The sequence below is a fragment of the Chanos chanos genome, chromosome 9 (genome assembly GCF_902362185.1).
Source record: "Chanos chanos chromosome 9, fChaCha1.1, whole genome shotgun sequence".
Classification (NCBI taxonomy): Eukaryota; Metazoa; Chordata; class Actinopteri; order Gonorynchiformes; family Chanidae; genus Chanos; species Chanos chanos.
In genome coordinates this window covers 36958301-37030389 of record NC_044503.1, presented here as the reverse complement: position 1 = coordinate 37030389, position 72089 = coordinate 36958301, and the positions used below count along the sequence as shown (strand labels likewise).

At 39.2% G+C, this 72089-nt stretch overlaps 2 pseudogenes; both read right to left on the bottom strand.

The window, feature by feature from the left end:
* LOC115821736 (protein NLRC3-like) overlaps positions 1–3898 on the bottom strand; it is a 28053-nt pseudogene extending 24155 nt beyond the window's left edge.
* An 11676-nt stretch (positions 3899–15574) lies between these two features.
* LOC115821735 (NACHT, LRR and PYD domains-containing protein 12-like) lies at positions 15575–53583 on the bottom strand (annotated as a pseudogene).
* Between the last annotated feature and the right edge of the window lie 18506 nt (positions 53584–72089).

The window sequence follows — 72089 nt, the reverse complement described above, 5'->3', positions numbered from 1 at the left end:
AAACAGGGGACTCAGTTGCAGACTCACTGATGAATGAATAAGATGTTTATTGTGCCAGGCAAAAGTCTTTCAATACACTTGGCAGAAAGCGGAATCCAAAAAACAAGCTGGGGTCGTACCACAGAGCAGTCAGAGGCAGGCGAACAATCCAAAACAGAAGACAAAGGCAAATTCCAGGGACAGGCAAAAGATTCAAATACAGGTGCAGGGCAAGGCAGGCAGGCAGAAGAGGCAAAATCCAACGGGCAAAAGTAGTCAAAAAACAGGCAGAGGTCAAACACAGAAGGCAATCAGAATAACAAAAGGCTAGTGCGACACACTGGTGGAAGCAGTGCGAACTGACAAACAAAGGGAAGAACAGGCAGTGTTTAAATAGACAGACTAATACAACTTCAACAAGAGACAGATGAGCACAATGACAATAAGTGAGGGGCGGGGCCAGAGCACATGGGAAACCAAAATAAACAAAAGCACATGACAAAAAAAACAAAAACAAATGACAGCTAACACCAGAAATGACCAGCAGGGGCACAACAGAGAAAACAGTTCATGCAGGAACCCTGACACTGAACTATTAGTCATTCCAAGAGTTAAAAAGAAGTCTGCTGGCAACCGAACCTTTTCCTACCGCTCTCCCTTCCTTTGGAATGGTTTACCTAAAGAAGTTAGAGAGGCAAACTCTCTCGATACCTTTAAAACAAAACTAAAGACTTATCTATTTTCTCTATCTATTATCTATTTTGGGACAGTCAGTTTTCACTTTGGGACAGTTGAGACAAAGTTTCAGGAAAGTTCTAGGATGTTTCTGAAAAAAGTTAGTCTGGACCCCTGTTTAAAACATCAATTCAGACAAAACACATACTGTATTTTCAATAACTGACTAATACTGACCTCAGTATCTCCAGTTTACAGTGAGGATTCTTCAGTCTCTCACAGAGAAACTTCACTCCTGAATCCTGAAGGTCATTGTTACTCAGGTCCAGTTCTCTCAGGGGACAGTTTACTGACTGTAGAACTGAGGCTATAGATGAACAGGACTGTTCAGTGAGTTTACAACCAGCAAGTCTGGAGAGAGAGAGAGACAGAGAGAGAGAGAAAGAGGCAGATGTTTACTTTACTGATGGATGTAATCAGTAGAGCTACAGAGAAAGAAATAATGACAGTTCATGAAAAAATGCTTCAAAATTACACACTCCTCTGTCGATTAGTTACTCTGTTACAAGTCTTTGTTTATTATTATTATTTATTATACAGATTTCTCATTTGAATGTTACATAAGCAGCCAAATCCTTGCCCTCTGATACAGTCCTGTCAGTCCTTCTCTCTGGAAGGAAACAAGTGGGCAAGTTCTGCCACTGTAGATTAGAGTACACATGATGAACCAAAGTAACTGCACCACTAAACTCTTATACTCACAGAGCCCGTTTGGTGTTTTTCAGTACTGGCAGAAGTCTCTTCAACCCTTCATCTGATCCTCTGTATTTCTTCAGCTCAAACATTTCTTGAGTCTCCTCTGACATCAGCAGGACAAAGACCAGAGCTGACCACTCTGCAGATGACAGTTTCTCTGTTGAGAGACGTCCTGAGCCCAAGGACTTTTGAATTTCATTCACAAGGGAGTCATCCTTCAATTCATTCAGACAGTAGAGGAGATTGATACTCCTCTCTGATGAGATGTTCTTGTTGAGTGTCTTCTTGATGTAGTCGACTGTTTTCTCCAAACTCTGTGCTTTGATTGCTGTTTGTGGCAGTAGTTCTTTCAGGAGTCGCTGATTGGACTCCAGTGAGAGGCCAAGAAGGAAGCGGAGGAAAAGGTCCAGGTGTCCGTTCTCACTCTCTAAGGCCTTGTCTATAGCAGATTCATAGAAAGCTTCTGTGCTCTTAAACAGCCACTTAAATCTGTTCGCATCTGTGCTTGGATGAAGTGGATTCTTTTTCTTATTACAATGTGAAAGATACACATGGACTGCAGCAAGGAATTCTTGAACACTCAGATGCACAAAGCTGAACACCATCCTCTCAGAGCCTCCCTGCTCTTGACTGAATATCTGTGTGCACACTCCTGAGTGCACTGAACCCTCACTGACATCAATACCACACTCTTCCAGGTCTTCCTCATAGAATATCAGATTACCCTTCTCCAGCTGAAGGAAGGCCAACTTTCCAAGCTTCAGAATGATGTGCTCAGCTTCATATTTCTTTTTCATTTGATTTGATTCAAAAATCAGAAACTGTGTGTACATCCCAGTCAGAGTTGTGGGAAGTTTTTCACTAGTGTCTGTGGTTAGCATTGGCTGAAGCACAGTGGCTGATATCAAACAGAAGACTGGTATGTGACACATGATGTGGAGGCTCCTTGATTTCTTTATGTGTGAGATCATTTTGTTGGCCATTTCCTGGTCCTTGTCATTGTACTTCTTAAAGTATTCTTCCTTTTGTTCATCACTGAATCCTCGTACTTCAGTCACTTGGTGAATGTAGTCTCGAGGGATCTTATGGGCTGCTGCTGGTCTGGAGGTTATCCAGATGAGAGCAGAGGGAAGCAGATTTCTCTTGATTAGGTTTGTTATCAGCACACCTACAGAGGACTTCTGATCAATGTTCTTCAATTTCCCTCTCTTAAAGTCAAGAGGAAAGTGACACTCATCAAGTCCATCAAAAATGAACATGACTTTACCATCGCCCTCTGGAAGAGACTGCAGTTCAGCAGAATCTTCAAAATATTTATGAAGCAGCTCTATCAGGCTGTATTTTTCATCTTTTACCAAATTCAGCTCTCGAAAGGGGAGTGGAAAAATAAAATCTATGTCCTGGTTGGTCTTTTCCTCTGCCCAGTCCAGTATGAATTTGTTCACTGAGACAGTTTTCCCCACTCCAGCGATCCCCATGGTCAGCACTTTTCTGTTTCTTTGACTTGGATCAGATGGGACTTTGAAAATGTCACTGCATGTGATTGGAGTTTCCTCTGTAGTAAATCTCCTGGTTGATGCCTCAGCCTGCATAATCTCATGTTCATGAATGACTCCTCCAGTCTCATCCTCCACTATGTAGAGATCAGTGTAAATATCATTCAGGAACTTTGTATGGCCTGTCTTTGAATTGCCATTCAAAATGCGCTCATATTTCTGTTTCAGTCTGGACTTCAGTTTGGTTGTGACCTCTTGATAGTTTGGTTCTGTTGAGTCTAATGAAGTGCAGAAGAAGAGCGAGTTACAAACCAAGATGCAGTATACAGTCATGGCTTAAAAAGCCATGATTCAAAAACATGTGTTTATATATCAGTTATGAAATGCAAACATTACACATGGTTGGAATCATCAAGCTTTCCACTTCAGACCAGTAAAAGAATGGTCAAGCCTCCAGAAAAGAATTAAAATGTGAGTTACAGACAGTCAGTGTTTGATGAAGGATTGATTATGAATTGAAGTAGAGAACACACAGTAACTTTTCCTGTATTGAATGAATTCTTAGATTGTTTAGACAATCCACACTGGTCCACTGTGAGACAATAAAAGCACTCTCAGAGTTCATTTAATACTGGTGAATTTACACACGAATGAATTCATATGATGTCACCAGCACTCAGTGACTGATTGACTGTACCTTGTCTGAGCTCTGTGGGCTGAGTTGGGAAAAGATCTTTAAGCTTTGGAAATGTGGCCACAGTGTTTGGCTCCTTCATTAGACTGATGAATTTCTGACATGTTTCTTCACCCTTGTTCGTCAGTTTGTCCAGTAAGTTGATAGAAATCTGTTCATTGCCATGAGAAGGGTCATTGAGGTTGTTGTATTCTCGATCAGTGATGAGTTGTTTCTCCTGCACATGCTGGAGGACAAAGCCGATATCAGCAGACAGGATCTGAGTTAGTCTTGTCTTCTTTTCACACAGAGTCTGCATGATTCACCACCAAATATCAGCCAGCCCTAAAACACAAATGTGTGTTTTAACAGTGTGTGAAATGTCTGTGTATTTCACAGTGAGAATGAGTTCAGTAAGAGACTGTAGAGACTGTGAAAGGGGTTGATAGTTGATGTCAGATGTGTTGGTATGAATATGAGAGAAAGATCAGCCCAGCTGGGGTTTTTCACTTACAACACTGTCAGGACTGTGTTTGATATAGTCCACTATTAGGACCTGACTAATGTAATAGGTCTCAGTAGCTCACACTGTCAGGACTGTGTGTCTTATAGTCCACCAGTTTGTATTTAAAGTATAAACAAGCATTTGTGACCTGTAGATAAAAGAATGGACACTGGTCACTCTACATTAGGGTTTATAGTAATACTGTACCTTGAGTACTGCAGTAACTGTTTACCTTTACCCACTTCAATCAAACATAGGTAACTAGTTTGTGTTTGTTAATGTCATGCCCTGTCCCTCTCTGTTCCCTCTTCATTTCAGTAGTTCATCACTTTGTCTCCCTCTAGTGGTGAGTCTGGGTTCTGTTTCCCTGTTCCTCTTGTTTCCCTCTCTTTTGGTCAGTTTTGGTAGAGCCTTGTGTCACCTCCTGATTTCCTTGTTTAGCCCTTTTAGTTTGTGTACACCTGTTCTTAATTCTTTTAGCCTCGTTTAGTTCTGTATGATTACTCTTTGGTTTTCCCTATTTCTTTGACTTGCATTGTTTGGTGTTCTCCCTATGTGTTAGAAAGTGAAATCTGAGGGCTGTAATATGTATATTCTAGGTATAATCTGTCAGAGATAAGAAGTCACTTGCATTTAGGCTTTGTGATTCTGCGTCAGCTGACATAACGCACACTTAATACAAATAAAAACAGTATTTTGAAGGTTTACTGTAAAGATCTAGACTCGGTTTATTTATATGCATCTAACCACTTTCAGTTCATGAGAACACAGTGCAAGAGGGTGACAGTGGCCCAGGTCTAACAGGTCTGGCGGTCACTTAAATAGCAGAAGTGACAAAAGGTCACAAACAAGGCCAACTGATGGCAAGGCAGCCGAAACAACACAAAATACACAACACAAACATAATGCAGATAAGAATGACTTACACTGACTGTCCGTAGGTCTACTTGAAAATAAAGTTCACACAGTGATCTTTCCTCTTGATGATGTGTATTATGTTGTTGTAACAAGTTCTAATGAAGTTCTAAGAGTCTTCTGCTCCTCTCTTTGCTGCAGGTTTAACAGTGGCACGGGGGTCTTTCTATTTCATATTTTTTTTCTTAAAATCTCTTTCAAAATTGGTTCAGTTGGTTTATGTGCATATTAGCTTACTGTGATATAGCTAACTAGGCTGTCATCACGAGTGAGTGAAACAGAACTGGAATTTGAACGCTGCATGTTTCAGAATCAGATTCGTTTTGGCTTGTCCACTTCATATGTAAATATGACATATTCATTTCTTACATTATGACACATTTACACCATGAGGCAGTGAACAACAATCAACAGTAAAAGAAACTAAAGCACTGCTTAAAAGACTGGGGCTGCCTGTCACTCTCTTGAGTTCAGGTAACAAAAAATACTAGTATGTTCTCAGTATAACATTTCAGAGGACTAAAATAATTCAGAGAGAGAATGAAGAGCATAACAAATGGTTATACAAATATGCTAGTTTATTAATTTTGCTGGTTCACTAAAGCTGATTTTTATTTGATTTACTGCCTGTGCTGCTTACCATAACTGCACATCACTGCTTTAATGCACAATTAGCTAAATAAAGAATTACTTTAGCTGGAATCTATTTCTCCATCTCTTGTCATGTAAAAGAACTAGTCTTAAATAGAGCATCACTACAGCTGGAATCTATTACTGCACCTCTTGTCATAGGGTAAAAGAAGCAGTTTACTCAGTTGCATCAGTGAATTACCCTCTTATGTGAAGAGCACTTCTATAAAATATTATATTTGTCAGGGAAAACTTGGGACTCAATTGCAGACTCGCCAATGAATGAATTAGAGATGTTTTATTGTGTCAAGCAACAGTCTTTCAACAAGCTAGACAGAAAGCGGAATCCAAAAAACAAGCAGAGGTCATACCAAAGAGCCGTCAGAGGCAGGCGAACAGTCCAAAACGGTAGACAAAGGCAAATTCCAGGGACAGGCAAAAGGATCAAAAACAGGTGCAGGGCAGGGCAGGGCAGGGCAGGGCAGGGCAGGGCAGGGCAGGGCAGGGCAAGGCAGGGCAGGGCAAGGCAAGGCAGGCAAAAACCAGTCACGCTGGGGATGGCACACTGGGGGAAAGCGGTACGAACTGACAAACAAAGGGTAGAACAGGCAGGGTTTAAATAGACAGACTAATTACAACTTCAACGAGAGACAGGTGAGCACAGTGACAGTGACACAATAAGTTAAGGGCGGGGCCAGAGCACATGGAAAACCAAAAAATAAACAAAAGCACATGACAAAACCAAAAACAAATGACAGCTAACACCAGACATGACCAGCAGGGGCACAACAGAGAAAACAGCTCATGCAGGAACCCTGACAGTATTTGCAGTTTGTTATTACTGTTGTTATTACTGTTGTTATGGTCAGTTCCTGAACAATGCAAGAAGAAGAAGGAACTGAATTTTATGTCTCATTTTACAAGTGCATCCACTTCACAGTTTATTGGGGGCCGAGCAGTGAAGTTGTGTAACCCCCCATTGTGTTTCTACCTTCTCTCCCTCATCATTTTCTTTTTCTTCTTCTGACTAAGGTGTCTATGGCAGCCCCCTAGAACCATATGGTAAAAAGTTGTGAAATTTGGCACTCTGACTGGGGACAGTCCCCCGATTCTCCTCACCAAGTTTCATGTCTGCATCTTGAGCGCTCTAGCGCCACCAATGGGTCAAAGCTGAAGTAGATTTATGCCCATAACTTTTGAACTATATGTCCGATTTTCAAAAATGAGGTAGCGTTGGATTCCATGGGACGAGGCAAATTCAACGCAATCATGAAGTCACTAGCCACCATACTGGATTTTCAGCCATATTGGATTTGACCAAAAAGTGATTTTTTGCTACTCCTCAGACAAACTTTTCCCAATCTTCACCAAATATGGCACAGACGATGTTCAGAGCAAGCCACACAAAAGTAATCCAACAGATTTTTGATTTTAGAAAGCGTTCATCCGTCACAGCCAATTGAATTTGGTGGCAAAGTCACCCAACAGGACTCGAGACTCCGTCCAAAAGGAGTCCAGAAAAAAAATACCCCATTTTACCACTTGGGGCGCTATACTAAAAAAAAAAAACAACAACATGTTTTTACTCATTACTCCTCATATCCTGGTCTAAAATCATTGTCATTTGAAGTAATGGCTTTTTTGATGCTGAGGTCTGGACTTGCTGCCATTTCCTGTTCTGCAATTGTATTTGATGGCAAAGTCACCAAACAGGAAGTGAAGTCATAGCATGGTTTGATGTATCAAAAGCAGACCCGATATACAGACTCAGGACCCCAATCTGAGGAGGCACAAAAAACTCTCCGTCATTTGACCACTGGGGGGCGCTATAATAAGCAAAGATGTGTTTGGCTAATAACTGTTGATGTGTTCACCTTAAATAACTGATTCGTGTGTCTGGTGATACGGTGGGAGGTCCAAAATTCGAGACATGGCAACCTGTCACGTCAAGCTAATTTATGTGGCCGCCATATTGGATTTTATCAAACCGTATAAAAATTTTTCACAGGCCACAATATTTGCCCAGTTTTCATCAAACTAGGCACAGAAGATGTTCAGACCAAACTGCACAAAAGTTATCCAATGGATTTTTGATTTTCAAAAGCGTTCGTCCGTCACTGCCAATCGAAATCATCAGCAAAGTCGCCAAACAGGAAGTGAGCTCATATTTCAACAATGCTTTGATGCATCAATGCCAAATTTGGTGGACTGACTCAAGACTCCACCCAAAGAGAGATTAGAAAAAATTGCCTCATTTTACCACTCGGGGCTTTATAATAGGAATACACATGTTTTGGCTTATAAATCTTTTGTCTAAAATCACGATTGTCATTGGAAGTCATGCCTTTGTGGATACTGAAGTCTGGACATGTTGCCATTTCTTGTTATGCAATCGTATTTCACGGCAAAGTCGCCAAACAGGAAGTAAGGCGATTTCCTAGAACTATATTGTAAAAAGTTGTGAAATTTTGGCACATTGATTAGGCCTCCTACCCTGATTCTATCCAGCAAGTTTCATATCTGCCCATTAAGCACTCTAGCGCCACCAACAGGTCAAAGCTGGAGGCACATTCACACATGACTTTTTTGAAGGATATGACGGAAATTGAAAAAATTAGGTGATGCTGAATTGTTTGCGTCAAGCCGAAGTCATCACAATCAATGACATCAATTTCTGGCACATTGGATTTTCTGCCATTTTGGATTTCGTAAAAAAAAAAAAAAAGTGGGGTTTCTTTACTACTCCTCAGACAAACTTTGTCCAATCTTCACCAAATTTCTAAAAGATGATCTTCAGACTAAGCCTCACAAAAGTTATCAGATGGATTTTTGATTTTCCAGAACATTCAACCATAACAGCCAATTGAAACAGGAAGTGAGCCCATATCTCAGCAGTACTTTGATGTATCTACACTAAACTTCGTGGCCTGACTCAAGACCCCATCTAAGGGGAGTCCAGAAAGAAACTGCCCAATTTTACCACTTGGGGGCATTTTAATAAGGAGAAACATAGTTTTGCCCATTACTCTTCACATCTTTGGTCTAAAACCATGATTGTTATTTCATTTCATGCCTTTTTTGCTCCTGAGGTCTGCACAACAGTTCAACAATTACTTCATCCTGCTTGGCCCCCTCATTACTGCTTGCAGCTATATGCATGTTAAAGTTTGTTAACACCTGTTAAGCTCATCACGTGTGACACCACACCATATGATTTTCTCATTTTACTTTAAAATTTACTGATTAATATCAAAATAAATACCACGTATTTAAGAAAAAAGCATCAGTACAGTTGGAACCTGGTATTTGGCTAGTTGTCTGATGTATATGGCAAACCATATATAATATAGGTGTGTCAATCAGTCTTTGGAGTTTAGAGTGTAAAAATGAAGAAACAGTGTTTGTGGTTTTGACAAACGACAGAACAGACCAGTTTGCAGCAGCTTTTACTCAGTGACTTTTCTCAGTTATTTTAAGACAACCCACAACTACAGTCCAAAGCACGTTTCTGTTTCCTGATACAAACCAACATTTCTCATAACTTAAACTCATGTTAAACTCAATATTTATGTAATGGTAAAGCAGCTAAAATAGTAAACAGCATATAATACTAACATTTGTATATGTGAATGAAATTCATTTACCTTGTAGGATGTTTTCATGTTAAAATGGTGCACGGAAAGTGCCAGTTTGCATTTGGTCTTCCCTTCTTTGAGGAAGTTCTGCCCCAATACTTGAAGCTCAGTCAGAAATCGCTTTCAACAGATACTCTGACAATTAACTTTGGGGAAGTCATGTTTTCACTTCTTTTATTGGAAGGACCAGCAGACAGTGGGGCACCTGACCTCAACCTCCTCTTCTGTTCAGTAATCAGGTGACTGTTATATTTCATAATCTCTGCTTGAAACACATGACAGAAGGGCTGGCTTTGATTGACAAAGCCTTTAGCTCAGGCCAGGAAGCTTGTCTGAGAGTCATGTGATATTGACATGTTACAATATTTTGGTGGTACCTGTACCACCCTTAAGTTCCAACAGCTTTTCTCAAACAGACATGTCTGGAACTGAACAAAGACTGTCTCTGGCTCTGAACACAGACTGTGTCTGGCCCTGAACACAGACTGTGTCTGGCCCTGAACACAGACTGTGTCTGGCTCTGATCGCAGACTGGACAGTGGAGTAAATGTGGTGGACCCCATGACAGTGTATGAACTAATGGAGCAATAACACAGAACTTCATCAGAATGAGGAACTCTTTTTGTCACGTATGTCACGTATGTGTTGGTTGTTTACAGTCACTCTTGTTACACTGCAGTATCTCTTTAGGAACTGAGCATCTGTAAAGAACTTTTGTCAGTCGTGTCACTGAACACTTTTGGTATTTTAGCAGACGTGCAATTTAGCTGTATCAGGAGACCACACAAATCTCCCACACAACTTCCCGTTCTGAATTGCAAGCTGGCTGAGCTCAGCATGGCCTGATCAAACATAACAGATGAGTTATGCCAGACCAAGAGTTGTTTGCTGAAATGTCTCTATTCCATTTGGTCAAACTAAAACTTTTCAGTTAAATTCTCAGTGTTATTATAGTGTAATTATTAGCCACCCAATCCCTGAGATCTGGAGCCAAAGACTCATAAACCTTCTATTCAAATGTTGAGAGTGTGTGTGCACAGGGGTGAAGGAGAGACTGTTTGTGTGTGTGTGTGTGTGTGTGTGTGTGTGTGTGTGTGTGTGTGTACGTGTGACAGAGGGTGAGAGAGGACATGATCAGAGAGAGAGAGAGAAACAGAGAAAGAGTATGTGATAGAGAAAATAATGTATGAATCTTTTACATACACACGTACAAATATAAATCAACTCTTGCTGTTTTTATATTATATTATATTAGTTAAAAATATATTATAATATATTTTTATATTATATTAAGTACATTACATGTACTTAAATAACTTTTTCCAATAAATTCTACTAAATAAATCGTAGTTAATGCACAACACTTTTCACTGCGTTACATTAGGCTACACACTTCCCGCTACTTTTATTATGTTTATTAAATTATTTTTATTCACATGCACACGGCTTCTAAGACGTCAACTGCTTTCACATTGATATGACTGTGTTTGGCTCACTGTTTTAAATAAACCTCACTCCTCCACTGGTATACAGTACTTACACACACTGTTAACACAGTAGCATTAGGAGCGAGAGAGAGAGTATGGAGGGAGCTGATCTTCATGAAACAGAGAGGAGTGTTGCTATAGCGCTCGTTTCAACGACGGAGAACAGTGTTACTATAGCGCTCGTTTCAACGACGGAGAGCAGTGTTACTATAGCGCTCGTTTCAATCACGGAGAACAGTGTTACTATAGCGCTCGTTTCAACGACGGAGAAGAGTGTTGCTATAGCGCTCGTTTCAATCACGGAGATTTCGGAAATTTCGGAGGCTGCACCAAACTTTCAGTAAGCTCTCTATCTGCATCCTCTGGTCTCTGTCTCTTGTGATGGAGAAGTAGCAACATTCTCCATTTCAAATTCTTATGTCCCCAAATAAACTACAGAAGGTTGTTAGCCATAACCCACCCCTTGATAACAGAGCATGGGTCCCAGAATTCTAAGCTACAACCCTGCACACATACATACCTTTTTAAAATAAATGTTTTAGAGAAAATCAGTGAAAGACACGGTGTTACCAACTTTAGATGAGTTAGTAATGAGTTGTACTGCTGATATTTCAGTAGTGCATCTTTATATTTTTATTTTGAGCTTAACTGATATTCTGATACATATGAATTTAATACAGTATAGATGTAATAAATCATCATATGAAGTTACTCACTTCTTGAGTAGTCATTTTATGAGATTCTTTTTTACTCATACTCAATTTATTATTTTGATGAGTACTTTTATTTCTACTTGAGTCATTATTATAATAAAATAACAATATTTTTACTTGAGTACAGTTTTTGCTTACTCTACCCACCTCTGATTACAGGCCACGGACGCTGCAAAGAGGCTGATCTGTCCACGGGCCTGCATGGGGTATTTCTCAGTCTGAAACGATCACAGTCGTTATTTAGCCTGGAGAGAGTTAATCAGCGTACAGTCCTTTGCCTGACTGATACTGTCCACACCATCACATTGCCCATTCTGTCATCAAGTGACCTGCATACTAATGACCGTAATAAATAACAGGTAGTAATTTTTCTATACTTTACATTTCTGATAGAGCTCATGTCACTTCTGCTGCCCTGGGGCTGATCTATTGCCTCCTCCAGAAGACCACACCCCAGAGCTGACAAATGACCTCAGCCTCACCATCCACTCTCTCTCTGTCTCCCATGACCTCATGGTCTCACGCTTAGTGCTCATCTAAAGGTCACATGGAGATAATAACAATAGTTATAATAACAATAGTTATAAACATGGTGTACTAAACAAGTGCAAACTTATGAGTACAGTACAACACTGTCAGTTTCAGAAAACTACACTGATGACATGGTTGTTTTTGTTTTGTTTTTTGCATTCAGATACAGTGATGACATGGATGTATCTACAACCATTCACAGCTGTGGTTCTTATCTAGGCTTCAGGTAGGCTAATACATGTCATTATTCCCTGGAGGTACTTTCAATCAGTGTCATCAGCTGACTAGCTAAATAAGTAGTTAATGTTTACAGCAAAACAGTAAGTACTGTAAGCACACCCAAAACCACTAAACCCTGAACGCGAACATGCATTGAACAATACAGAGACGCTGCTTCCTGTTCAAACCCAGAACCAGTAAACACTGAATGTGAACATGCATTTGACAATACAGAGACGCTGCTTCCTGTTCAAACCCAGAACCAGTAAACCCTGAATGTGAACATGCATTGAACAATACAGAGACGCTACTTCCTGTTCAGAAATGACCTTATATAACTCAAGACCAAAATGGTGAATTTTTATCAGAATATAGAGTTTGGGGTGTGTTACCATGCCTTCAGCATCTCTGATTCCACATTGTCACATGGCAAACAGGTGCACCCAGTCATATATGCTTTTTGTCTGTATGTACACATGCATTTTGGATTAGAACAATTTAATAATAATATCTTGTGAATAGGCCATGAAATTTAAATGTCAGTGGAATTCTTCAGTGTATGGCTGTGATGGATTTTCTATTGGTTTATCTGGAGATAAGGTCTAGGAATTAGTGTCAGATGTATTGGGAAATTAAAGTGAAACAGTCCCACTCAAAGCTGCATTTCCTGCTGTTAGATTTGATGCACTCATCTCTCCTGTTCATTTGTGTTTTATCTAACAGTCATGCACAGACAAGGAACAGACACCGAACAGCTTTCATGTTTCCAGGACAAAACTGTAAGTATTCAAACTTTGTCTGTTTATTCTTGGTCTTGTGATGCTCTTTGCTCTTTGCTAGACAGTGAGATAAAGATGATAAAGAGAAATTTCTTTAAAGAACGTTGTCAACACTTCTGTGGTGGTACCAAAGTAGATTAAAGAGAGCAGTTACACAGAGCTGATGGTGACCCCTCCAGTTCAAAGCCAGACTGTTCTGTTTAACTGTCAATGGATGCAGACTGTGTCTGGCCCTGAACACAGACTGTCTCTGGCCCTGAACACAGACTGTGTCTGGAACTGAACACAGACTGTGTCTGGCTTTGAACACAGACTGTGTCTGGCCCTGACAGCAAAAACATGAAGGCAACATAAAAAGGGTAAAATCTAGGATAGTGATAAGGAAGCATAAGTAATGGTCAGGATGTAGCTGCTTCAGCATCCGCTTTGCATGGACTAGCCCAACGCTTGATAGTTAACACCTGCATTAAGGGTAAAGTATCGGAGTTGAGATTGAGGACATGGTTGAGTATCCGAGGTAAGATGAGGACACGGTTAAATATTATTTTTTATTTAACCAAAAAAGGACACTTCGGAAATAGTGGTGAATTCTGAGAAAACTTGGGGAAATTTCCGGAAGCGAACGTGTTGGACCATGCAAAAACGGATGATGTAAGGAGTGTTACCATACAACCGTGTTATGCGTTTATTGGATACATAGGTTTAGCATGCAGGTAAAATTTTAGATATAAGTGCATGATTTTCTGTATTATATTCAGTCACTCCCTGGGACCTGACTCAGTTTGTTGTATTTTGTTCACTACTGAATGCAATAAACTTACACTGCATCGGACTCCTGAAGACTTTGACTGCTTTTTGAAACTTAGACTTTATTTTTCTTAACAAGAAGAACTTAGTATAGGAAGCAGAGCACTGAGTGTTGAGAAGGGACTCGGTCACATCTGGCCCTGACCTGGGAGTCTCTCCCACACTGTGGAGGTAAACAGTACTCTTTGACCATTTACAGATGAAACTGGAGGTTACAGCCTCGTCAATTGGTCATTTTACACTAATTTGTGAAACCTTTTTGCACTGATACAAATTGAACATTCATTTAAAATTTTCATAGTGAATTAACTAGTGCATTTTGAAAACTGTCAGTATCTTAGTGTTACAAACCACTAACAGTATGTATGTGTTGGCATGTAATTTGTATGTCTTTGCATCATTCTCTCAATTTTACTGTATTCCTGTTAAATGTCCTGATGTTTCTTCTTCTTCTTGGGAATAACAATACTTTTGTTCATACCACACAGATGAGAGAGAGAGAGAGAGAGAGGGGGAGAGAGTGAGTGAGAGTGCATGTGCGTGTGTGAGTGAGGTAGAGAGAGAGAGAGAAACAGAGAGGTATGTATGTGTGAGAGATGGTGTAGGTGTGTGTGTAGAAAACAGTGAGACAGAGAGAGCGATTATGTGTGTAAGAGATTGTGTGTGTGTGTGTATGAGACAGAGACAGAATGTTTGTGTGTGTGTGTGTGTGTGTGTGTGAGAGAGAGAGAGAAACAGAGAGAGGTGCAGAGAGAGAGAGAGAGTGCATGCGTGAGTGAGAAAGAGAGAAAGTGTGTGTGTGTGTGTGTGTGTGTGAGAGAGAGAGAGACAGAGAGAGAGAGTGTGTGTATTCAGCATCAGGAACACTTTAACTGTTTCTTTATGTAATGATATTTTATTTGTGTCTTTCCAACACGTGCACGTTTATTCTGTAACAAAATAAAAACAAATAAACAAGAATTTAAAAGTAAATGGACATGAATTTCTGAGAAAACAAACAAACAAATCAATGAACAATTGTTAATTATTACAGCCACAGATTTCTGCTACACAACTCTGTACTTCATACACACACGTGTTTTTGTGAGAGAGTGAGAGTGTGTGTGTGTGTGTGTGTGTGTGGTCAAGTGTAAGTGTAAATAAATGTCAATAGTACATATGAATACTATGTGTGTGCATGTGAAAAAGAGACAAAGAATGTGTGTGTGTGTGTCTGTGTGTGTGTGTGTGTGTGTGTGTGTGTGTGAGAGAGAGAGTGAGTGTGTGTGTGTATTCATAATGTGTGTGTTTATTTATTTTATCTGACACAGAGACACTGAGGAGTCAGAATAATCAAACCCAAACCCAGCATAGAGGGGTTCAGTGAATGTGCAGTGGAATGTGTGTAAGTGTGTGAGTGTGTGTGTGTCAGAGGAGATGCTGTAGAAGGACACAGTTCCAGACGACCAGTCCAGATACACTCCTACTCTGTGTGTGTGTGAGGGGCCGTGAGGTGTGACAGTGTCCTGTTTATTGTGACGGGCAGTGTAACTGTTACCATCACACAACAAACTCCAGGAATTTTCATTGTTTCGAAACCAACAGTCAAAAGCGTGTCCTTTCCTCCTGATTCCTTTATATGTCAGTGATAGTACAGCACCATATCCACTCCACTCAGTCTCCCAGTAACAGCGTCCAGTCAGACTCTCTCTACACATGACCTGATCCCAGCCATCAAATCTCTCTGGATGATCAGGATACGACTGTTTCTCTCTCACCCAAGTCACCTTTCTGTTCCCCTCAGACAGAGAGAGTTGTGTGTGTGCTGTGTTTGGGTCCAGTGTGAGATCACAGGCATCTACAGAGAAGAGGACAAATTAGAGGATAAAACATATCAAACACACTCAACTCTGTTTGACTGTGCTCTATGATAAATGGAGAATATTATGTTATATCATATTAGCATTATTAAATATTACATTATATTTCATAATAAATCTCAGGTAAGATGGTGTCGTCTGTCTTTCCATCTCTCGTCCTGTCTTTAGTGTGTGTTACAGATTGTCTCACTCTGTCTCTTATTATGGGATTTGGGGTAATGGTTTGGGGGGTGGCACGGTGGCGCTGTCGCCTCACAGCAAGAAGGTCTCGGGTTTGATTCCCGGCCGGGCGGCCAGAGTCCTTTCTGTGTGGAGTTTGCATGTTCTCCCCGTGTCTACCTGGGTTTCCTCTGGGAACTCCAGTTTCCTCCCACAGTCCAAAGACATGCAGGTTTGGTGAACTGGAGACACTAAATTGCCCTTAGGTATGAATATGTGTGTGAGTGTGTTTGTCCGTGTGTCTGCCCTGTGATGGACTGGTGACCTGTCCAGGGTGTTTCCCCGCCTTTCGCCCTATGAGCGCTGGGATAGGCTCCAGCACCCCCCGTGACCCTGATCAGGATAAGCGGCTTAGATAATGAGTGAGTGAGAGGTTCGGGGGGAACTGGAGGTGTAAATACGGGGTATTTTTGAGTGCTATTATAAGGAGTCTCTTATTGTTGGTGTGTGTGTACTGTTAGTGTGTTTCTCTCTCATTACCTGAACCACTTTCTGACCAGTTTTCCACTTCACTTATTTTATTCACTTTCTTTCTGTCTTTCTTTTGTTCACACGCAGTCAAATTACATACAAAATTAAATAAAAGTCATATTTTACCTCATATTAATAATCTCTCTTTTGTGATTAAATGAAATAAATAAACAAAAGTTGTATTTTGTAGGAATTTAGATAAATGGTCTCTTTTCCATGAGTGAACCAAACCCAGTGTGTGTGTGTGAGTGTGAGATGTGTGTGTGTGTGTGTGTGTGTGTGTGTGTACTCACATTTTCTTAATCCTGGTTTGATCCTGAATTATCCACCATGGTCCACACTACAAAAACACACAACAGACAGTGGATGAGTCTCACACATAAACACACACTACAAACACACACACACACACACACACACACACACACACACACGCAGAAGAGTGGCAAAAGAGGAGAGGAAAAAAGGAGGGAAATTCAAATCGTCCTCTTACGGCAGCTTCTAAAAAAACGAAGAAATGATGAAAGAGACGAAAGCCAGTTCAGCTGAAGAAAGCAGTTTTATCTGCCTTTGAGTCTACACCAACTTTTGAGCGAGAAAGAGAGAGAAGGTCAGGAAACTAGCACTGAACAATACCACAGTACTGCCCAGATGACTTAGTAACACACACACACACACACACACACACACAGTGTACTGACTTAAGTCGACAGTGTTGATTCATCTGTGTGGAGAGACGCTTCACTCCTGAGTCTCCTGGGTGATTGTAGCTCAGATCCAGTTCTCTCAGGTGTGAGGGGTTTGAACTCAGAGCTGAAGCCAGAGAAGAACAACCTTCCTCTGTCACTAAACAACCAGACAACCTACACAAAGAGAAAAAAAAAAAAAAAAAGAGACAGAGAATATCAACTCGTCGTCTGGTTTGTGAAGTGTGATTCATTGTAAAGGTTCCACTCTGTTTTACCATAAATGTTGACTTTGCTAAACTATCACATTAACTTAACTCACAGACCAGTTACTAACATTAGCCTTACAGATACTGGGGGAAATTCATCTACTTTTATGATTAGTATATTTAACACACAACAGTATTTTAATAACCATACTATACATCAACTCTGTGTCATATTAATGTGAACATAGTCATTTTAGACACTGTATTTATGTTCCGATTAATACTGACCTCAGCATCTCCAGTTTACAGTGTGGATTCTTCAGTCCCACACAGAGAAACTTCACTCCTGAATCCTGAAGGTCATTGTTACTCAGGTCCAGTTCTGTCAGGGGACAGTTTACTAACTGTAGAACTGAGGCTATAGATGAACAGGACTGTTCAGTGAGTTTACAGAGAGCAAGTCTAGAGAGAGAGAGAAACAAGTTTTATCCCAGTGAGGTTTAACTGAACAGGATTTTCCATATGGCTCAAACACTAGTTAAGAGTCAGAACATTTTCCTGTCTTGCGATAAACACTGTCACATCATCAGTGTCTCCTGATATCTGACATCTTTACTATCAAGTTTTCAATTTTACTTTAAGCACAATATCACTGTTTAGGGCTTTACATGCCCACAGGTTTACAACAAAGAAAACAGGATGACACTCCCTAACTTAATCCTCATAGCGGGCAAGAAAAAAATCCCCAATTCCAAAGTCACATCCCTTTGCAAGCAGCTGTTTAGTATTTTCTTACATTTATCAATGGTATTTTGAATATTATTCTTCTCCCTAGAGTCTGGACATTCGGTTATCCGAATTCCTAAATATCGAGTATCTTTTTTGACTGGTATATTATGCAATGAAGAATAGGAGCAGTTGTGGATGCTCATAAATTCACATTTGTTAAGGTTCAAATGCAGACCAAAAGCTTGAGAGAATAACTCTATTGTTTGTAAGGCCAAAGGAATCTGCTCTTTGTTCTCTAGAAAAAGTGTTGTGTTATCAGCTAACTGACTTATAATTAATTTTTGTTCATTTATGTTTCATCCCTCAATACTGGAATTTTTTATGAAAATAATTCAGTAATTTAGTAACAGCAATGAATAAGAGAGGTAAAATACTACGTCCCTGTCTTATGCCTTGACCTATGTTGAATCTGGGGCATACGCCTTCTGGGAGGGACACACAGCTGTTAATGTCTGTATGTAACATAATAACCATATCTAAAAACCTGTTGCCAAAACCAAAGTGTTTAAGTGTGCCAAAAATAAATGCGTGTTCAGCTGAGTCTAATGCTTTATAAAAATCCAAAAATAAATCATCATAAACCATCATCGTTACTTAAATGACTAATCAGTAAGATCCAGAACCAAGCAGACATTATCATGGACAGATCTCCCCTTAGGGAAACCCAATTGGCTTGTACTGATAATTTTCGACGCACCTCCTTTTAATCTTGGTGTCAAGATTTGTGAAAATTTTATAATCCGTGTTTAGAAGCGTAATAGGTCGTAAATTGCTTAAAATTCTTTTGTCTTTTTCGGGTTTAAGAATTATTTTAATTAAAGTGAGAACCGCTTATGGTGATCACGTCTGTCCGGGTGAAATTGATCACTATAATCGGACGATCATTATCAGTGATTTTGTTTTTTTTGTTTTTTCTTTATTTCTCACGCAGATTAGCCTACCATCTAATTGACAGTCGTATATTTATTACATGCTTCAAACGCTTTTCAAATTACAGTACTGTACAAACTAAATTACTGAACTCTGTATAGGCTAATTCAAATACACTACAGTACAGTACTGCATATAAAATGTAGCTTATTGTAGTTTCAAATTATAATTAGGCTATAGCCTAAAACGTAAAAGTATTATGCGGGTTACAAAATACGATAACTTCAGTAGTGAAAATACAGGCTTCCCGACTTCCCAACAGCACGCCCGGGTTTCAGTTGGCCAGTTTTTAACAGAATTGAAAACAAGTCGTAGGCTATCAATGCCGAACTGGTAACAGAGTTTGAAATCAAATTTAGCCGTAAAATAATCTAAGGAACAGCAAGTTTCGCTGTTGCGTCTTCTTGGCTCCTTTTTGACAGTTTGCCATAAGCTTCGATGAGACTGCGTTTGTCACTGAGAGAAAATGATTTTCTTTTCCCCGATCATTTCTGTGCACGCAGCAAGGTGCTAGCCGAAGCAGACGGGTTTCAGCGAGATAAAGTGGGCTTATGAAAGTAAGGTTTTATCCATATGTTTTCAAGTACAAAAAGATCCAAAATGAACACTGTAATCGGACTACTTGATTACTATAAGCGAACTATTTAGTACTGCACTTGTACAGGAATGATTCTGTCCTGAGCTTTTTGATCCATATAAGCGGTTGATCACAATAACCGTGATCACTATTAGCGGTTTCCACTGTGTACCTTGTTTCATTGTAGCCATTAGCTCCTTTTGTATAATGCATTCATTAATTGCCTGGAACAGTAATATTTTGATTCATCCCAAAAATGTTTGTAAAGTTGGCTATTATTTCATCTGGACCCGGAGAACGGCTAGATGCTATCTTTTTGATGGTGCAATCAAATCCTTCAATTCTCAAATCTTCCTCACAGTCTATTATTGCTTGTTGCAGACCGGACTTCCGGATTTTGTAATTCCAGGGAAAATCTGAGAGCGAGGAAAATCGGGCAGTTACAGGGTCTGTGGCTTCCATTCACTTGTCACATAACCGCTGGGCAGGCTCAGTGTAGGAACGACTCATTTGTTCATGAATCATAACTATGGGTCTTCGGGTCTTTATTTTCACTGCTCTGATATCACTCTCACTAATCAAACTGCCCTTTGTCCCAGTGTCCAGCTTGAGTGGAATAAAGGCTCCGTTTATTTGTAATGGCATCATCCACTCATCCTTTTTAACACTGTTCACATTAGACTGCTCAGTGTGTGTCTGTTCAGAATTACCAACGCCCACAAAGAGGATATCACTAAGATCAGTCCCTTCTACCATACACACATGCTGACCCTTTTACATCGATTTGTAAAAATGATTTTTCCTTTACACTTTGCACAGTATTTGACATAAACTTGACACTGCTTTGGAACATGTCACAGGTCACATCTTTTACTCTTTTACAATTAAATGTGTCTCCCTCCAATTGTTTTTGAACTTTCTTTGATCAGTAATTCTTTGCTTTTCCAGACACCATTATGTCTACTGCTGGGCTTTCACTGACCATGGCTCCCAACATTTCACAAAATGTTTTATTGTGTTTCAGAGTTCATTCACTCACCTGACATATATGGATATAATCACAAAATGGACCACAAAAAAAAACATGGAACACTGCTCTGTCATCCCTAAGTAACACACACAGCAAAACACTAAATCTAGACTGTGTAGAACTCAGAGGGAAAAGAACAAAAGCAGAAAACCCATCACACTACATATGTAGCACTTAGGGGGCGTGATTACCACCTAGGATTCAGAGCTTGACTATGCCACTCCCAGTTATGAGGTTTAGATCCCAAAAAATCTTTTTCTTTTATTTTGTACAAACATTCATAGCAAAGATAAAAGCTATGCAGAAATTCAGTAGTGAAAGAAAAAAAAAATTCTATGTCCATTCTGCAATGAATGCCTTCAAGAGCAGCTCATCAGAGTGAGAAGAACTGAGGGGTTAAAACAAAGGCGCAAAAAGAAAGAATGAGCCCGGTTTATAAAAGACTCACTTCACAAATCACTTCTAGGAGAAGCGAAGTCTGGGACTTTAACAAGCTCTAAGGAGGAGGTGGAGGAATTTGTTGAGGAAAGGCTTCAGGGACCCAACAAGAAATGAAGCCCCAGCGGAAAACCATGATCTCGGCACTATCCCTCAACAACATCCCTCAGCACAGAACCTCCATTATTGGGGGAGGTTCAAGAGGTCGTCACATAGATCACTCTAGATCATCTTCTGCTCCATGTCCCAGCGGTATACCGTATAAAGTATACAAGAAATGCCCCATGCTCCTCCGAAGGCTTTGGAAGCTTATGCGGGGAATTTGGTCAAGGGGCACTGTCCCGACAAGCTAGAGAAGAGCAGATGGGTGCTTTGTGCCCAAAGAATGGGGCTCCATGCAGATCAGCCAGTTTTGGACCATCTCCTTGCTCAGTGTGGAAGATCTTCTTTTCTGTTCTTGCAAAAAGAATGAGCGCATACATGACCCAGAATGGGTATGTTGACACCTCTATCCATAAGGGGGGAACTGAAGGGTTCTCGGGGTGCTTGGAGCACATGGAGGTTCTTACCCAACTGTTACAAGAAGCAAAGGAGAAGAAAGGCAACCTTACAGTTGTCTGGCTCGACTGCGCTAACGCATATGGGTCTATCCCCCATAACTTGATTCAAGTTGCTATGAATCATTACCACATCCCATATCATATCCAGGGCCTGGTCACCAGCTACTTCAGCGACATCAAGCTACGAATCCAATCTGCCAGGTTTACAACAAAGTGGCAGTCTGTAGAAAAGGGAATTGTAACAGGGTGTACCATCTCCCCCATCTTATTTGTCATGGGAATGAACCTGATCATTTTAGCGGCTAGCAAAGAGTCAAGAGGACCAAAGTCAACAGGCAGCAATCAGGAGATTTATGGACGATCTTACCGTGACAACACCAACCCATGCGCAGGCAAGATGGGTCCTAGCAGAACTTGACTGCATGGCCACTTGGGCAAAGATGACCTTCAAGCCCAAGAAATCAAGGTGTCTGGTGATCCAAAAGGGCAAACTATCTGAAAGGTTCAAGTTACTTGTTCAAGGGGAAGGGATCCCAAACATACAAGGCAATCAAATGCCTCGGAAAATGGTATGACGGTACCCTGACAGATAAAATAGTATCTCCAGCATAGAACAACAAGCTGAAGAGTGGCTTAAGAAGATCAGAAAGTCTGGCCTGCCTGGGAAATACAAGTGTTGGATCTACCAACGTGGCCTGCTTCAGAGATTTATGTTGCTCCTCAATGTGTACGAAGTGTTTATAACATCAGAGTGGAGAGGAAGATCAACAAGCACCTTCCTAGATGGCTTCACATCGATGAGGCTCTACATAAGGTCTGGACAGCTCCAGCGGCCCTTGTCTTCAGGGCACACACCAGCATCAAGCACTAATGAACTACGAGAATTATTTAAAAGAAAAAAACATACCATCTTTCAGCTCGCCGACCAGCACGCCAGCCAAACAGCACGCCGAAACCCACAGGTGTGTTCGTAAATTACGAATCGTAATCTGGCGCTAAACTTACGCAATTACCTATAAACCTATGACAGCACACCTATGTGGGTACACCAGACTAGGTCCTAGAGTCCTACCGGTTACACATATAAAGGAGTGCACTCACTATACTGGACTCATGACTGGATGAATGTGAAGTCATTGATCTCTATGGTCAAATCAAAATCAAACACACAATGAGTAGCTGGAAAATAACATGATTTGATTGGCTGATGCCTAGCTCCCATTAGACTGTGTGTCTCTCATCTCCTCATTCTCCCACCACACAAGGAAAGAAAAGAAACAGAAATCAAAAACAGGGACAGACTCATGTCCTTGGAAAACGTCCTTTCATTGTGAACATGTTCTTACACTCCCACACTCCCAGCATCCAATCAGAGAGAGAGAAGATAATATTCACACACTGATACGAATGTCTCTGTGACCTATCTGTAAGCATCAGTTTTGTCTACACTGTCCAAATGTTTATTTTGCTTGGAAAAAAATATTTATGTGACTAGAATGACTGGGAAAATTACCAACAAGTTGCTCCATTCAGAATTACTGACCTCAGTGTTTCCAATTTACAGTTTGGATTCTTTAGTGCGGCACAGAGCATCGTCACTCCTGAATCCTGAAGACCAGTGTTACTCAGGTCCAGTTGTTTCAGGGGATAGTTCACTGACATCAGAGCTGAGGCGATAGTTTCACAGGACTGCTGAGTGAGTTTAGAGTCTCTGAGTCTACACAGGGAGAAGGAAAACAAAACACTGACTTTTTAAAGAATAAAATTATCCTGTAAATCACTTCTATGGCTGGACTCTGGTGACATTTTTATCATGACGTTTTATCGTTGTTGTATTGAAATTTTGATTTTGTAACCATCGTCCACATTCAAATATTGAAATATTGTATTTGTAGCTGCTCTATGAACACAGCATTTCCCAGGAGGCATCTGAAATATATAAAATACTAGATTGTTCACTCAGTGTTAAAAACATCATTTCTGATGAGCAGATAGATAACAATGTGTAATATGTCTTTCAGATCGATCACTGTTTCATAATATCAGCTTTCACAAGATTTTCATCAGTCTTATTGTCCTTTTGTAATTTGGTGTATAGATGAATTATTGTAATGAAATTCATTACATTATATTTGTTCCACAAAGACATACCAAAATATGACTACAATTAAATGTGTCTCTCTCCAATTGCTTTTGAACTTTCTTTGATCAGTAATTCTTTGCTTTTCCAGACACCATTATGTCTACTGCTGGGCTTTCACTGACCATGGCTCCCAACATTTCACAAATGGTTTTATTGTGTTTCAGAGTTCATTCACTCACCTGACGTATATGGATATAATCACATAATGGAGCACAAATAACATGGAATATTACTCTGTCGTCCCTAGTTAACATGCACAGCAAAACACTAAATCTAGGCCGTTCTGAATGAAACAAACCTGTTCACACTAGTAAATGTACTCTTAGAGTCTACTGTGTGAGAAGATTAGAAATATCAGAAACCTGCCATTGTTGATGATGCTGTTTGTTCCCTCTGGAGAGTGACTCTGCTTCTGACTGTTGGTCTTACTATTGTCATCAGACCCAGCTTTGATCTTTTTCATCAAGTCAAATAATGTGATTTGATGTGTTCACTTCATTACTGATTCATACACTATTGCAGTGTTAACTATGGGGATCAGTGACTGTGTAGAGCTCAGAGGAAAAAGAACAAAAGCAGAAAACCCATCACAGTACATATAAAGGAGTGCACTCATTATACTGGACTCATGACTGGATGAATGTGAAGTCATTGATCTCTGTGGTCAAATCAAAATCAAACACACAATGAGTAGCTGGAAAATAACATGATTTGATTGGCTGATGCCTAGCTCCCATTAGACTGTCTGTCTCTCATCTCTTCATTCTCCAACCACACAAGGAGAGAAAAGAAACAAACAGAAATCAAAAACAGGGACAGACTCATGTCCTTGGAAAACGTCCTTTCATTGTGAACATGTTCTTACACTCCCACACTCCCAGCATCCAATCAGAGAGAGAGAAGATAATATTCACACACTGATACAAATGTCTCTGTGACCTATCTGTAAGCATCAGTTTTGTCTACACTGTCCAAATGTTTATTTTGCCTGGAAAAAAATATTTATGTGACTAGAATGACTGGGAAAATTACCAACAAGTTGCTCCATTCAGAATTACTGACCTCAGTGTTTCCAATTTACAGTTTGGATTCTTTAGTGCGGCACAGAGCATCGTCACTCCTGAATCCTGAAGACCAGTGTTACTCAGGTCCAGTTCTCTCAGAGGACAGTTCACTGACATCAGAGCTGAGGTGATAGTTTCACAGGACTGCTGAGTGAGTTTAGAGTCTCTGAGTCTACACAGGGAGAAGGAAAACAAAACACTGACTTTTTAAAGAATAAAATTATCCTGTAAATCACCTCTATGGCTGGACTCTGGTGACATTTTTATCATGACGTTTTATCGTTGTTGTATTGAAATTTTGATCTTGTAACCATCGTCCACATTCAAATATTGAAATATTGTATTTGTAGCTGCTCTATGAACACAGCATTTCCCAGGAGGCATCTGAAATATACACTGTAAACAATATAGACAATACTATATTATTCACTCAGTGTTAAAAACATCACTTCTGATGAGTAGATAAATAACAATGCCCAATACTTCTTTCAGATCAATCACTGTGTCCTATTCAGAATATGTTTTATCAAATCAGCTTTAACAAGAGTTTTTACCCTTTGTAATTGGGTGTATAGATGAATTATTGCAATGAAATTCATTACATTATATGTATTCCACAAAGACATACCAAAGTATAACTAGAGAATTCCCACCATTTTCCTTCAGATAAAGCTGATAAAGAGTGGATATCTTTTTTTCATAAAAAATGAAACTGAAAACTCACAGAGCTTTTCTGCAGCACCTCACAGCTGGGAGCAGTCTCCTACGACCCTCATCTGATGTCTTGTATTTCTTCAGGTCAAACTCATCCAGCACCTCCTCTGACATCAGAAACATGTAGGCCAGTGCTGTGCAGTGTGCAAGTGAGAGTTCAGTTCTATAATTTTCAGACTTGATAAAAGCTTGAATTTCTTCATGGAGAGAGTGATCATTCATTTCAGTCAGGCAGTGCAGTAAATTGATCCATCTCTCAGGTGGGACACCGTCTTTATTTAACTCTTTGATGTAACGGCTTATTTTCTCGATGCTCTCCTGGTTGTTCTGTGTGTGTGTCAGCAGGCCTTGTAAGAGTTTCTGGTTGGACTCCAGTGAGATGCCATGAAGGAAGCGGACAAACAGATCGAGATGTCCATCCTTACTCTCCAAAGATATATCTACAACTTTCTTCAGCAAGTCTTCCAAGGAAACATTCTCTGGCACAGGTCTGGTCTTTTTCTTCAGTGCTTCCATGATCTCTGCATAGCAGTAAAACACATAGAGAGCAGCAAAGAACTCTTGAACACTCAGATGCACAAAGCAGTAGACCTTCTTCTGACGAAGTACAGATTCCTCCTTAAAGATCTCAGTACAAATCCCAGAGTACACTGTGGCCTCACTCACATCAATGTCACATTCTCTCAGATCCCCTTCATAAAACATGACATTGCCCCTCAGCAACTGATTAAAAGCCAGTTCAGCAAGTTTCAGAAAAATTTCCTTGCTTGATTCCAGAAGAATCTTTGGGTCTGTCACAGTTTTCTCTTCATATTTCTGCTTCTTCATTTTAGTCTGAATGAGCAGAAAGTGTGTGTACATCTCAGTCAGAGTTTTAGGGATCTCTTTAACATTGCCTTGACACAGCATTTCCTGAAGCACAGTGGCCAAAATCCAACAGGACACTGGGATGTGACACATGATGTGGAGACTCACTGATGTCTTGATGTGTGAGATGATTCTGTTGGCTTGACTCTCATCACTGGCTCTTTTTCTAAAGTATTCCTCTTTCTGGGAATCACGGAATCCTTGGACTTCTGTCACACGACTGATGAACTGAGAAGGAATCTGACTGGCTGCTGCTGGTCTGGAGGTTATCCAGATGAGTGCAGAGAGAAGAAGATTTCCTTGAATGAGGTTTGATATCAGTATATTCACTGATGATGTTGTGGTCACATCACACAGCTTCTCCGGAATATTCAACTGAATTCGACTCTCATCAAAACCATCAAAGATGAACAGCATTTTAAAGTCATTATATTTCTTTGGATCCAGGTCTTTCAGCTCTGGGTGAAACTCTAGCAGGAGTCCATGAAGGCTGAACTGTTCATCTTTAACCAAGTTCAGTTCTCTAAAAGGAAGAACCAGCATGAAATCAATGTCCTGATTGGTCCTTCCTTCTGCCCAGTCCAGAGTGAACTTGTGCACAGAGACTGTTTTTCCAATTCCAGCAATGCCCTTGGTGAGTACAGTTCTGATTTCTGGCTTTTGTCTGTCCGCTCCAGATTCTTGACAAGACAAGGCTTTTTCCTCCTCTTCAGTTCTGTTGGTTGACAAGGGTTTGAAGATGTCATTGCAGCTGATTGGTTTGTCTTGAGAACCCCATTTCCTGGATGCTGTTTCAATCTGTAAAACCTCATGCATCTCATTCACTCCTTCACTCTCTCCCTCTGTGATGTAGAGCTCTGTGTAAATGCTGTTGAGGAGGGTTTGGTTTTCTTTCAGTGCAACACCTTCATATAAGCACTCATACTTCTTTTTCAGGGTGGTTTTATGACCTTCAATGATTCTTGGCAGGACATCATCTGACTCAGACACGGATGTGTTGTGTTGGATATTTTGGCAACATCCAGACTGATCCTCAAATACATCTGTCTCCCTACTGCAGAGAGAGAGAGAGAGCGAGAGAGAGAGAGAGAGCGAGAGAGAAAGAGAGAGAAGAGCAGGGGTTCAGTAAAAGAAAAAAAATGTCTCAGAACCTGCTGACACAGGCCACGCCTGGACTGACCCTGGATCAGACCTGAGTTTCCATATTTGACAGACACTTTCTTTGGGAGACATATGACTCCATCAAGGCTAGCAGGCTGAACCCTTCTCATCTTTAGGACTCATGTGCAGTTGGGATGATAGTGATGAAGTGTAACAATAATGATTGACAGCTGTTTAGGGCTTAGCCGTGACTATTGAGGGAAAAGTGCTGTTAATTCACTGCCCACATTTTTCCTGTCTGTCCAGGGATCAAACCAGCAATGGTTCGGTCCCAAGCCCACTTCACTAACCTTTAGGCCCCGGCTCAGTTTTATCACTGACAGAATTTCAGACAGAATGAACCCTCGATCAGTGTTAATGTCAATTAAAAACCAATGTCATTCAAATAATTGTTCTCTGAAATCTTTCTCCACAGTTCTGATGGTTGTCCTTGCAGTGTGAACTGTGGCCTTGTTGGATGAGAATGGTGTGTAATGAATGGGGCTGACTGGGTCTTGCCACAGCCTGTGAGGCCTGGGATTTAGTGTATGGACCCAGAAGCAAACTCTTCAGAGATTTTTAAAAAGGGTGATTTAAAATGATCAAAAATCAGCAAATCAGAAAACACAGGGGCAAAACACAGTACTCACAGAAAGCAGGCAAAGGTCAGAAAACACAGGGGCAAAACACAGTACTCACAGAAAGCAGGCAAAGGTCAGAAAACACAGGGGCAAAACACAGTACTCACAGAAAGCAGGCAAAGGTCAGAAAACACAGGGGCAAAACACAGTACTCACAGAAAGCAGGCAAAGGTCAGAAAACACAGGGACAAACACAGTACTCACAGAAAGCAGGCAAAGGTCAGAAAACACAGGGACAAACACAGTACTCACAGAACACAGGCAAAGGTCAGAATACACAGGGGCAAACACAGTACTCACAGAAAGCAGGCAAAGGTCAGAAAACACAGGGGCAAACAGTCCGGAGAATTCACCAGAAACCAAAAGGGCTTGACAAGAGCAGAAATCCAAAATACAACGCAGTAGATAAGAAACATGAGCAAGAAACAGAACAGTCATGAAAGAACCACAAGAGAACCTTCCAAAAGCTGGATGGTTGAGACATGGCTTTTAAAACAGTGTAATGAGGAGATGGTGAACAGGTGAGTTGAGGGATCAGTGGTGATCAGTGTGATGGTGAAAACCTGGAGCGGAGCCCAGGAACAGGACACAAACGGAGGAGAGGGTTAGACAGTGGAAGGATGAGACTGGATTGTGACAGGTCTATTTAATGCTTGTATGATTGTTCCTGTAGAAACCACAGTAATGCATGAGGGCTGTTACACAGGGAGAGACATTGTACTGCAAAGCTGCGTATGTGTTATGTCTTCCAGTATTACCACACACCAGCACAACCCTATACACCAGTTCATCACTCTTTCCCAGTACTGACTGATACTGGTCTTTACTGTGCTGTCCTGTTATGTGAACTTTGTTTCCTCTGTGAGTGGAGTCAATCACACGTTTATATTTTCTCATGTTTTCTATGGGAACTAAAGCCACACAATCCTTTAGTGAATCTGACCCTCAGTGTCAGTTACATTTATGGACTCACTGTGACTCAGAGGGGACTGGTTCTCTGCTAAATTTCAGAGGGGGATCCATGGATATTTCACTCTTCATAGACACACAGCTGGGCACTGGAGATCCTGGTCTCTGTGACTTAGTTCTGGGAGAATTGAGCAGGTAAGTCAGTGTATAATATACAGCGTATCATATGTCGTAAACACTGGTCAGTGTGACAGACTGACAATAAGGAATCATCTGCTGAAAAATCATTGAAGAGTTTCCAGGTAAAGTGACTGAATCAGTGTGTGACATTTCCTGTTGTTTGGTGACCACTTCATTTAATCATATCAATGTTTGGTTTCATAACAGCCAAGAACTACAACATATGAACAGCATTTTGTTTGTGTTTTAGTTTCACTCTCTTTGATTCCAAATATCTGAATGAAAATATCCACACATCTCACTGTAACCTGTGTGATCTCTATTTATCTGTGTTTGACATTATCAGCATGAATATATTATACACAGTGTTAATATCAACTTATATTATACACATAGTTAATACGGTATAAATACAGTCACTCACTGTGACTCAGAGGGGACTGGTTCTCTGCTGAAGTTTGGAAGTTCATGCATGGATTCGTCACTCTTCACAGACACACAGCTGGGTACTGGAGATCCTGGTCTCTGTGTCCTGTAGTCAACAGGATCCTCCTCCTCACACTGTCCAGACTGACTCATTCTACAGACAGTGTTCTTCTCCTCTCTGTCCCCACAGTCAATCCTTTCAGTTTTCTCCATTCTCACAATGTGAGACCTGTTCAGACAGTGCAACTGATTTGGTCCTGTGGACACACACGGACACGCACACACACGGACACGCGCACACACACACACACACACACACACACACACACACACACACAGAGTCATAAACAGGAGTGTGTATGGAGACCAAATATACAGTGTGTGGTGGCCATGTTGATTAGCTTGTTTCTGTTCAGATTCACTCCTATCTGTCTTAAAAACTAAACTTCCCAATAAACTCCTCATCTGTCAGTTATAACATTAACTCTCTTTATGTTACTGACATAAAGTAAGAGTGTGTTTGTTTTCAATTAATAATATATCATTTAATAAAACAGAAGACAGTGTCTGTGTCTTCATCCAAACAGCTATATGTCTCATATACAACACACTAACATTAATATATTCATAACATTCTGTGAAAATCACAGGAGCAGGACTGTGTTTTTCCCTCTTCATTTAGTTAATGTTTCACCCTCAGCACATTCAACATCACACAAGTGACGCCCGAAGTGATCTGACAGGTAAAAACTGATCCTCCATCTTTAGATCTTGATATCATAAAATGACAGCAGTAGATTCAGAGGTAATTTAGTCTATCTTGGGCCTAATTCATGCTGCAGAGGGAGACAATAGTCCACTTGTATGTATATATATATATATATATATATATATATATATATATATATATATATATATATATGTGTGTGTGTGTATGTGTGTGTGTGTGTGTGTGTATACATCATAAAATAAAACTCATATGTGTTGTGGTTAGTGAGAGTTTCATATGAATGTGTCTTTTCTAATGTGAGACCCTGACTCCCTTACAGTCTTTACAAATGATAAGAAACCAGATCAAACCCTCAACCAGTGACTCACAGAAACCACATCAAACCCTCAACCAGTGACTCACAGAAACCACAAAACCACATCAAATACTCAACCAGTGACTCGCAGAAAATGTCAAATTCCCATGAATAAAATGCACAATGCACATCTGATGCTATTGTCATGTTTATTGTCGGCTCTACTAACGTCTCTCAATAACATGTTTACTGTGTTGGTGAAAAACTGTGGTGTATTTAAGAGCGAAAATAACATGCACAGCTTCCCGTATTCAAAGACAAATTATCAAAATGTGTTTCATATAAATGTGAAACACATGAAGTTGAGAAGAATATTGCATTACCTTCTGTCAGGTGACTCTGTAAGTCTTCAGTCAGACAGGTCCAGTTCACCATCAGTCCAGACTGTTGGGAAAGTTCTGGTTCCCTAGTTCAGAACTCAGAACACATGTTTAAAATCTGAATGACTCTTGTCTGGGTTACTCCAAGGTGTCTGTTAAAAATGTCTCTCTCCAAATGTGTCTCAGTCTCCACAGAGAGACACAGCTACACACCCTGAGTTCAAAGAGCAGGAATCAAACAAGTTAGTTCCTGGTTTAAGAGGGACAAAGATCAAACTTCAAATCATATAAACAACAATAAACCCTTAGTCCACTTTATTCTCATTATGTTCCACTGGTCAGGTAGAAATGGTATAGAGACATAAGGTTTTAAGGTTTTGACTGTATTCACACAGTGACATTTTAGTGTGAGAGAGTGAGAGAGAACCAAATCTTTGATTGAGTACATAAATAAAAATCTAACAAAAACCAAACTATCAAATCATTAAACTATCAATTATAAACCTAACACACACTATAAAGCCACGGACTCACACACACACACAAACACACACAATGCCACACACACACACACACACACACACACACACACACACACACACACATATTCACTCACACACACACACACATAGAACTTTATTTCACTGCATTTTTGCTCATATTTCCCACTGTCAGACAATCTCTGTTCAGTTCTAACACTGCAGAAATATGATCCATCATCGATGAAAGAAGAGAGTTTAATCGACTCGGGCAGACGCATTGAAGACGAAACTCTGACGGAAGAATTAGAGGCGGAGACTGAAGGCGCGCTGCAGTATCAGATCTGCATTATTGTGTGGAAGGCTCCTGTAAACAGACCCATTCAGAAGGCTCAGGAGTCTGAGAGTGTGTGTGATCAATGCAAGTGCAGTTTCAGAACTATCACTAAATAAGCAGACTGTTAAACTGCCTAAGTTAGAGATAGAGAAGTTTGACGGAGAAATCAAGGGGTCAGGACTAAATACAGCGTTGAATATTGACTTAGAAAACACTGGGCACGACTTTCAGGCTCTTGTGCACTGTCCTGTGCCCTAAATTCTCCCTAAAAAATCAATACAAACCCTTAAGTCACTAACTTAGCCATTTGACAGCTACATTTGATAGCTATGGTCCGATCTGATCAAAGGCAGAATCATTCCATTGTGAAGCCGTTTTTGGATACGCAAATCATTTCTCCCACCACGCCCCAAAATAGCTCTGTTTGTTGATTTTTTTTTCCCAATACAAAGGTGACGGTATAAACCATTCTACAGCTTAAAATTCTCAACGTCACTGGATCTGATTGCTAAATTAATAGTCTCAGCTCCCATATTTCAGTATTTACCACTTTACTGTGGCCTGTTTGGAAAAAGTGATTGTGCCTTTAATGTTTAAAACATCAGGAAGAACAGGTAAAGTAATATTTGTCTATTTTCTGTTTATGTGGTGGTGCACCGCTGCTGAATAACACAGGAAGTCATTCGCTACTTTGCCAAAGTTATGTTAGCTAAGCTAACTGACTAGCTATGTAATATTATAATGGGACTCTTGGGAGCTTTTGAGGCCGTTATACCTGTGAGGGTCGTCTTTACGGATATTGAGGCTCCAGTAGCCTTCCGCGGTGGCTAGGCTACATCACTCATTACTGCTGCTGTTATCTGGAGTTCACCTGTATTGCAGCAGAGAACACCTGTATAGCGTTCACCTGTATTGCGAGCCCTCCACTGCATTTCCCCCGCGTCTGAGGAAAGGCGACCATTGGCCATTTATAAAGTGTGCATTTGTTTGTTCTCACTGTAATTCTTCTCTAATCCAAACAAGAAAGAACTTGGCGCATCCATCTCCCTTAACACTGTGAATCCAGCTCTTACAAGTGGCCCCTTTCTGCTCTGTTCTGAAAGACTGCTCCCATGTCCCGCCATAATTCTTCCAGATAAGTCCACACACCCTCTCCATTCTGCTGTTTTTTCAAGCATAGCCACCTCCCTTTTTGCCTCCGTTGAGGAGCATGCAGTGTATTGCTAGCAGAAAAGCCTAATTTGGAACTTCCCAACATCCCACCATTGCCTTAATGAACAAAACTCCTTTTTCCTGTCTCTCCTCTTTCCCCAAAATTCATTCAGTTTAGGGCAAAAGGCTGCATCTTGTAAGAGCCTTACATTGAACTTCCAATATGCTGTTCCTCTGTGACTCGACACAGTAGATAGATGTACCATTGTGGCATGATGGTCTGAGAAACCAACAGGGCAAATAAAAGCTCTGATTATTCGATTAACGTGTTGTCTAAAACATATAAACAATCAAGCCATACTCCACTCACCGTGTCTTCTGACACTTTTATTCAAGTAAACAGTCTTATGGAAGGATGCTTTGTCCTCCACCTATCCAGTAAATCATAACACAGTATTATGTCATTTAAAGTCTCAGCTGACATTAGACGAGGTTCTTCACCAGTCCTATCTTTTACAAAGTCCACTAGACAGTTCCAATCACCTCTCAATACTAACACCGCATCTTGCGTAAACTGTGACAGCTCTTTTTTATATGGTTTAAAAGCATCCCTCTTTCTCTACCTACAGTTGGTGCATACACATTTACAAAGATATACTCTTGGGTGTTAATCTTAGCTTGTACCACTAAAACCCATCCCTTACACACTTGCTTTTGTGAGATTCTGTTCATGAGTACACTGGAGGAGAAAAGCACTGCCACTCCTGCACTAACACTGGTACCATGACTCATTATTATTTTCCCTTTCCACCACATTTCCCACTGTCCTTCATTTTCACTGTCACTGTGGGTATCCTCCAGAAATAATATGTCTATGGTTTTGTGTTTGGCGTGTTCTGCCAGCATTTCACGCTTGCGCTCATCTCTAGCGCCATTAATGTTTAAGGAAGCTGAGCATAAGACTGAGAAAGAGAAAACAGACTGGAAACCAAAAGCAGAACCCACCCATGAGGTGAAACGAAAACTACTGTTTATTCTATGGCAACTCTTTGCGAACTGTTGCCACCCACTTCTTAAGCCTAAATCTCTTCTTGGGTGACAACACACTCAAGTCTTGGGTCTTTGTAACATATTGAACAGATCTTAAAAACTTGACAGGATCAGGAGAGAACGTGGCCAGTGACACATTCTTTTTCCCTTTCATAACTGACAAAAAATTATTTAGCTGTGCTAATGTGTACATGTCACCTGGTTGGCTTAGCGAAGTCTCCACCACACCTGAGCAGTCAGATACGATACTTTCCCCCTCCGACTCATCAACACCTTCCTCCATACGCTGTGCTTCTTCCTCCCCTACAGTTCCTTCGTCCAACTTTTGACTCTAAATACCCGATATCGATGTTCTTTTACCTTGTTCACCGCTGGAGAGAGAGAGAGAACAGTCAGTCAGAGAGTGCAGTCAGAATCATGGTGAGCTCCTGATAAAAAATGAAAAATTAACCTAAAAGTGAGACAAAAACAGTAAAATGTGATGGAGTTTCCAAACAGGAAGAAATGGAAAAACATTTCTAATCTAATTCTTGGACTTTCATGTGGATTATTACAAAAGAACACAAGAAAAGGGAAAACTGAAGGGATACTGACTGTTACAAACAGTCAACCCTGACTGCAGGCCAAGGGCATTTGCCCAAGAAGTGTTGTTTCTAAGACATACAATATTATTACAATATTAATACATGTGTTATTACCTATTAGAAGATCTATCATCTATTAGCAAATTAGCAGACTAGCATAGCAAACTGACTTGACAGTGGAGAGTGACAGTTAGAGCAGTAAACATTTTTTCACGTTAGTAAAAAAAGAACTCTTCCTCCCATTCACTGTGAAAATGATAAGTTTTCTTCCTTTTTTTCTGCCATGTTTTTGTGGGTAGAAACCGCATTCATCTCCTCATCTTCGCAGCGCTCGCGAACTCATCTCAGCAAAGCTGTGGTTTGTCATGCTAGACTGACCTCTGAACCATACTACGCCAGAGTTCATGTATTTTAAACTTTTTTTTATGATCATTTTTTTTTACGTTTTTATATATTCGTTTTTAAATCTACATCACTGTAAATATAATTCAAAAAGAATAGCAACACAGTTAAATAAAATTTTAGACTGAGCTCGTTGGTGATTAGTGCTATTTTTTATTTTACTGATCTGGTGCCCGCGGGCACCACGTTGGTGACCCCTGCTCTAAGGAAAAGAAAAAACATAAAGAGCATGTCTTAAGAAGTAATCCAGAGGTCCTCTTTACAGACTTTACAAAGCACAGGGACAAAAGAGTTAAAAACAATCTGATATTTCACATCAACTGCTTGGATCTGAGTGGAAATCTGTCCCCTGCAAACAATACGATCACATATGTAAGGAAGGCATTGGACGCGGAGGCAGACTAACAGTCTGTGAGGATGAAAACCTGTACACAGACAACCCTGAGTTGACCATCACCTACTACACTAAGGCTACAATCTTAGTCCAGGGACATGAAAATTGTTTGAGTTCCTTTGAGCAGGCATTCCCTAAACTGAAAGCAGAGGTACAGAAAGAGAAATCGTCAGGCTACTTCGAAAATGAAGAACAGATAAAGGAGATAACATCCACCTTGACCCCTGCTCCACCATCACCCCTTAGCTCTGAGAGACAGTTAAGAGAAAGTCTGGCCCTTCTTGAACTGGAATTGGCAGAATTTAAGGAGCTCATGCAGGCCAGGCTAAACCATTCCCCCTACGACTCCAGGCAGCTCCAAGAGGAGCTTCAGCAGCTGAGGACTAATACCCAGACCACCATCTCTGAGCTCAGATATATACCATCCAGAGTATTCAGGAGGAGAACAAAAGTCTCAGAGCCCATATGGCAAAGTTAAAAGAAGATGCCAGCGACAGGGAGAAAACCATCTCAAGGCAAATAACACAGGTGCAGGAGCAAATGGAGGTAAAACAGACTTCAGCAACTGACATACAAAGGGAGAAACACACAGCAACAAACACACAGGCATACACAGAGGTGCAGCTCCCTCTGCCCAGCACCTCAAATAAACAGTTAAACTCACGGCCAAATTCGGATAACAAACAAGCAAAACACACCATGCAGGCTCCACCACCAACAACACACACCACTGACACACAATCAGTCACTGAATCCTCTCCTCACCCCCCCACACCCATAGAGACACTGTCTGCTTTACAGAATATGGCAACACCAGACTCCCAGGAGTCGCTTCTCATGGACTCAAACGGAAAGTTCCTGAACCCTGAAAGACTCTTTCCTGGACAACGTGTAACAACCAAACGCTGCAGTAACACCAGCCAGGCCCTTCGTCTCCTTAATCAGCGCACCCTTGGCAGACCCAACTGTATCATTGTCCACACTGGGACAAATGACCTCCCCAACCTTCCCAAGGTCGCGGGACTGCAGAAGCAATGACGAAGGTGGTGGAGAAAGCAAGCAGAGAGTTCCCAGAATCCTGCATCATAATTTCTACTCTCCTTCCACGTATAGACATCCCTCCCCACATCATCCATGACATCAATGCAGAGCTAACCAGAAGCTGCTCTGCCCTGCAGTGTCCATATAGCCCATCACCCCTCCATTGGCCCCCGAGATCTGTATGATGGACTTCACCTTCACAAGGATGGTGTCAGAATCTTCACCAGAACTCTCAAAGATGTGGCTCTAGGACGGAATCCAACCAACCCACAGCCCCATCCTCCCTATCTTATCCACTACCCTCCCCCACCTTATATGCAAGGCAACGACTCCTTCACCAACTGGCCTCCCCCCTTAAAACAACCATATACATCACCTCATCGCATGGCAACACAAGCAGCCCAGCACCAAAAAGAAGAGACTCTCTTCTACCAAAACCATCCAACAACCAGAGAGACAGCAGAGTTATGCTGCAGCTCTGACCCAACCCACCCCTGCATCCCACCCCTGCATCAACCCTCTGAGCTGGGAGAAATCAGACACCTGCTCCACAAGCTGTGTGCAGGTCTCCTCAAACAGTGAGGTGAACACAAACACACAGACATATAGGCGACTTAAAAAAAAAAAAATCCAGACAACATAAAATGTTACATTTTAGGAAAATTGCATCAGAACTGTTTTCACTGATTTGTCTCACAAAATTGGTTAATTTCTCATTGTAATTGTATTCGTACCTTCTTTTTGCATTAGCTGTTGGAACATACAGGGTCTCTACTCCTCAACCTTTGGTTTAAAGAGCACAAACCCTGAATTCTTGAAAAGCGTTAAAAACAGTGATACTTACGGAAACTTGGTGTCAAGAAAGAATTGTAACTCAGTGTCCACCAGACTATTATGAGATTATGGTGCCCTCAGTAAAATTAAGAAAAACACGCCATCGCAGAAATTCAGGTGGTATTTTGGTGCGGTGCAAAAATGAATTGGCTAAACATATTTCAGTTATTAAAATGGAAAAAAATCACATCTGGCTAAAACTGCAGGATACTATTGGCATTTTTAAATTTACAACCTACCTCTGTGCTGCTTACATTCCCCCAGTGGAATCAGTCTATTATGACAAAATCTGTTTCAACAATCTCTGAGGAGAAATAAGCCATTTCCAGGCCCAGGGAAAAGTGCTATTGTGTGGAGACTTTAATGCACGGACAGGTACTGAGCCTGACTTGATAGATCCACAGGGCAATGCACATGTGGTTGGCCAGTCCCCTTTGCACCTCTCACCAACCACCATAAGACGAAACAACCTAGACTGTGTGGTGAATAACAGTGAGACAGGGCTGCAGCCTGAGTCCAACACTCTTCAACATCTACATTAATGAGTTAGCCGTGCAATTAGAACAATCTACAGCTCCTGGACTCATCCTTCAAGGCACAAAAGTCAAATTCCTGCTCTATACAGATCACCTGGTGCTCCTGTCACCCTCTGAACAGGGCCTACAGCAGCACCTGGACCTGCTGGAAAAGTACTGCCAGACCTGGGCCCTGGCAGTGAATCCTATAAAAACAAAAATCATGATTTTCCAAAAGAAGCCCAGGTGCCAGGAACACAAATACATGTTCACTCTGGGTAGCACTGTCCTAGAGCACACGATGCAGTATACTTACCTCGGTCTTCCCATTACTGCATCAGGAAGTTTCAGCACGGCAGTGAACGCACTCAAAGAAAAAGCCCGTAGAGCACTCTATGCTATAAAATCTCAATTTTACAATATAAATATACCAATCACAATCTGGTGCAAATTATTTGACAGCATAATACAGCCTGTTGCGCTGTATGGAAGTGAGGTCTGGGGTCCACTCAGTATGCAGGACTACACTACGTGGGACAAGCATCCAACAGAAGCCCTACATGCTGAATTCTGTCGATCTATATTAAAAATCTAAACAAAAACACCCAACAACACATGTAGGGCATGTGTTTGGACGTTATCCATTGGCTTTATCTATTCAAAAACGAACAAAATACACTCCAGTTTGAGACGTTAAAAACCCAGGAACTGAATCCAGAAAAGAGTCCTCTGAGCCAGCTGGTACTGAGGCTCATTAACCCAGTAACAAAAACCAGTACACAACACACTCAGACCAGTACTGCTTCATAACCACCAATTCAATAACTCAGTAACAAAGAGCAAGAAAGAGAGAGAGCGAGAGAGAGAGCCAGTGTGTGTGAGAAAGAGAGAAAGAGAGAGTGTGAGAGAAAGACAGAGAGTGAGTGATTGTGTGACAGAGAGAGAGAGAAAGAGGGAGAGTGAGATTGTGAGAGACAAGGAGAGAGGCAAAAAAGAGAGTTTATGTGTGAGAGAAAGAGATAGTGACAGTGAGTGTGTAAGAGAGAGTGTGTGTGTGTGTGTGAAAGAGAGAGAGAGAGCGTGAGTGAGAGAGTGTGTGCGAATGTGTGTGTTCAGTATCAGAAACACGTTCAATGTTTTTATATTTAATGATATTTTATTTGTGCATGTTCATATTGTGTTTGTAACAAAAGAAATACAAAAAAAAAAATTTAAAGTAAATGTACAAGAATTTCTGAAAAACAAATGCAACCCACGTGAATTAATCCCATACGCTGTAAACCAGTTATAGATAGTTCCTTTAGAGGGCGCACTTCCGAAAAGAAAAAAAAAAACGGTAGCACAGTATACATGCGGGAGTAGAACTGATCTCGCACAGACACCAGAGAACATTCCAGAAGCCAGCCTGTTAGTATCTCATACAGGAGTCAGTCAATTGATTCAGTCAATTTTGATTTCATAATTCACGATAACTCTGTGTTAGAGCCATGTGTAGAGTAACTTTTCCCACGTCTGCATTTGTTGAGCGAAACTCCAGTGAGTTGTTTCTTTTCTTGTGCTATGCTAGCAAATTCGCTAGTCATGTTAGCATGGTATTAGTATATATAGTCAAGTGAATGATAGACCTGGGACTAAATTTGTTGCGTACAAAGGAGTACAAGTTTTTTTTGCGAAAAAAAAAACAATCGGAGTAGTGTTGTATGATGTTCAATCGCATGACTGTATGGACTTGTGTAAGGCAGGTAATCTGTATGTGTGTGTGTGCTAGTGCGTCGAGTGATCGGATGTATGCTACTGTAACAAACTAACCCTTCTGAATGTGTAGTTCGATACCCTACTCTCTTATTGTTACTCTGTATTTGATTTGATTTTTTTTTTTTTGTTATGAAAAAATGCAGATTTTCTAAGTGTACTTTGCAAATGTAAATGTATGTATTTCATAAATTAAGTTAACAGTTAAGTTTTCCTGCATTTTGTTCTTTCTAAGTGCATCCCTTGTTCAGTTAAAGAAATAGCGAGAGAGAGAGAGAGTTTTTTGTAACTAGGTTGTAAGGTTGCAGAATTGACCATAATGAACGTATTCTGTGCCATGCAGATTGTGTGTGTGTGTTTTTTTTAGGAGACTTTTACCACAACTAGACGGTATATTAGATGGCGAGCCAGACCCAGCGGTGAGCGCATGCCGAGATAGTGTGAGGACTTCCTGTCGTCAGACGACCTCCATCAGCTAAGAGACTCAGACAGTGCACTGCTACTCTATCTTTTTTTTTTTTTTTTTTTTCCACACACGATCACATGTACATTTCCACATAAATGACTTGTGCCTACAGCCTGCCTAGGCAGCAACTGTGGGACTGAAAAGAGATATTCTTTTGTATTTGTTTTTTTGTTTTTGTTCCCTGAGGCCTCATTGTCAGTTTTGTAACCTGTTATGCAATTCATGCTTAGAAGTGAATATATTTCTTTTCCTTTAATACATACTTACCTGTTTTTCTACCAAACCATAGTCTTATTGTGCTTTTCTGCCTGCTTACTATCCTCCTACCCGAACCTAGAGCCATGGTGTTAACTTTGCTATGCCCGCTAGTTATCAGTTAGAGAAGAGACCACCAAGTTACACAAACAAACAAACAAATCTCTACAAAACTTTGTAAATGAATGAATAATTGTTTATTAATACAGTCACAGATTTCTGATACATCAATAAAACTCTGACTGTACTTCATACACACACATTTGTAAATGTAAATGGTACATATGAACGTTGTGTGTGTTTATGTGAAAAAGAGAAAAAGAATGTGTGTGTGTGTGTGTGTATGTGTATTTCAGAGTGTGTATGTTTATTTATTTGATCTGACACAGAGACACTGAGGAGTCAAAATAATCAAACCCAAACCCTGCATAGAGGGGTTCAGTGAATGTGCAGTGGAATGTGTGTATGTGTGTGAGTGTGTGTGTGTCAGATGAGACTCTGTAGAGGGACACAGTTCCAGACGACCAGTCCAGATACACTCCTACTCTGTGTGTGTGTAAGGGGTGGTGAGGTTTGTCAGTTCTCTGTTTATTGTGACGGGCAGAGTAACTATTAACACGGCACCAAAGACTCCAGGACTTTTCATTGTATCCAAACACACAGTCATCACTCTCTCCTTTCCTAGTGATTCCTTTATATGTCACTGATATATCAGCAACTCCACTCCACTCAATCTCCCAGTAACAGCGTCCAGTCACACTCTCTCTACACATGACCTGAGGCCAGTAATCAAATCTCTCTGGATGATCAGGATATGACTGATTCTCTCTAACCCATGTCACTTTTCTGTTCTCCTCAGACAGAGAGAGGTGTGTGTTTACTGTGTTTGGGTCCAGTGTGAGATCACAGGCATCTACAGAGCAGAAGAGAAATTAGAGGAGAAAACATATCACACACTCAACTCTGTGTATGTGTGTGTGTTATACTAAATGGAGAGTACTGTATTATTATATTACTATTATATTATTAAACATTATATTTATTTCATAATAAATCTCAGGTAAGATGGTGTCGTCTGTCTTTCTGTCTCTCGTCCTGTCTTTAGTGTGTGTTACAGATTGTCCCACTCTGTCTCTTATTATGGTTTGGGGGGAACTGGGGGTGTAAATATGGGGTATTATTGATCAGTGTTTGTGCGTGTGTGTGTTTGTGTGTGTGTGTGTGCGCGTGTACTCACATTTTATAAATCCTGGTTTGATCATGAATTCTCCACCATGGTCCACACTACAAAAACACACAACAGACAGTGGATAAGTCTCACATATGAACACAAAACACACACACACACATACACACACACACACTGTACTGACTTAAGTCGACAGTGTTGGTTCATCTGTGTGGAGAGACGCTTCACTCCTGAGTCTCCTGGGTGATTGTAGCTTAGATCCAGTTCTCTCAGGTGTGAGGGGTTTGAACTCAGAGCTGAAGCCAGAGAAGAACAACCTTCATCTGTCACTAAACAACCAGACAACCTACAGAGAGAGAGAGAGAGAGAATATCAGCTTGTCATCTGGTTTGTGAACTTCAATTCATTATGAAGGTTCCACTCAGTTTTACCATAAATGTTGACTTTGCTAAACTACCACATTAACTAAACTCACAGACCAGTTACTAACATTAGCTGTACAGATACTGGGGAAAATGCATCTACTTTTATGGTCAGTATGTTTCACATACAACAGTACTTTAATAACCATACTATACATCAATCTTGTCTAATTTTAATATGAACGTAATTATTCTAAATACTTTATTTAAATTCCTGGCCAATACTGACCTCAGTATATCTAGTTTACAAAGTGGATTCTTCAGCCCCACACAGAGAAACTTCACTCCTGAATCCTCAAGATCATTGTTACTCAGGTCCAGTTCTCTCAGGGGACAGTTTACTGACTGTAGAACTGAGGCTATAGATGAACAGGACTGTTCAGTGAGTTTACAGAGAGCAAGTCTGGGGAGAGAGAGATGAGAGAGAGAGAGAGAAAGAGAGAGAGAGCGAGAAAGAGAGAGAGAAACAAGTTTTAGCCCAGTGAGGTTTAGCTGAGCAGAATTTTCCACATGAGATCAAACTCCTGCTAAGAGTCAGAACATCTTCCTGTCTTGCAATAAACACTGTTACATCATCAGTGTCTGCTGATAAAACACGTTTAGTTTCAAGTTTTCAAGTTTATTTAAAGCCCAATATGTGGGCAAGAAAAAAATCCCCCCAAAAAACCCAGGTGTAACAGAGAAAAAATGGAAGAAACCTTGAGAAGGACCACAGAGAGAGGAGACGCCTTCATGGCCAGACGGGTGTGCAATAGTCTCCTGCTACTGGAAACCCCTTAAGGTCCCATCTCAGTTTCCACAGAAGAGACTCAATAGTGGGGCTGTATAACTGCCCTGAGAGAGGATAACCTGCCATTTTTCAGTTCCTGACTAATACTGACCTCAGTATCTCCAGTGTACAGTGTGGATTCTTCAGTCCCACACAGAGAAACTTCACTCCTGAATCCTGAAGATCACTGTTACTCAGGTCCAATTCTCTCAGGGGACAGTTTACTGACTGTAGAACTGAGGCTATAGATGAACAGGATTGTCCAGTGAGATTACAACCAGCAAGTCTGGAGACAGAGAGAGAGATAAGCATTCACTCATTTAAGAATTAAAAATTGTACTGATAGAGTTTGAAGAAAAGGTATGAGATGTTGTGAAAAATTTGCTTAAATTGCTCAAACACACAGTGTGATATTTTTGGGCACGGGATGAGTACAAGTTGTAACTAACTGTACACTTTAAACTGGAGAGACTAATGAAAATTTAAACGGATAATAAGCGATCAAAAAGGACAACACTTATAACACTGTCAGTCAAATCAATATTAAAAGGACTAGCCATGTTCCACACAGAACAAAAGCGAGACAGACACCCTGTTTACTGGCTAACTCATTAGCCATATAAATATCAAAAGCACAATTGGTGAATTTGATGACAAATATGGTTACTTGGTAAATAACAACTTTATTCTCGTTAATTAACAACCCTATTCTCGTTAATCAACAAATTTATTATTGTTAAATAATGACTTTATTCTCGAAATCTCAGAATTTTTTCCCTTGAAGGTGGCCCTGTTATTCCGTCGCGGGCTCTTATTGATGCTTCCATTTTCGTGTGGGACAAACCGTTGTACTTATTTGAACGAAGGCAATCAAACACACAGCTCACATCGGTTGCCAGTAAACCGGAGGGAGAAAATATTTATTAGCATATTTTTTTTCTCAAAATCACTACACATTATGTGTGACGTATGAGATCAAATGTGTAGTGTGAAATCCCAAAGTCTCAAGTCCTCAATTTGACATGATTACAGTCATGTAGTACGAGATGCATTCATCAGCAGTGTGTACTCAGCTTAAAGCATTTTTTATCAAAACTGTAATATATTTTTGTTGCACCTTTGTTCAAAATACTTATGACAGTAAGACAGTAAGAATACTTAAGACAGTAAGTTTATTTTTAAACTGCATTCTGTCATGTTATCTTGGTGAGGACTCTTAATTAACTATACATAACAAATGTTAGGGGAAATCTTTGTTTATGTCGTGTGTTTCTAAAAAAAAAAAAAGAATATCGGGCGACATATCATTACTGGATTTTTAAATGATCAAATATCGAAATTGGTATCAGTTTGAAAACCCCTACATCGGTTGGGCGCTATCTTCTGCCATATGCACACGTTGACCCTTATTCTGTTTCCCTTTGGAAAAACATTGATTTTTTCCTTTGCACTTTGCACAGTATTTGCCATAAACTTGACATTGCTTTAGAACATGTCACATCTTTTACAATTAAATGTGTCTCCCTCCAGTTGTTTTTGAACTTTGTTTTATCAGTAATTCTTTGCTTTTCCAGACACTGTTATGGCCACTGCTGGGCTTTCACTGACCATGGCTCCCACCATTTCCCAAATGTTTTACTGTGTTTCAGAGTTCATTCACTCACATGACATATATGGATATAATCACCTAATGGACCACAAAAAAAACATGGAATATTGCTCTGTTGTCTCTAAGTAACACACACAGCAAAACACTAAATCTAGGCCATTCTGAATTAAACAAACCTATGCACACTAGTAAATGTACTGTTAGAGTCTACTGTGTGAGAAGATTAGAAATATCAGAAACCTGCCATTGTTGATGATGCTGTTTGTTCCCTCTGGAGAGTGACTCTGCTCCTGACTGTTGGTCTTACTATTGTCATCAGACCCAGCTTTGATCTTTTTCATCAAGTCAGATAATGTGATTTGATGTGTTCACTTCATTACTGATTCATACACTACTGCAGTGTTAACTATGGGGATCAGTCACTGTGTAGAGCTCAGAGGAAAAAGCAGAAAACCCATCACACTACATATAAAGGAGTGCACTCATTATACTGAACTCATGTCTGGATGAATGTGAAGTCATTGATCTCTGTGGTCAAATCAAAATCAAACACAATGAATAGCTGGAAAATAACATGATTTGATTGGCTGCAGCCTAGCTCCCATTAGACTGTCTGTCTCTCATCTCCTCATTCTCCAACCACACAAGGAAAGAAAAGAAACAAACAGAAATCAAAAACAGGGACAGACTGTCCTTGGAAAACGTCCTTTCATTGTGAACATGATCTTACACTCCCACACTCCCAGCATCCAATCAGAGAGAGAGAAGATAATATTCACACACTGATACAAATGTCTCTGTGACCTGTCTATAAGCATCAGTTTTGTCTAGACTGTCCAAATATATTGTTTTTGGAAAGAGAAATATTTATATGACTAGAATGACTGGGAAAATGATCAACAAGTTGCTCCATTCAGAATGACTGACCTCAGTATTTCCAGTTGACAGTTTGGAGTCTTTAGTGCGGCACAGAGCATCGTCACTCCTGAATCCTGAAGATCAGTGTTACTCAGGTCCAGTTCTCTCAGGGGGCAGTTCACTGACTTCAGAGCGGAGGTGATAGTTTCACAGGACTGCTGAGTGAGGTAATAGTCTCTGAGTCTACACAGAGAGAAGTAAAACAAAACACTGACTTTTTAAAGAACAAAATTATCCCGGAAATCACTTCTATGGCTGGACTTGAGACAGTCATCTGACAGTGTGTACTGTCTGCAAGTAAGAACCAAGTCTTAATATTCTGGTCGTCTGAAGACACTGAAAACACTAAAGTTGCCGTCACTACTGACATAGTCCAGCAATCTCCTGATTTCCAGCAAAATGACCCGCAGCCAGGAAAATTTGTGACTGTTATTTGTGACAACAGTTGGTGCTTTGGAGTGATTAGAGAGAAGTCAGAGGACCAACAGAATGTCATGGTGTCATTCATGCAAGTCAAATCAATGCACTCATCCCCTGAATTAGGGACAACTGCATAAATGCTGGGTACATCCTACAAATAGTTCCTGTACCTGATAACGAATAGTTCCTGTACCTGATATGGAAGGACAATCAGCACGACAGGACAAAATGTCAGATGATAGTCTCAAGGAGTGCGAGAAACGGTTTGAGGCATTCATAGGAAAAACCAGCATGATTCAGTTTCAGTGTTGTAATCAATCATATAGGTTAATGTGATTTTCCGATTGTCTGAGGTATCATCCAAAGGGTACATTCAAAATGAGTCTTTTGTTTCTGTGACTGAAAATGAATCGTTCTGTGTAAACATGGTAAACAATGTCTTCTATGCATTACAGGCTAGAATAAAAGTATATTTTTTTACATTCACTGTTTGTGGTTATAAAATTAAAGACAGAAATGACCACAAAAGTGATAATAAATCTGCAGCTCACAAAATTTATTTTAGAAGGAAGACATACTTAATATTTTGTACATAATGTCTTTGATATACATAAAATGTTCCCTGAAAATGTCAAGTAAATCGGTCATCTGCTACGAGGTGAAATGACCCTTGTCACAAATTGCGTGAAAAACATGTTTTCTAAATTTAGGTAAGACACTGTACCAACATTAATGCTTTAATGATTCCACATACTATTTATTCCTAAAGTGCTTATACACGTGTGTGAAACTGTTGCAAAATCAGCTGTGTACACTTTTATTATCCTGACTTTTCAGACACATTTTGTAACCAAGTTTGGGCTTCTATATCTATTAAGCCATTGCATCCAGCATAAAACATAGTACAGATTGGGATATTGAATATTCAATATTAAATCAGCATGCCAAATTTCAGATCTCTGGTTGCATTTTTGGCCAAGTTACCGAGCTCCAAAGATCAGAAAAATGCCTGTGACTGAAAAAATGCTAAGTTTAAAGGTAGTTTTCTACGAGTTGTTGTAAAGGCCATTGACTCTGAGGAAACAATACCCTCCACAGGTTTAGTGAATACGTGCAGTTGTAGTTAGTCAAAGAGCTGCTGCTATGAAGCCTTAAGTAGTTCAGTAAAGATGACGTGTCCATCGAACAAGCACCTCATGTTCATGTGTATTGTGCGTAAATGACTGACAGTGAGTGTTGCAAACTTCTTTAAATTTAGTACTGTTTTTGTTGTGCATGACGTTAGTTGTTACCGAATTTCTATGTTGTACATTATGTTTGTTTGGGCCAGTTAACGTAGCCGACTACAAATGCAGTTGTGGTAGTCATTATTGTTTGTTTCTGCACAACGACGATGTCATTTCTGTCCTACGGTGCACTACTGACTGTTCATATTGTGTTATAATATGTAGATGTTTGATGTAATTTGTGTCCTACGGTGTACTACTGACTGTTCATACTGTGTTATAGTATGTGGATGTTTGATGTCATTTGTGTCCTACGGTGTACTACTGACTATTCATACTGTGTTATAATATGTGGTTTTTTGATGTAATTCGTGTCCTACGGTGTAGTACTGACTGTTCATACTGTGTTATAGTATGTGGTTGTTTGATGTAGAAACGTAGCGAACATACATGTTATATGGAGAAACAAGTGCTAACCACTCGTGACACAGCATAAGACAGCAGCCACACAGCTCACGGACTCTCTGAGGGCTGTCTGTGTCTGGTTATATGGGTCAGCTACTTAACTGATGTTAATGTTAAATATTTTGCAGTTGCAAACGAAAAGATCAGTATTTGTACGTTACTTGCACGTGAAAGAACAATTGTACTTAATGCTGTACTTAATACTGTTATCTGGAACTGTTCATGTCTTACAGGAACCACACAAAAACACACACCCACACACACTTGCACACATTTAATGTATGAATATCCACCTACATTTACCTCCTCTGTGCATTGCTGTTGGAAGACTGTGCATTGCTATTTGGATAGACTGTGCTTAGTTATTTGGATTTATCGAAGATTCAGTAAAGTGAAGGAATCTGAGATTGCCTCTTGTTATCTATGCTCTGACCAGCAAACCATGGCCAACGTCACTCCCACCACTGAACTCTTACAGTCCTTACCAAAACCTCCATCACACCAGCACTAAATAAATTCTACACCAAAACGGTTTGGGAGTAGGAAGCTAAAATTTTGGGATATGCCATGTCAGAGTGTAGTCTTCAGGACAAAAAAATTATCAGCCAATTCTGAGATGGTGTGGTGGAAAGATTTTCCCAATTTGGTTGAAATGACACGGAATGACCCAGGAAGCATCTGAAATATATACAATATTATATTGTTCATACAGTTTTAAAAACATCACTTGTCACAGAGTAGATAAATAACAATGTGTGATATTTCTTTCAGATTGATCACTGTTTCCTATTCAGAATATGTTTCAGCAAATCGGCTTTAATGAGACTTTCATCAAAGTATCACTGTCCCTTTGTAATCGGGCGTATAGATGAATTATTGTGGTAAAATTCATTCCATTATGTATATTCCACAAAGATATACAAAAATATGACTAGGGAATTCCCACCATTTTCCTTCAAATTAAACAACTAAAGAGTGGATATCTTTAGAAGGAAAGGGAAACTAAAAACTCACTGAGCTTTTCTGCAGCACCTCACAGCTGGGAGCAGTCTCCTACGACCCTCATCTGATGTGTTGTATTTCTTCAGGTCAAACTCATCCAGCACCTCCTCTGACATCAGAAACATGTAGGCCAGTGCTGTGCAGTGTGCAAGTGAGAGTTTTGTTCCATAATTTTCAGACTTGACAAAAGCTTGAATTTCTTCGTGGAGAGAGCGATCATTCATTTCAGTCAGGCAGTGCAGTAGATTGATCCATCTCTCAGCAGGGACACCATCTTTACTTAACTCTTTGATGTAACGGCTTATTTCCTTGATGCTCTCCTGGTTGTTCTGTGTGTGTGTCAGCAGACCTTGTAGGAGTTTCTGGTTGGACTCCAGTGAAATGCCATGAAGGAAGCGGATGAACAGATCTAAATGTCCATCTTTACTCTCCAAAGATTTATCCACAGCTTTCTTCAGCAACTCAGCCAAGAAAACATTCTCTGGCACAGGTCTGGTCTTTTTCTTCAGAAAATACTCCAGTTCCTCCATGGTCCTGTTTACACAGCAGTAAAACACATAGAGAGCAGCAAAGAACTCTTGAACACTCAGATGCACAAAGCAGTAGACCTTCTTCTGTCGAAGTACAGATTCCTCCTTAAAGATCTCAGTACAAATCCCAGAGTACACTGTGGCATCACTCACGTCAATGTCACATTCTCTAAGATCCTCTTCATAAAACATGATGTTGCACCTCAGCAACTGATTATAAGCCAACTTAGCAAGTTTCAGAAAGATCTCCTTGCTTGATTCCAGAAGAATCTTTGAGTCTCTCTCAACTTTCTCCTCATATTTCTGCTTCTTCATTTTAGTCTGAATGAGCAGGAAGTGTGTGTACATCTCAGTCAGAGTTTTAGGGATCTCTTTAACATTGTCTTGACACAGCATTTCCTGAAGCACAGTGGCTGAGATCCAACAGAACACTGGGATGTGACACATGATGTGGAGACTCACTGATGTCTTGATGTGTGAGATGATTCTGTTGGCTTGACTCTCATCACTGACTCTTTTTCTGAAGTATTCCTCTTTCTGTGAATCACTGAATCCTTGGACTTCTGTCACACGACTGATGAACTGAGAGGGAATCTGACTGGCTGCTGCTGGTCTGGAGGTTATCCAGATGAGTGCAGAGGGGAGAAGATTTCCTTTGATGAAGTTTGATATCAGTATATTCACTGATGATGTTGTAGTCACATCACACAGTTTTTCAGAAAAATCCAAATGAAATTGACTCTCATCAAAACCATCAAAGATGAACAGCATTTTACAGTCATTATATTTCTTTGGGTCGAAGTCCCTCAGTTCTGGGTGAAACTCTAGCAGGAGTCCATGAAGACTGAACGGTTTATCTTTAACCAAGTTCAGTTCTCGGAAAGGAAGAACAAACATGAAATCAATGTCTTGATTGGTCCTTCCCTCTGCCCAGTCCAGAATGAACTTCTGCACAGAGACTGTTTTTCCAATTCCAGCAATGCCCTTGGTGAGTACAGTTCTGATTTCTGCCTTTTGTCTCTTCCTTCCTAGTTCTTGACTAGACAAGGCTTTTTTCTGCTTTTTAGTTCTCTTGGTTGACAAGGGTTTGAAGATGTCATTGCAGCTGATTGGTTTGTCTTGAGAACCCCATTTCCTGGTTGCTGTTTCAATCTGTAGAACCTCATGTTTCTCATTCAGTCCTTCACTCTCTCCCTCTGTGATGTAGAGCTCTGTGTAAATGCTGTTGAGGAGGGTTTGGTTTTCTTTCAGTGCGACACCTTCATATAAGAACTTATACTTATTTTTCAGGGTGGTTTTATGACCCTCAACAATTCTCAGCAAGACATCATCTGACTCAGACACGAATGTCTTGTGTTGGACATTTTGGCAACACCCAGACTGATCCTCTTTTCGATCTGTTTCCCCACTGCAGAGAGAGAGAGAGAGAGAGAGAGAGAGAAGAGCGGGATTTCAGTAAAAAAATTGTCTCAGAACCTGCCAACAAAGGCCACACCTGGACTGATCCTGGATCAGACCTGAGTTTCTGTATTTGACAAATACATTCTTTGGGAGACATATGACTCCATCAAGGCTGGCAGGCTGAACCCTTCTCATCAGCCTTGTAGTTGAGTTTAGGGCTCGTATACAGTTGGGATGATAGGTATGTCATGCCAGTGGAAATTCTGGTTAATGGTTCACTGTGAGTGTTAGACTCAATACTAATATCACTTAGCTGTAACTATAACGTTATTTCAGAATCTGAACCCAGTGAAATTACAGTTATTCCAAAAACCTCTATTTATCGCTCAGTGCTCTGAACACTGAACCTAGAAATTATTCAAAATAACTCTTCATCAGCCTTAACTTATATTAAATAATAGCATTAGTTAAGTGTTAATTTGAGCTCGGTTGAAATAATTTCACATAATTTTTTCCCATTAAAGTAAAATCACATTAGCTTATTCATATCTGCCACATTTTATGCTTCCAAACAAGACCAGATATGTTTCAAATACTGAAACACAAACAACTGCAACCCTATCAAACAATCCTACTGCACTCCACTTCCATCTACATAAAAGTCTATTACAACTGTTAGGACTTATCAGTGTTTAGAATGGTTACAGTCAGTAGTTCCTCAGTGCATAGATCTCATCCACAGAACATTTCATATCCTTTCTTTTCTATTGTACAAGTTATACCATGACCCCCACCCCCATCCTCCTTCTACCCTTTTATCTTTCCATCTGTCCATCCACACTCACTCTCACCTTATTAACATCACTCTACACTCCCTATTCAATATACACTTATTACCAATTACATCACTACTATTCCTTTTACTGATCTACACTCTCTATTCAATATACATTTATTACCTATTACAACACTACTATTCCTTTTACTGATCACTACACTCTCTATTCAATATACACTTATTACCAATCACAACACTGCTATTCCTCTTACTGATCTACACTCTCTATTCAATACACACTTATTACCAATTACATCACTACTATTCCTCTCACTGATCTACACTCTCTATTCAATATACACTTATTACCAATCACAACACTGCTATTCCTCTTACTGATCTACACTCTCTATTCAATATACACTTCTTACCAATTACAACACTACTATTCCTCTTACTGATCTACACTCTCTATTCAATATACACTTATTACCAATTACAACACTACTATTCCTCTTACTGATCTACACTCTCTATTCAATATACACTTATTACCAATTACATCACTACTATTCCTCTCACTGATCTACACTCTCTATTCAATATACACTTATTACCAATTACAACACTATTATTCCCATATTCCTTCTTTCATCCATCCATTCCACTAATACAGCGACTAAAAAACCCTCAGTCACAACAAACTCTATTACAACAATGGTTACCATGGCTACAATTTAAATAACTGTCTGACAGCTACATAGGAATCCTGTTACTCTTACTTTATTGCTTTTCTCTTCATTCTTACTTTCCATCCACCTTCTCTCTACTCTTTCCTCTCTCCATCCACTATAATATAACCTCCTCTTCTATTATTTAACCTACTCTACAACATCTATTATATCATAATTAACATAAAACATCCACTATAATATAACCTCCTCTTCTATTATTTAACCTACTCTACAACATCTATTACATCATCATTAACATAAAACATCCACTATAATCTAACCTCCTCTTCTATTATTTAACCTACTGTGCAACATCTATTACATCATAATGAACATAAAACATCCACTATAATATAACCAACTCTTCTATTATTTAAACTACTCCACAACATCTATTACATCACAATTAACATAAAACATTCACTATAATATAACCTCCTCTTCTATTATTTAACCTACACTACAACATCTATTACATCATAATTAACATAAAACATCCACTATAATATAACCAACTCTTCTATTATTTAAACTACTCTACAACATCTATTACATCATAATTAACATAAAACACCTGTTGAACAGTCTTGGACGTGGCAGACCTCTGAATCTTGAAATGTTAAATCCTTTAACCTCTGTTGGTCAGATTGGTGAGAAATAAACACAATTTATTAAGTAAACAACAGACTTGATCAAACAGACTGACCTTGGATCAAAGAACACTCTCTCTCCACTGAAGTTTAGAGGTGGTATCATAGAGTTATTACTCTTCATAGACACACAGCTGGGCACTGGAGATCCTGCTCTATGAGTCTGCAGTCTGTATGTGGAAAAAAGCAAACAAACAAACAATCAAATAAATGAACAAACAAACAAACAGGAAGCATCTTTATCGAGCTGCAATCTGCACTGCACAGTAAGACATCCGTGAAGCTTTACATCAAGTGAAATACTGGATTATTTTCACTAATTCTAATAAAAACCTTGACTCTTGGAATCTGATTCACTATATAACTCTCAAACGAATTCAACAAAACCGCGGATGCATGAAACTCTCACATGTGTATTTCAGAAAACACTGTAAACTAAGACAATATTTTTGCTTCCTTTTAAATAGAATCTTATGACTTAAGACTAAAAAACACCAAAATCCCCCACAAAAGTGAAACAAAATGGTTGTGACATTGAGAGTGGTTCCTGATGCTCACCCTCCTCTCAACCCATATTTATCGACATGAATCCCAATGTGTATGATTCTATGAAAATACTTGTTAAATTTATGCAAGAAAGACATAACATGTTCGGCCTTCAAATATAGCACTGTACATATCATCATTCTTAAGTTTCAAACATTTTGAATTCAAAACATCGGTAATGTTGATTGTTTTCGTGAATGGCAAAATGGAGCATTTAAATGATGCTGCTGCAAGGAATTGTGGGACAGCATTATCTCCTTTCCTTTGGTAAAGGATGGTCCCCTGTACCCTATGGTAAAGGAGGTAAGAAAGGAGGCACTGACGCACCTTTCCTTAGCATTTAGAGAATTCGAGCATGCTCTTATCATGGATGCCACTTAGATACTTGATCACACAGACTCACCTTGGATCAAAGAACACCCCTTCTCTGTTGAAGTTTAGAGGTGGTATCATAGAGTTATTGCTCTTCATAGACACACAGCTGGGCACTGGAGATCCTGATCTCTGTGTCCTGTAGTCAACAGTGTCCCCCACCTCTGTGTCTCCATGGTGACTCCTTTTAGAGGCAGGACCTCCTCCCTCCTCACTGTCTGTTATGAGACTCATTTTAGATTCAGTGTTCTCCTCTTCACCTCCTTCACACAGACTCTACAGGCCCTGATCTCCTCACAAACTCACACACCACTTATAGTTCTGATCTCCTCCTCACAAACCCATATGTCACTTACAGTTCTGTGGAGAAACAAAAACAGACACGTCACAAACCATAATCAACTACATTCATATGGTTAATGTTAATATTACAGATTATTATGTGCATATGGTTAGCATTATATTATAGTTTACTATTTGTACATGGTTAATTTCATTATACCTTACTATGTGTATATGGTTAATATTAATATTATAGTTTACTATGTGCATATGGTTAATGTCAATATTATAATTTAGTGTGTCTATGGTTAATGTTAATATTATAGTTTACTATGTGTCTATGGTTAATGTTAATATTATAGTATACTGAGTGTATATGGTTAATGGTAATATTATAATTTACTATGTGTATATAGTTAATGGTAATATTATAATAAACTGAGTATATACGGTTAATGTTAATATTATAGTTTACTATGTGTATACGGGTAATGTTAATATTATAGTTTACTATGTGTATATGGTTAATATTAATATTATAGTTTACTATGTGTATATGGTTAATGTTAATATTATAGTTTACTATGTGTCTATGGTTAATGTTAATATTATAGTTTACTATATGTATATGGTTAATGTTAATATTATAGTTTACTATGTGTCTATGGTTAATGTTAATGTTATAGTTTACTATGTGTCTATGGTTAATGTTAATATTATACTTTACTATGTGTATATGGTTAATGTTAATATTGTAGTTTACTATGTGCATATGGTTCATGTTAATATTATAGTTTACTATGTGTATATGGTTAATGTTAATATTATAATTTACTATATGTATATGGTTAATGTTAATATTATAATTTACTATGTGTATATGGTTAATGTTACTATTATAGTTTACTATATGTATATGGTTAATGCTAATATTATAGTTTAGTATATGTATATGGTTAATGTTAATATTATAATTTCAGATCTTCATCTCAGTCAAACAGCTCTACAGTCTGGATTTTCAGCACATATAGACTAACACAGTACATGTTAGTGAAATATGTTTATTATTCAATAATAAGAAAGTTTGAGTTTGTTTTCTTTGTTTTGTATATAGATACATGTATATCCCAACTGAATGTGTCAGTCTACATGTCATCAGAATCTTTAATGTTTGTGTCTTTTTTTACTCCCTTTTGAGCAGTTTTCACTTTTACACAGAGAATCAGTGTTGGATTGATCTCTTTCTGCTCTTACACACACAATCAGTGTTGGATTGATCTCTTTCTGCTCTTACACACACAATCAGTGTTGGACTGAGCCATTTCATCGTATGGAGACACTGTCAGAATGATCTGAGAGACAGCCAGACAACTGGCTTCCTGTCAGATTTGTTTCATGTAGGTTTTTGTGCCAAAAATCCATTTGGATCAGGAGCATGTGCACAGTGTCTCTGAGTGCCACACACACACACACACACACACACACATACACACACACACACACACACAAGCACACACGCTGCAGTTTAAGTACACAATTATATGTTTTGATTTGCAAACAGATCTCACAATCAGATGTCGAATAGAGTTTATCTGAATTGTCGCCACCTGCTGGTCAGTGTCCGCAGGATTCCACGAGGAGAAAGACGGAAGTGAATTTTATGTCTTATTTTACCGAGTGCAAACGCTGCACAGTTTAATGATAATCTATGCAAATAGCAATGTACAGATTACTGAAGCTAAGTCATAAAATGTTTCTTGAACACGTTTTAAATGTTTCTTATAATCCTAATGTGTGAGTGTCTTTGGAATTATGTGAAGGTACACAGTCTACACTACATAAGTGTTAACTGATTCACAGATTAATTAACTAACAAAACAGATTTAACATTAAGCCATACGTGATATTCGTGTGTTTAAACGTTTTCTTCCATAAATTTTAAATGTTATGTTTTCTCCATTTTTCTGCCCGCACATGTCAGAAGCAGAACTTTAAAAACAAAGACAGCAACCCACTTTCAGCAATTTCAGCTATAACAACAACAAAAAAGGGTAAATCGTTGATGGCTGTTCCTGTTTTGTTGTTGTTATTGTTGTTTGTTTGTGGGGGTTTTTACCCCGCTAAATTAACAATGTCAGCATTGATAACTTGTCTTTAACATCTTATTTCATCCTCAAGAGGGAGCTCTGGTTGAACTCATGAAAGTTCAAGGCCACGTAAACGCCTTTTTTTAAAAATACAGCATAAACCGAGTCAAACGGACCAGTGCAGTGTGACTCAAAAGTGTTACCTGACTCTGCAAATCCATTCAGTTATGAGTTTCATGTTAGGGGTGTGATTACTTCAAGTGCGACCATTCGGTCAACAACACATTACTAGGCCTAATGCGACGACGTCACAGACTAAAACTTAGTGCGTATGCTTCTCAGTGACAATAGCAGAAGAATAGTTTCTTAAAATAACTTCTTATATTTTCATATTAAGAATATTTCCTCTGACTTCGAGAGATTTCTTTGTGGTTGATATGTTGCTTCCTAACTGCAAATTCGTCAAATTAATCGGATAATCCAAGAAGGACATAAAGTAGCCTACTCTTTTCTCGTTACCCGATGGATGGTGTAGAAATAGCTTACTTTCTTAAACTCAAATATCATCGCTTTCATCCTCAATTCGACATAACTTCAGTAACAATATATATATATATATATATATATATATATATATATATATATATATTCATAAATATCAGCTTTAATATTTTAAGCGATTAAGTGTGTTCGATTCAAAACATATTCGTATCCGCGTTTCGGCCTTCATCGGACGAACTTTTGGTCAGTTGACATTAAATGTAACGATTTACGCTGTTACCATTGTTTTAGGAACAAAGCAAATCATTAGAATCATCTACACGTAATACAACAGTTTTTAAACACTTACCACAATATTTCACAACGTTGCACTGAATAAATCTCATTTCACACGAAGTTAATTTTCTGCTGAAAATGGCGCTGGGAACAGAGTAACGTTTACTTTCGCTTTCTCTCAGACTCCCCTCCCAGAAAGTACTGCCTTGACCACTTAGACCCAATAAGAATTCCGTCTCGGCGGATACCCGAACAGAGAAGCCTGTCAGGGCACACATTTATAAATAACATCGCTGCTAAGACAAATGTCAACTCCACTTTAATTCTGGATGAAAAGCTCTTCGTCTGTAAGTGATATTTCTCAAGGAGGCAGGCGTCCCATTGACATCCGTTTGAATTACTGTGAATCAAGGAATATGGCTGACTTTTATGTACTGCGAATCTTGTATGAAAACTTATCGTTCATTACATACACAGGATGGAAGGCCACAGTCGAAGTAATCTGCATCTAGTATGAAGGACGTGAGGAATTCTATATTCTATATCGTCTCTACTGGCTCAGACTAGAGGTTTGGCCCAGAATGCTCTGCTCCTTGTGTAATGTCTGATGGCTTATTACTTAAATTAACAGTAGTCACTACTGTTAACTTAAGTAATACGCTATCAGACATTACACAACAATGCCAGACTTTTCTAACTTTTCAAACTCTTGTGTCGAGATGTTCTTCATTTTTTATAGTGACAAATTTAGCAAAGCTGTGTGTGTTTTTTTTTTTGCTGTTGTTTTGTTTTTTTCTTTTTTTTTTATTATCCGGAATTCCTCTGTCAGTCTGATGGGGTGTCCCTGAAAGGGAGTACTGGTTGGACTCTGGTAATCTCGACGTTTTGCTCCGCCTCTTAACCGACATATAGGGTAGGAGGCAAGCACTTAGAGGTTTCTCTTCCTCTGCGGAAGAGTATGTGTGCGTGCGTGTGTGCATATATATACATACACACACACACACACACACACACACACATATCTCATGCTTTTTATTCCCATTTCCTCAAATGTAAGTGCTTCGTGCAGAAGAGGATTTCAGCCACCTAGACAAAAAAAGTATTACAATCAAAATGCAATCGTTTAGTTTTTCAGTCCTAATACTACTCTGTAGTTCGATGAAAATTGTCTCCAGTTCTCTTGAAAATGGTCTTATGGTGGAGAATTGAGTATTGTCTTTAATGATACAGTAAACTCATAAACACAAACACAACACAAACAATCCCCTCTACAGTCTATATTTGTATTGAGTATTGTCTTTAATGATACAGTAAAGTCATTAACACAAACTCAACACATATAATCCCCTCTACAGTCTATATTTGTATTGAGTATTGTCTTTAATGATACAGTAAAGTCATTAACACACACACAACACATACAATCCCCTCTACAGTCTGTATTTGTACTGAGTATTGTCTTTAATGATACAGTAAAGTCATTAACACAAACACATACAATCTGATCTATAGTCTGTATTTGTATTGAGTATTGTCTTAATGATACAGTAAAGTCATTAACACAAACACAACACATACAATCCCCTCTACAGTCTGTATTTGTATTGAGTATTGTCTTAATGATACAGTAAGGTCATTAACACAAACACAACACATATAATCCCCTCTACAGTCTATATTTGCAAAGACTTAAGCACAGTTTCATTTTCTTTTTTTTTCTTCTTCCTCTTTTTTTTTTTTTTAAATAAGAATTTGTTCAAATAGTAAGATGGTCAGTGATTGGTCATGTCACACAGAGAAGGAGAGGCCGGATGCATGTGTGGAGTATGTTGTTTATTTACCTGCAAAGTTCTCCATAACACAAGCAAGAAACGAAAAAATGAAATAGCAGGTACAGAGTCTAAGCAAAAGCAAAACAAAAAACTGACTTGGAACCAATGCACTTAGAATATACCACTAATGATACAGCTCAGAGTAACAAACTAATGAAAGACTTAGAATATACCACTAATGCTACAGCTCAGAGTAACAAACTAATGAAAGACTTAGAATATACCACTAATGCTACAGCTCAGAGGAACAAACTAATGAAAGACTTCATAAGCAAAGAACAGACAAGGGCATTTACGCACTGCAGAACAAAGGGGAAACAGATGAATGACCAAGAGGGGACAACAAGGCTGTGAGGGGTCAAGGTCACTGTTACAGCAGTAAGGAGAGACATAACCTGGTCATCTCAATGAAAAAAGACCAGTTCCTGTAGAGAGCCAATCACACGTAGCCAGCGTAAAACATTTGGCGTTTACAACATCTTAGAAAGAAGGCTCTGCCTTTTCCTGTTGAGTAGAAGTAGGACCAGTTACGCCACTTTTAAAAACACATTTACTCTGATGCAACACTTTGACTTCTGGGGAAGTGATGGTTGGAAAATTCAAAATAAAACTGAGCTTGTCATGGGATGAATTGAGTCATCGTGATCCAGTCTAATATCTGTCTGTGTGTGTGATTTCATAATGAAGGCGTGGCTGTACTTATTTTTAAACTGTTTATTTCTCTATCACAGGGTCAGTGTGTAGACACTCTTCAGTAAAGAACTCTTCAGGGAGATGTTTGGGACAGTTTTGCCACTGTTCAGTGTTGTTCATCTTCTGAAAGGTAAGAAAGAGACTGTTTTAATTTCACAGTTTAACTGTTCATCAGTACCATCAGTAAAATAATTATAATGTGACATTCATAATCGAAGTTTTCTGATTCCTTCTATCGTATGATTTCTTGCTGACACTGCATTTTAACCCTTTGTCATAAGGGTGAAATGATTCTGTATTATGCTTGTCATAAGGGTGAAATAATTCTGTATTATGCTTTTCATAAGGGTGAAATGATTCTGTGTTATGCTTGTCATAAGGGTGAAATGATTCTGTGTTATCCTTGTCATAAGGGTGAAATGATTCTGTGTTATGCTTGTCATAAGGTTGAAATGATTCTGTATTATGCTTGTCATAAGGGTGAAATGATTCTGTATTACTGTTTTGTTACAATTAAGTTAATGTGTCAAAAGTATTACTTTGTTTTCTTAAGTAAGTCTTTATGTGTTTCTGTATTTCGTTGTGGCCACTTTAAGAATTACAAGACGTTAGTAACAGGAGTTATGTCACGCGACCAGCAATTAGAACGTTAGTGAGCAGGATACTAACAGCTGTTGTTTTATTATATCGGAGATAATCCAGCGATATCTGCATACGTCTCATGCCTTTGGTAGCATCGTGGGTATGTACTGATCGTTTAATTGTTGTCTGTGGTCGCAGATCTTTATGTATTTATTTATTTATTTTTGTGTCAGTGTTACGTTCTGTGAAGTTAGATTCCAGAAATCTGTTAGCTACAAGTTGCTATTGCTACTGACTACATCGTTCCTAGGCAACTGGAAGTTCATACGGGAATAGTTACAAATAAACAATCGAAGAGATGACTGATTACATGTTAAAATCTAATGTTATATATTACATTTGAAGTTAAATCTACAATAAATACATACGTCTAACACTAAAAAATTTGAAGATTTAATTCATGCTAAATTTGATTGGTATATTTACATTGTAAGTATCTGTACGTTTTAAAAGCAAGCATAGCGTTGATTACGCTTTGTATGTTTCAGTTTCACCCTTCTTTGCAACGTCAATAAACCTGTGGACAAGGAGTTGACTGTCTTCAGAGTCTTGGTGTTAGGAAGGCGTTTATCTGACTGTCAAGTTATATACAGCACATATAACGAGGACAGAACAATTACGCTTGTCATAAGGATGAAATGATTCTGTGTTATGTTTGTCATAAGGGTGAAATGATTTTGTATTATGCTTGTCATAAGGGTGAAATGATTCTGTGTTATCCTTGTCATAAGGGTGAAATGATTCTGTATTATGCTTGTCATAAGGGTGAAATGATTCTGTGTTATGCTTGTCATAAGGGTGAAATGATTTTGTATTATGTTTGTCATAAGGGCGAAAAGATTCTGTGTTATCCTTGTCATAAAGGTGAAATGATTCTGTATTATGCTTGTCACAGTTTTGTCTAAAACGCAGTCCTGTCAGCTCCTCTAGTGTTAATAGACACCATAGCGTTACGGCGTTCGTTACTTTACGGTGCCTTTGTAAGCCATTTTCATAGGGAGTAACAGTCACAAACGACTCTGAAATAGTAGTTTGTTTACTAGACTGGGCTAGAGCATAACTACTTTCATTTGACTTTTTGACACTTGTACTCGTACACTGTTGTGCTTTTTCATGCGCTGATACAGGTTTGTTCCACAACAGACCTTGCACAATACGTTCTATTGTTGCACATCTGTTGTCTCAAACCTGAAATATTCCAGTACTAACAAAGTACTGCTCTTCTTCAGGACTAAAGTGTCCTACGTTGCTTCAGGCAGAGGCCACTTTTCCACACCACGAATGTAACGTTTACGTTGGGTTTCACTTGTTTGTTGTTGGTGGGTGTTTACGCAGTCACCTTGGGTCACTTCTGATAGGTGAGCATGACTGGTACAGGAGGAGCGCAGAGATTCTGATTGGTGAGCATGACTGTCACACAAGAAGGACAGCATAAATTTGTAAAACCATTGACAGGACAGTTTAGGCTATATTCACACTGTCAGTCCAAATCCAATTTATGTGCATATCCAATTAGAATCCGATCATGTTTAGCAAGTCTGAACAGCCAAATATCACATGAGATCCGATTTTTACAAATCCATTTCAAACCACATTTGTATGTGGTTTGAAAACCGATTCAAATCACATTTTTGCAAATCTGTTTAGGTCTGACTGCTCTGATCAGATTTCAAGTGCTTTATTTTTATGTTTGTGACTTTTGACGCCGCGTTAAGTTCACGTGTACATCACACGTACAGGAAACATGCTTGTTTGGTAGTGGAGGGAGCCATTGATGAGCCATTGTAGGTCGCTTGACAATGGGGGAATGGCTGTGCGAAATAAAGCCTCTGGCCGTCTCTGACGCTCTCATTATTTTTATAAAACTTGCACCGCGGCTCCACATTGCCATGTCATGAATAAGCAAAGCACATTTCATTACCCTCCACTTTAGTTTGTGTATATCAACTACTTCTACTTTCAGGTGCAATGTAATTGAAAATGAGGATAGCCACCTGGACACACAGATCGGATCTGATCACTTGCTGTTACGTCCTTGGACATGTTTTTGTTACTGCTCGGGTGTTCTCTCTGTCTCTATCTCTCCCTCTCGCTCCCCGCCCCATTTTTCTTTTCAGTCTTGCTGGCGGGTCACGATTGGCTGGGGAACATCCATAGGAATTTTAAAAGACGGCGGCTGCGCAGGACACATCTGGCGGAACCTCCTGCTAAACTCCTGCTGTTGCTTCTATAGTTTGATGTGAAATCTTTTGGTAACGATGTGAACTCGTGAGTCCACATTGAATGTAACTTGTAAATAGGTGTTAATATTGCATTATCGTGTTGGTTTCTTTTGTGTTCTCTTTTCGTAGTCAGCACTCGTAGGGGGTGGGTGCAGTTTCAGTTTGAACCTATTTTCTCCTGTTTATGTTAGTTAGGGAGGGAAGTCGATTTGTCTTTATTTCGGTATTCTTTTGGATAGGTTATTCCCTTTTCCCTTTACTTAGATGTGTTTTGTTTATTATTTTGGCCTGGCTCACCCCCGAAGTCTTTTGTGTTTTTGTAAATAGTTATATCTTTAGTAATAAAAAGCAGACTACTTTATATCGGTGTCGGAATTGGTGTTTCAGGTTCACTCAGGTGGCAGGAGAAGGAGGTTTCTCCCACGCATTTATGTTCACCCCACCCTAGACGGTGTCGTAACAATGTGTATCTTCCTACAAAGTAAAATCAGCAGTGTTAAACTCCCACAGAGTTAGACTGGAATCATTTTTACTCTCAAAGTGTTAATCTGAAATAATTACCCTTTTCTTCTTCTTAGTATTTATCTTTATTCTGGTGAGTGTGTCTTGTTCTTTATGGTTTGTAAATAACTTTACACATGCATGTTGTCTCTCTGAGTCTTAGTGACAATCTAATTAACTGTGCTGTGTCATTCAAACAGACTTTGTGTTCGTCACTCTGAACTCTCTAAACAAGTCAAACACCATGTCAACTGTCAAATCACCAGGAACAAAAAAAAAACCCTTCATATCTACAAAAACACTGATGTCCTTTCTTTTCTATTTTACTGTTTATTCCATGATCCATCCATCCCTCTTTTACCCTCCACCATTAATTCTTACTTTCCATCCACCTTCCCTCTATTCTTTCCTCTCTCCATTCACTATAATATAACCTCCTCTTCTATTATTTAACCTACTCTACAACATCTATTACATCATAATTAACATACAACATCCACAATAATATAACCTCCACTTCTATTATTTAACCTACTCTACAACATCTATTACATCATAATTAACATAAAACATCCACTATAATATAACCTCCTCTTCTATTATTTAACCTACTCTACAACATCCATTACATTATAATTAACATAAAACATCCACTATAATATAACCTCCTCTTCTATTATTTACAGTCTTTAACCGTAACCTGATTTATCTAAGTAATCTGATTCACTATACTATTGGCTTACAACTTAAAATAAAACCTCAAATGCACAAAACCCTCACATGTGTTTTTCAGAAAATGTTGTAAACAAAGCCAATATTCTGACTTTATATTATGATGTATTACGACAACATTTTCCCACATCATTTCATCTCTTTACTTCCACTTATGCAAGAAATGCAAGAAACTCACACGTGTGTTTCAGAAAACACTATAAACTTAGACAATATTTTTGCTTTCTTTTAATTAGAATCGTGTGACTTATTACTAAAAACCTGTCCCCCCAGTCATCTCGTTACTTCCACTCATGCTCTCATTCTTATCATCTATCCCTAATACAGCAAATATTAAAACACAAATAACTACAACCTTATCAGACAGTCCTACTGTAATTCAGTTCCATCTAAATAAAAATCCATTACAACCGTTAGGACTCGATCAAACAGTGTTTAGAATGATTACAGTCAGTAGTTCCTCAGTGCAGAGATCTTATCCACAGAACATTTCATATCCTTTCTTTTCTATTGTACAATTTATGTAATGATCCCCTCATCCTCCTTCTACCCTTTTATCTGTCCATCTGTCCATCCACACTCACGCTCACCTTATTAACACTACTCTACACTGTCTGCTCTACACTCTCTATTCAATACACACTTATTACCAATTACAACACTACTATTCCTCTTACTGATCTACACTCTCTATTCAATATACACTTATTACCAATTATAACACTACTATTCCTCTCACTGATCTACACTCTCTATTCAATATACACTTCTTACCAATTACAACACTACTATTCCTCTTACTGATCTACACTCTCTATTCAATATACACTTATTACCAATTATAACACTACTATTCCTCTCACTGATCTACACTCTCTATTCAATATACACTTCTTACCAATTATAACACTACTATTCCTCTCACTGATCTACACTCTCTATTCAATATACACTTATTACCAATTACAACACTACTATTTCCATATTCCTTCTTTTCTCTTCTTCTGCTCATCCATCCATTCCACTAATACAGCTACTAAACAACCATTTCTCACAATAAACTCTATCAGAACAATTGTTACCATTGCTATAATTTACAGAGCCATCTGATATTTATATAGACATTCTGTTATTCTTACTTTCCATCCACCTTCCCTCTACTTTCCTCTCTCCATCCACCAGACCTCTTCTTATGTTATTTAAAGTCTTTTACGACATCTGTTACATCATAATTAACATAGAACACCTGCTTAACAGTCTTGGATGTGACAGACCTCTGAATATTACTGAAATGTGAAATCTAAACGGTCAGAAATAAACACAGTTTATTAAGTAAACAACAGACTTGACCTTGGATCGAAGAACACTCTCTCTCCACTGAAGTCTGGAGGTTCTCTAATGGATTTATTACTCTTCATAGACACACAGCTGGGTACTGGAGATCCTGCTCTCTGTGTCCTGTAGTCAACAGTGCCCCCCATCTCTGTGTCACCATGGCGACTCCTTTTAAAGGCAAGGCCTCCCTCCTCACTGTCTATTATGAGACTCATTTCAGATTCAGTGTTCTCCTCTTCACCTCCTTCACAAAAACTCTACAGGCACTGATCTCCTCCTCACAAGCCCGCCAGTGACTTATTGTAGGAGCCTAAATGCAGTTTATTGATAAAATATAAATATGTGATTAATTAGCATACAGTAATTTAAATTAACATGTAAGACAGTAATAATTCATTTAGTTAATTTAATTAGTAGAAATTGGAAGGGCTATTTACAATATTTGCATTATTTGCAATATTCGCTCTCTCATTTATCTCAGTCTCTTTTTCTCATTAATTATGCTCTCTGGAATCTTGTACATTGGTTTGATAACTTTGGAATGAACAATGTTCTGTATGAAAGATTTTTTGTGTGGAAGTAACCAGTTAAACTTTACTCAGTGGTCTTGTGGATGGTTTTCTGGATGTGCACATGGACGAAGGGATACGGTCGAACTAAGGCTTCATTCACTGGAACCTTCACTCTCACATGTAGTTCAAAAACAGACACGTCACAAACCATACTCAACTCCGTGCATATGGTTAATGTTAATATTATAGCTTACTGTGTGCATATGGTAAATGTTAATATTATAGTTTGCTATGTGTATATGGTTGATGTTAATATTATAGTTTACTATGTGCATATGCTTAATGTTAATATTATAGTTTACTATGTGTATATGGTTAATGTTAATATTATAGTTTACAATGTGCATATAGTTAATGTTAATATTATAGTTTACTATGTGTATATGGTTAATGTTAATATTATAGTTTACAATGTGTATATGGTTAATGTTAATCTTATAGTTTACTATGTGCATGTGTTTAATGTTAATATTATAGTTTACTATGTGTGTATATGGTTAATGTTAATATTCTAGTTTACTATGTGTATATGGTTAATGTTAATCCTATAGTTTACTATGTGTATATGGTTAATGTTAATATTATAGTTTACTATGTGCATGTGTTTAATGTTGATATTATACTTTACTATGTGCATATGGTTAATGTTAATCTTATACTTAGTGCATATGGCTAATGTTAATATTATAGTTTACTGTGTGCATATGTTTAATGCTAATATAATAGTTTACTACGTGCATGTGGTTATTGTTAATATTATAGTTTACTATGTGTATATGGTTAATGTTAATATTATAGTTTACTATGTGTATATGGTTAATGTTAATATTATAATTCACTGATCCCCACAGAGAGAGAGTCAGATCTTCATGTCAGTCAACCAGCTCTACCGTGTGGATTTGCAATGCATGTAGACTAACACAGTTCGTATTAGTGAAATCTGTTAATTATTCAACAATAAAAAACACTGAGTTTGTTTTCTTTGTTTTGTATATGGAAACATGTATATCCAAACTGAATGTGGCAGTCTACAGAAACACTCCACATGGGGAGAGTCTGACTTTCTGAGCTATTCAGATTTCTAAAAATGTTGAACTGTTTGTAAAATTTCAGTCATTTATATCAGAACTTTTTCATCAAAATCCTTTAATGTTTGTGTATTTTTTACTCCCTTTTGAGCAGTTTTCACTGATCTCTTTCTGCTCTTACACACACAATCAGTGTTGGATTGATCTCCTTCTGCTCTTACACACATAATCAGTGTTGGACTGAGCTGTTTCATCATATGGAGACACTATCAGAGTGATCTGAGAGACAACCAGACAACTGGCTTCCTGTCAGATTTGTTTCATTTAGGTTTTTGTACCAAAAATCCATTTGGATCAGGAGCATGTGTACAGTGTCTCTGAGTGCTACACACACACACACACACACAAACACACTACGGTTTATATTCACAATAATATGTTTTAAAGTGCGCACACACACACACACACACACACACACACACACACACACACACACAAATACATGTCAGTATTTTACAGTAAAATAGCTTCTTATATTCTTATAAGACAAATATTTCCTCTGAGAGATTTCTTTGTGGTTGATATGTTGCTACCTAACTGCAAATTCCTCAAATTAATCAGATAATCCAAACAGGAAATGAGAAGTATTGTTCCTCATTACTCGATGAATAGTTGAGAAATAACTTACTTTCTTCAACTCAGATAACATCGCTTTAACGGCCGGTTTGTGGACAAGACGGGCACAAAAACATAAGCATCAATATTTGTATAAATATCAGCTTTATATTTTAAGTCATTAAGTGTGTTTGAATCAAAGCATATTCGTATGTTCTGCGTTTCAGCCTTCATCTGTCGAAGTTTTCACCCGTTGACCTTATGTAGTGATTTAGATCATGCTTTTACCATTGTTTTAGGAACAAAGCAAATCATTACAATCATCTACATGTAATTCAACAATTTTTAAACACTTACCACGATACTTCATAATGTTTCACTAAATAAATCTCATTTCCCTCGAAGTTAATTTTCTGTTGAAAATGGTGCTGAGAACAGAACAAGGTTTACTTTCGTTTTCTCTCTCAGACTTCCGGAAAGTACTGCCCTGATCACTTAGGCCCAATGAGAATTCCATCTCGGCGGATAACCGAACAAAGAATGCTAGTGGGACACATCTTTATAAATGGGCCTAACATCGCCGTTAAGACAAATGTCACCTCCACCTTGATTCTGGATGGAAAATTCTCCTTGTGCACATGATATTTCTCAAGGAGGCAGGCGTCCCACTGACATTAGTTAGAAGTGCTGTGAATCAGGGAATATGGCTGACCTTTAGGTACTGCGAGTCCCGTATGAAAACGTATTGTTTGTCACATACGCTGGAAGGAAGGTCACAGTCTATGTAATCTGTACCTAGTATGAAGGACGTTGTCTTCTTCCTGCACTGCTGTGGCTGTGTCGCCTACCCAGGCTGAGCCCCCCCTGCTGTTTTGTTATTCTTTATTTTTGTCTACTTGTTGTGCTTTCATTTTCATTATCGCTGCGTTGTTTGTAATTTGCCCAGTGGGTCGGCACCTATTGCACACCTGGCTGGCCTAGAAGGGGTCTCCTGTCTCTGTGGTCCTTCTCAAGATTTCTCCTATTTTTCCCTGGCCCCTGGGTTTATTGAGGAGTTTTCTCTTGCCTGCCATGAGGATTAAGCCAGTGGGTGCCGCCCTGCTCTGGTTGTTGTAATCCTGTGGGCATGTAAAGCCCTTTGAGACTGTAAACAGTGATATTGGGCTTTAAGTAAACTTAATCTTGAACTAGAACTTGAAATCTGCACAATGGATTTGTTTTATGTCGTTTCTCCTGGTTCAGACTAGAGGTTTGGCCCAGAATGCTCTGCTCCTTGGGGTAATTAATAAACTGTTAATTTAAGTAATTACACAGAAATGCCAGACTTCTTTGACTCTACTTTATCGAATGTACTCAAACTCTATTTAGTCTAATTCAGTCTAACTCTACTTAATCTAATTATTACGTAAAGATGTAACATCTTTTTATAGTAAGAAGTTTAGCAAAGCTGTTTTGGTTTTTTTTGTTGTTTTTTTTGCTGTTTTTTTTTTGTTTTTGTTTTTTTTTTCCAAAATGGAATTCCTCTGTCACTCTTTATCTGATGGGGCGTCCCTAAGAGGGAGCACTGGTTGGACTCTGGACATTTTGCTCCGCCTCTTAACTGAAAACATGTAGAGGCTTCCCTTCCTCTGCGGAGTCATTTAAAGGAGACCCCTCCTATATATGTATCTATGTATATATACAGTTTGTATGTGTGTTTATATCCTACTTTCCCCCTTTGGAGTCACCGTACTTTTATGATCATTTATTTGAAAATCTCCATTCTGAGATCAGGCATTACCAGGCCCAGGGTAATGTTCCACTGATAGGACAGTTAAATGTCAGAACAGGATCAGAAAGTGATCTAGTCGATTCTGCGTTTAACAGTCACATTTTCAGAAGATCCTCTGTACACTTTACCATGCACCACTACACAAAGAAACAGCCTTGGCTGTCTCTTCAACAAACATGGCAAAGAGTTAGTGCATCTCTGTCCAACCTTGTATGTGTTTAGTGGTAAGATGAGAGGGGACTCTTTAGGTCTGTATGTGTTTAATGGTAGGATGAGAGGAGACTCTTTAGGTCTGTATGTGTTTAATGGTAGGATGAGAGGAGACTCTTTAGGTCTGTATGTGTTTAATGGTAGGATGAGAGAGGACTCTTTAGGTCTGTATGTGTTTAATGGTAGGATGAGAGAAGACTCTTTAGGTCTGTACATGTTTAATGGTAGGATGAGAGAGGACTCTTTAGGTCTGTATGTGTTTAATGGTAGGATGAGAGGGGACTCTTTAGGTCTGTATGTGTTTAATGGTAGGATGAGAGGGGACTCTTTAGGTCTGTATGTGTTTAATGGTAGGATGAGAGGGGACTCTTTAGGTCTGTATGTGTTTAATGGTAGGATGAGAGGGGACTCTTTAGGTCTGTATGTGTTTAATGGTAGGATGAGAGGGGACTCTTTAGGTCTGTATGTGTTTAATGGTAGGATGAGAGGGGACTCTTTAGGTCTGTATGTGTTTAATGGTAGGATGAGAGGGGACTCTTTAGGTCTGTATGTGTTTAATGGTAGGATGAGAGGGGACTCTTTAGGTCTGTATGTGTTTAACCCTCTGGAGTCTGAGGCCTGTCAGCCACTGTTGAGGTAGTCTGACATGCCTTGGCATTTTTATATATTTCACCTTTCTAAAAACATTGATCCCAAAGTGTTGCATATGCTTATATTCACCACAAACTCAGCACCAGTAATCTGAGAGCAGTAAGAATTTCATTAATCTATTTTTTGTTTAAATCAACTTTAATGGTAGGATGAGAGAAGACTCTTTAGGTCTGTATGTGTTTAATGGTAGGATGAGAGGAGACTCTTTAGGTCTGTATGTGTTTAATGGTAGGATGAGAGGGGACTCTTTAGGTCTGTGTGTGTTTAATGGTAGGATGAGAGGGAACTCTTTAGGTCTGTGTGTATTTTATGATAGGATGAGAGAAGACTCTTTAGGTCTGTATGTGTTTAATGGTAGAATGAGAGGGGACTCTTTAGGTCTGTATGTGTTTAATGGTAGGATGAAAGGGAACTCTTTAGGTCTGTATGTGTTTAATGGTAGGATGAGAGAGGACTCTTTAGGTCTGTATGTGTTTAATGGTAGGATGAGAGGGGACTCTTTAGGTCTGTATGTGTTTAATGGTAGGATGAGAGAGAACTCTTTAGGTCTGTATGTGTTTAATGGTAGGATGAGAGGGGACTCTTTAGGTCTGTATGTGTTTAATGGTAGGATGAGAGGGGACTCTTTAGGTCTGTATGTGTTTAATGGTAGAATGAGAGAGGACTCTTTAGGTCTGTATGTGTTTAATGGTAGGATGAGAGGGAACTCTTTAGGTCTGTACATGTTTAATAGTAGGATGAGAGAGGACTCTTTAGGTCTGTATGTGTTTAATGGTAGGATGAGAGGGGACTCTTTAGGTCTGTATGTGTTTAATGGTAGGATGAGAGAGAACTCTTTAGGTCTGTATGTGTTTAATGGTAGGATGAGAGGGAACTCTTTAGGTCTGTATGTGTTTAATGGTAGGATGAGAGGAGACTCTTTAGGTCTGTATGTGTTAAATGGTAGGATGAGAGGGGACTCTTTAGGTCTGTATGTGTTTAATGGTAGGATGAGAGGAGACTCTAGGTCTGTACATGTTTAATGGTAGGATGAGAGGGAACTCTTTAGGTCTGTATGTGTTTAATGGTAGAATGAGAGGGGACTCTTTAGGTCTGTATGTGTTTAATGGTAGGATGAGAGGGAACTCTTTAGGTCTGTATGTGTTTAATGGTAGGATGAGAGAGGACTCTTTAGGTCTGTATGTGTTTAATGGTAGGATGAGAGAGGACTCTTTAGGTCTGGACATGTTTAATGGTAGGATGAGAGGGGACTCTTTAGGTAGGTTTACATGTTCTTCAGCTCTGGGTAATAGTGTAGTGGATTATGCCATCACTGACTTAAGATTACAATATTACAAAACCCTCAAAAGCTACAAACAAACAACACTAAAAAGCAAAAAAAAAGCAACACTACACCATAAACTTTTCTATGAAACTGAAGATTCCATTAATAAAAATCAGTTCTGGGAGATGTGGAATACTTTGAGTACAAAAAAACCCACAAGAAGTACCCATTCAAAATGGTCATATTTGGATTGAGCATTTTCAAAACTTCTACAGTGACATACAATCAACAGAATCAAATCAAAATCAGAATCAGATCAAAGAAAAACTACACAATTTTGAATCTATATTTAAAAACAACAAAAATCCTTTTGGCTACCCCATTTCGAGTGAAGAATTGGCACAAAAATTAAAATCTTTGAAACCCAGTAAAGCTTGTGGTCCTGACAGCATCAGAAGTGAGATGCTTAAACACAGCACGCCTGAGATGCAGAGAGCTGTGCTCAAAGTATTCAATCTCACTCTAAGTTCTGGCTGTTTTCCTGACGTCTGGAATCAAGGGGTCATTACCCCAATTCATAAAGGTGGAGACAAATTGGACCCTAATAATTACAGAGGTATCTGAACTGAACCCAGAAAAGAGTCCTCTAAGTCAAATGGTACTGAAGCTCACTAATCCAGTAACAAAAACTAATACACAATATGCTCAGACCAGTACTGCTTCCAAACCTCCAATTTGTGTCAATAAAATCATCAAACTAGCCAAAGAAGACTATTTGGAACATTGGAGAAACAAGACCACCAGTCAAAGCAGAATGAGCTTCTATCTGACCCTAAAAAGAGAGTATAAATTGGCAGAGTATCTCCTCTCTGTCAGAGATACGAAGCAGAGGCAAATCCTGACCAAGTGCAGACTCAGTGACCACAACCTTGCAGTGGAAACAGGCAGACACAGAAAAACCTGGCTGCCAAAAGAGGACAGAACATGTGGTCAGTGCCAGACAGGGAAGGTGGAGACAGAGGAGCATTTTCTTCTTCACTGTGAGAAGTTTACAGACATAAGAAAAACTCTTTTCCGTACATTTAAAACCAACCACCAAAACTTTGAAGTCCTAGACAAAAATGAAAAAATGGCTATCCTCTCAGGAGAGGGACCTTCAGCTGCTCTGGCAGCCAAATATATTTCACTATGTCATAACCTGAGGGACATTAGCTCAACCTAAAAATGTAAATATGTTTAATGTTTAATGTCGCTATACATGTTACACATATAATGTTCCTATTCATATTTGAGTGTAGTGTCTATGTTTATTCAGCTTCCGGCTTCCGGTTCGTACCTGTGCAAACCTGCTGCCGCTGTTGTGCTGATTATCGTCACTGCTCTACGGTCTGTCTCTAACATTTACGTTGTGCTGCACTTCTAATCTTGTAATATTGTGTGCTTGTTTTAATCTCGCTCTGTGTCTGCTTCGTTAACGTTACCTATCAACACATTGTTTCTACTGTTTGGCTGCTAGCGTGCTAACA